The sequence below is a fragment of the Lissotriton vulgaris genome, chromosome 6 (genome assembly GCF_964263255.1).
Source record: "Lissotriton vulgaris chromosome 6, aLisVul1.2, whole genome shotgun sequence".
Taxonomy (NCBI): Eukaryota; Metazoa; Chordata; class Amphibia; order Caudata; family Salamandridae; genus Lissotriton; species Lissotriton vulgaris.
The window spans coordinates 1,905,919,588-1,905,991,676 of record NC_141694.1 but is presented as its reverse complement, the minus strand read 5'-3'; the positions used below and the strand labels follow the sequence as shown (position 1 = coordinate 1,905,991,676).

Below are 72,089 nucleotides of genomic sequence, written 5' to 3'. Positions count from 1 at the left end.
GTAGGATTTGTTCTCTACGTTGAAATGCTGTACAAATCTATCTGTATAGATTATACAGGCGTACTGTGGGAGAGGCAGAAGTTCGATTTGCAGAGGATATTCTTCTTCATATTCTAAATCATTCAGTTTTTCGAATTGCGGGGCGAAATAGTATTTCACATCTTCCGCTCCAAGAGAATCTACACACTGTATCCATTTCGGATCCAGTGATACTGTAGGCAAGTTTACTGGGCTGAATAGCGCCTCGAAGGCGGATTCCGCTGTGAGGATATTAATCCTTTTGCCGTGTGCTAGTTCTCGTTCATTTGCAGTTTGCACTGCTTTCACAGTCTTTTCTGTGTGACTGAATGTTTTTTCCGCTTGTACAAGTGAGATTTAATTGAAATTGGTACCTCTTCCCCCTCATTAGAGGTCAGGTATGTGAATCCGCATCTTCCTGGGATGACTCGGATTACAAGATTGCGTGTGTTGTCACGTGTATCTAATTTTGTTTTTGCTAACATGTCTGTTTGCAGTGATCTCAAAATTTCTGTGTGTTTTTGAGTCCAATTGATTGGTTTAAAATCAGGTTTAATTAGTTCGTAGAGAGGTTTAACCCTCATTGCGTAATTTAGAATGTAAGTTCTACCGAAATTCAGAAAGCCTAGAATCGATTGTAAATTCTTCAGTGTTTTTGGTGCTTGGAGTACAGCGCACTTCTCTAAGAAGTTGTCCGCTAGGCTTTTTCCTTCATTTGATAATTCGTATCCTAAAAATAATACTGTCAGATGGGCAAATCGAGACTTCTTAAAGTTGAATTTGTAACCCTCTGCTGCGAACCCAAGTATAATGGTGTTCACTCTTTTCAAGTGAGTATCCAAGTCGTTGTCTGTGAGATAGAGATCATCTACGTAAGGTAATGCCTCATCATCATATATTTGTAGTAACTCTGTTACTCTAGCTGAGAATAGTCCTGGGCTGTTCTTGAACCCCTGTGGGAGCCTACAGATATTTTTCTGAGACCCCATTACTGAGAAAGCGGTCAAGTATCTGCTTTCTGGTGCAATGTTTTGACAAAAGAAACCATTAGATATGTCTAATGTCGTTTTATATTTTTTCCTAACTATGTTATTCATTAGTGCAGCACTATGCGAATTTTGTACAAAAATTTTGCAACATGCATTAAGGTGTCTGTAATCCAAAAGTAGATGATTTGAATTGTCTGGCTTGGAGACAGGAAACAAAGCATTGTTCATTTGAGAGGTGCATGTTTCAATCACCCCCTGGTATTCAAGTTGATCTAAAATTTCCCTGACTTGTTTTTTAGCTTCTTGCTTAATGGGATACTGCCTTTGGGCAGTCGGATGACTTTTTAACTGGATTTTGCGAGGAGGAGAGTCCTCATCCCATCCTACATGATTTTTATATAATGCTGGTGCCTGGGTTACTGCCCATTTCCATGCATATGTATATTTTTTGTGAATCAGAATGTGATTCGAGAAGGCAGGCATAATCATTTCTTTCTAAAAAAAACGGAAGTAGAAGAGGAGAGCTTCTCTCTTCTCCCGTTAGCTTAATTGACAATCAAGTTACTAAAATCTGCTTGATATATTTGTAGCAATCAAATGACATTTACAAAGAGCTTTCTATCAGCATAAACATAGATCTGAGGCACGAGAGATTTGGTGTCCCAGTCGAATGACTTTCCTTGCCTTTTTCGCGCCATTGGACAGTTGGGGCGATTAACCAGTAGGAGTTTAAAATCAAGTTTCTTGTGGGTGTGTTTACACTACAATAGATACATTGAGCATGACATTTATTATTGCCAAAAATGTCTTTCTCTGTATGTTTCATAGAGCGGGCCTCTCTATCCGAGCCGTTGCCGGGTGAGGTGAGGCTTGACTCCCACACAGTGTTGGGTGAGTAGTTATCCTTTTTCAATATTATAGGATTACTAGATTATCTGGTTTTTGACTCTCTTATAGTCATGAGATTGTCTGGCTCTCGCCGGAGCAGTCATTAGAAGTGTTTGTAGACCACGAGAATTTTGACTTTCACAACATGTTGATATTCACAATTGTATAATGGATGCAATATCAGTGTGTGTTTTCTTTCCGTTTTTAGGAAAGGATGGTACTCTGCTTGGTTGCCAGACTTGAGACGGTAGGGTGGCTGACCAAGCCACATGACTAAAACTTACCATTCCAACCATGCGTTATAGCTTTCTCCTTTAAATTTTCTATAAATGAGAATTTAACTAGATGTTGCAGTAGCCTATTTTACAGCTTGGCCCTGACGAATGCCTGTAAAACAATACATGAAAGGCAGAAACATGTTGGCCTATTTATAGATGCTTCCTTGACAGTGATATTGTCACACTGTTGCCACATCTTTTTTAACCTGGCGTCCAGGGAGATACCAATAAATAATTTTGTCTACCCTGACCGCCATTTTAATTATGCACTTTTTTCTTGAGCACTGCACCCTATCAGTACCACTCGCAGTGAGGACTCATCTTCTTTCAGCATGGGAACTGTTGGCACCGAGCGAACACTACTGAGCTTGGCCAGATGAACACCTGCTGACAAGGTCCTAGATGACGAGGTTCCGCCAATTGGGTGGGCTGATAGGACTCTTTCATTTCTGATGGACCCTCACCGTTAGTTGTGATAGAAGTGTCGGTCAATTTATTGTGGTCACTTTCCTTCATTTGTTAAGACCTCCTAGTTTTTTTCTTGTTATTCACGTTCTTAGTAGGGGTTCTGACTAGCGAGGTCGGTAAATATTGTCCCCTTGACCCTCATAATACAGTCAATTTTTCCAATAATCATTTCTTCGCCACGATGGCACTCACTGACAAACTCTGGGGGCCAATCTTTTTCAGCTAACAGAATATCATAGCCTTTTGAGAGTTTATCCCAAAATAGGCCCCTTATTTTCCTAGTCTCATCACCCTCTATACGCAGTGTTATTTCATATATCTTATGGGGCTCGCTAAGTCTGGTGTCGGCAGTTTCAACCTGAATGTATTCATTCGTGTCCACTGTCTCCAGATGACTCATCAGGATCTTGCGGGCTATGGTGATTTCTGCTACACTGTCTAACATTGTCTGTGCCCACTCCCCGTTTTTCAACTGTGTCCTCAGTATTCTCGTCATGTTCGATTACTCTAATACTGGCTACCTTCTTTTTTGGAAATTGTGATTTTTTACTCTGAGCAGGTTCCTGGTCTTTGGACTTGGTGTGCTCTCCTGGGTCTGACCTTCCTCTTCTTTCCGATTTCTGCGAAAAAGATCGAGAGGGACGTGTATCAATACTTTGATATCTATCAGGCTTTTTCAAATTATCTCTATTTCTAAGGTTATATCTTTTCTCAGAGGGCTCCCTCTGGGGAGACTGGTGTTCTCGAGTCGGAGTCCTTTCCCTCCGTCGAGGAGACCTTCCTCTGGACTGGAAAACTTTTTCTTTGGGAGTATATTGTTTATTTCCATCCCAACTCTTTTTAGGAGTGTTTGAATTATTTTTAATAAATAATTTTTCAGGATTTTCGAGCAGTTGGGGCTTTACTGGTTTTCCACCTAAGCTGTCTCTACCTAGTTCTCCATAGCATTTTTCTATGATTCTGGCAAGCTCAATTGGTTGATCTGTTATATCTGTTTACTTCAACTTCTGGTGGATCGCCACTAAGCATGGGCGGAAAATCCGTTCCGCTCGCGGATTTTGCGGATTTTCTGTAAATTCGCAATCCGCGAGATTCGCGAATTTCCCGCAAAATCCGCGAGCCGCGGATTTTATGGCTTGTTCGCACTGTTCGCGTGAGTTCGCGGCTTCCCAGTTCAACTTCGCGCCCCGCGAATAAGCGCTAAATTGCAGAAATACGATCTAAGCAAAACTGAAACTACTTACCAGGTTCAAAAGTTCAAGCTCATCATTAGTAGCCATTTCCTGTAGTGCTTCCTGAGGGGCCCCTCCAGAGTTCAGTTGCCTACTTGCAACTATTATGTGACCCTGCTCTGACCCTCAGAATAGTTACACATATGCCACAAAGGTCCTGAATTACAGCTAAGGGAGACAAGCAGGAGCCAGGCTGGAAGTTCAAATCCGGTGACACATTAATCAGCCCCTAATTCATTATTGTCAGTTGGGGCAGGGCAGGTGTTGTAACTAATTTTGCAACAATGAAAGCACTTAGCAAGTGCAAAAGATCACTAATCAGGAAGCACTAAGGAAGCAGGTGCCAGCTAAAAAAATATTCTGTGACACATTAATCAGCCCCAAATTAATTCAGGTCGCTTGAGGCAGGGAAGGTGTGCTTTGCTTTGCCACAATAATGTACACTGGACAACCAGAGGGTGCTGTGATGAAACAGAGGGTGGCATGGGTGGGCCAGAGGGTGGCATGAGTAGTCAGAGAGTGGCAGTGGTGACAGAGAGTGGCAGTGATGAAGAAGAGTGTCCCAAACAGGCTGGACACGTAGAAACAACAAGTTCGCAAAACTTGCGACCCGACAGGTAAGTTCGCGTTTGCGAAATTGTACAAAACCCTCGCGAACTGGCAGAAACCCGCGCGAACACAAAAAAAAAAATCCGCAAATTCGCGAGAATTCGCGGATTTTGCGGATTGCCAGTTCGCAAATCCGCAAAATTCGCGAACGCAAGATTCGCAAAATTCGCCCATGCTTAATCGCCACAGATGCTGCTTCTCTTTTTCTATTGGCTAGTAATATAGCCGAGACCTGCTTGAAGTCTTTCAATAATTTCATACCAAGAGTTAAAGCAGGTTCTGGACCGTATTCATTCTGAATCTGTTTTAGCACATCTGGTATTACCGCCATAGACGGAACACCATGTGTTTTTGTGTAAATGGAAGCAAAGACTGTACCCCAAGTGTCACAGTCCTCCACGTGTGGTGCGACCCCCATTGGAAGGCAGATGGTCAGGATCCTGTGCTTCTCTATAGGGGTAGTATTCGGAAATACTGCCTCTGAGTAATTTTCTGCGCTAACCAGAAAGGAATTTGTTCCCGTTTTACGGGTGTTTTACCAAGACATGACTGTATGTTCTGTATGTTCTGTGGTGTAATTTTATTAGTGTTCCCCTGGTGAGGGGTCAGCTGTGGTGTATTAACAGCTGTTTTGACTGTAGCAGTCCACATTACATATTGGACTAATTGCCTATGTATTTTAATTAATGTTTTTAGCTGTGCTAACAGCTCTTCTTTTGACATTTTATCAATGTCCGGATGTGGTGTGTAGCTTGCTAGAACCGGCCACGTTGCTCCTGGTCTACCTAGTGGACTGAGCCTGGTTATATGATCATTATGTTTTAGGGCGCCATTAAACCAGAGAAGGTGCTCTTGGAATTTTAATGGGATTTCAATCTCCTCGAAAGGAGCGTACTCTCCCGGTGGATCCTCTATTTTATAATAGTGGAACTCATGTGTTGCAGCGTTTGCCGCTGGAAATTTTATCCATGAATAGAATACCTCTGTCTGCCGATATTCGTGTGCCTCTATCACGAAGACGACTGGGCCACCTTGTGTGGTCAGTCCATTTTCTATAAGTTTTGACATTATAGATTTTCTTAAATGTGCCGGGATGATTATTGCACCCGGTTCAGTAGTCCCGTCGGGACCCTGCTGAGTCGCATTTACTGCGGCATCAGTTCCGTTGTTTTCTACTGACATTTTATAAATGCAGGTTTTGCAGAGCAGGTCTCCAAGGAGACAAAGATTAGGTGCACAATATTTTGGAACACTGTATCCTTCAACGTTGAATAAACCAGAGCTTTACATAGGAATCTCTTCCTACTAAGGTCGGGCGGATTTTAACCTTTCACTCACTCCAGACGTCTATTGGAGTATTTACGGGAGAAAGGGGCCTGTGTGAAAAATGCACAACTGAGTTACTCTAACGTCTTGCGTTAGTTTATCGCCTTACCAAACGTTTGGGCGCCATGTAGTGTAGTTCCTATTTTCCCAATAGGCCCTGCGCATTGGAATAACATAAACAGTAGTATCGACGTAGAAGTGCGGATCTTCCAGGCCTCCACTGACTATGCTAAACTTAATTGGGTGTGTTACCATCTAGCTCAGAGGTCACTGGAAACTTTCTTGACTGAATAGGAAGTGATCAGCTGCCCTGGCACAGCCAAGAAGGGATTCAGTTTTCCAACAACCGTGCAACATGACAACTTTGCTCCTCAGATAAGAGTCAATCTCTAGGGTCGTGTGAAACAATAGACAGTTATTTTACTCAGTCAGTTGTGCAGATTACTTTCACAATATGTAGAGAATAGAGAGACGGGCGTTTTCAATAAAAGGTAACATTTATTGAACAGTCTTTCTTCTCATACAAGAGAAATGAATTGCCACAATTGTAAGACTTGTTATTATAAAAGGTATGTACAGTAAAATGAGTATTTCGAAATAATACTGTAAAAGCATTGATATGGTTTCTTAGCCATACAATGGTTTAAAATGAATAAAACATATATACATTCATATATACATTTAGCTAACATACTCAACTGGTGCTTTTAACTACGCCTACCCCAGTGTACCTGACCTAAGCCTAATACTTGGGAGGGGAGTAAGTAAGTAGCTTTAAGTTAAGTTGGTTTTGCCAAGGTTTGCTTCAAGAATTCTCTCTAAGGGTTTAGTCAACACCATACCTCTGAAATAGAATGTTGGAGGTCTGGTATCTCCTTCCAGGGACTCGATATCCCAGTCACTCGCAAGAGTAGGCTGGAAACGCCGGAGCTGGATTTATCGGCAGGAGAAAAGACAGCGTCTCTCTCAGCGCGTCGAAGAAGAGGAGGGGCAGCGTCCGCGGGCAGCTTGCATCTGCTGGGCTCTTGCAGGGGGACAGCTGTTCAGCTCCTAAATTCACCACACCATCGTTTGCTCGTTAGCAGCGATAGCAGTAGCGATAGTAGCATCAGTGATGGTATCATCAGCAGCAGCTTCAGCGTTTGCTTAAGGCATCGTTGGTAATATTTATACCTGAAAGGTGCCTTGTTTGACGTAAGTTTTTGGACATAAGATGACAATAAAGATGTCACTAGGAAGTGATCGTCTATCAGTGCTCATTAGAGTTCTATTACTAATCAAAACATAGCAAGCGGGGCTTTCCCAGGTTGCTGAGTTTTTATCTTGTTGAAGAACTCGGAGTGTTAATCTAGGAATCTTAGATAGTGTCTTCTGCTGTGTCATTTGCACTAATGAGCTGCAGAGGAAGCGATTCTGAAATGTGGCTCTGTTCGTGTGAGGCCAGAGACGAGTTTCTGAATATTGCATTTGATCAGTTATGCCAATATAGGGGTACAAGGGGATTATAGCCGTATCGGGGCATAAGGTCACAGTATCGATCAGGGTCCTAGATTAGAACGCAACAGAACCATTGTACCCGAACCATAACGATTATGGTATAAATGGTGGAAGCAATGCTATTTTTAGATTGCCAAGCTGTCCTGCCCGTAGCGGAACAAAAGTTCCTGTTTTCCTGTTTGAGGTGGAAGTAACACGCCCTGCCTACCACAACCAGGCAACTGCTGCCTGACTTTTGGGGCCCTGCCAACCACAACCAGGCAACTGCTGCCTGACTTTTGGGGCACTCCTGCAGCCTCGCTCAGACATGCTGAAGTGGATGCCTGCTTGTGCCAGGGGACAACAAAGGGCATTCTAATAGAGAAGCACTCTAGTAGGTCCCTGCTTGTGCCCCAGGGGCACTGTAAGTGCAAGCAATGGAAACAAAGATAAACCCCTTTAAGGGGCTTGTCTTGAAGCAAGGAGAGGTGGCGTAACATGTAAAGCTGCAGACGTTGGACCTGGAGAAGAGGGTTCGATTCTCAACTTGGGCTGTATTAATTATAAATAATTAAAAGGTCCACGTGGGCTGTGTTAATCATATATAATTAAACAGAGATCTGAGTTGAGAGACAAATAAAAAAGCATTGGCAGAGACAAATAAAACAAACATTGGCAGAGACTAATAAAACAAGCATTGACAGAGACAAAAAACAAGCATTGGAAATAAAACAAGCATTGACAAAGAAAACAAGCAAAGACAAATAAAACAAGCAATGGCAGAGACAAATAAAACAAGCATTGGAAATAAAACAAGCATTGACAAAGAAAACAAGCAAAGACAAATAAAACAAGCAATGGCAGAGACAAATAAAACAAGCATTGACAGAGACAAATAAAACAAGCATTGTAAATAAAACAAGCATCGGCAATGCAGTATGGGGGGTGTAAGAAGGCATCGGAGGAAAGTAGTCTGTGCAATAAAGGGGCCAATAGCCGTGGAAGGACACAAATGAAGACATGTCCATCATAAGGTGGGACTAACAAGCCTACAAACCAATCAGAAGACACCATTTGAGACACCAGACAATGAACATGATAGGTAGAGAGTGGGCGGAGCTTCTATACACTATACTGTATACAGCATGTCTCAACAAGACAGCGCAAGCACTGCCTAGGCGAGACCTAAAAAGTCAGTCTTAGAGCTTGGAGTGAGATTTGTTCCAGTAACAACAACAGACCTAGTCAATCTGAAAATCAAACCATTAAAATGTTGCTGGAAAATCCATCTCAAAGCCTTTTTCCACAGTAAAGAGAGCGTTGAGATTCCAGAGCCATCAGGCTTATCCAATAAATTATCATTCATACTCCCGGCATATAGCATTCCTAAATAAATATTAGCTTTCGAACAAACAGTTCTATCATTCTGTTACAAAACTTGAAAAGAAAAAGCCATACTTCAAAAGAAATATCACACGGCACCAACAAGCTGCCATCAGAGACTTACGAAATGATGATACAATAGTGATCAAACCCGCTAATAAAGGGGGAGCACTTGTCGTGTGGTCGAAGGAGAAATACATTGCTGAAGCAAATAGTCAAATATGCAATGTTGAGTGGTATAGACAGTTGAAGGAAGACTCCACTAGTCATATACAGGGAGAAATCCATAACAAATTCACATGGGGGCTAGAACAAGGGATTTTGGGCAAAGGAGTTTGAATTCTTAAATAAAGCCAACCCACGCACCCCAGTCATTTATTTTTTACTGAAAATACACAAAACCCTCAAAGAACCACCCCGCAGACCAATTGTGTCTGAGTGAACTCAGTTCTGGAGCCAATTGCCAAATATGCGGATGTCTTCCTGAAACGGTTCATGAACCAAGTTACATACCTTAAAGACACCACAGATTTCATCAATAAAATTGACGGCCATCCATTTGACGTCAACAAAGAATGGATGATCTTGTTCAACGTCACTTCTGTTTAGACCCAGATCCCTCAGGATGAGGGTCTGGAAGTGATAGAACTCTTTCTAGAAACCCGACCAAAACCGCAAAGATTTCCTTCAGAATTCATAATGGACTTAGCTAGAATAGCACTTCAAAAAAATGACTTTCGATTTATTGACACGTTCTTCATGCAGGTGAAGGGGACCACCATGGGGTGTCCCTAAGCTCCAGAGATGGCGGTCCTCTTTATGGCCGTGTTTGAAGATGTTTCATTCACCACAACAACCCTTACTGTCAATACATACAATGTTGGTATCATTACATTGACGATATATGGTGCCATTGGGGAGGCACGGCCAAACAACTATCGCAATTCTATGAGTGGCTAAACACGAGACACCCAGACATCAAATTCAGCATGACTAAAAGCCAGGCGCGGTTGATGCTCTTAGATGTGGAGGCTTTCCCACAAGATTAGCAATTGACAACTACATTACATAGAAAACTCACTGATAAAAATACCATCCTTTATTATCAAAGTTTCCACCCGCAAAGTTTGAAAGCAAATCTTCCATACAGTCAATTGCTAAGAGTAAGGCGCAATTGTTCCCGAAAGGATGACTTCATGGCGCACACTGATATCCTGTGCGACCATCTGAAGGCAAGAGGCTACCCGAAGAAGATGCTCAAACATGCCAAAAAAAGAGCATGGTATACACCGAGAGAAGAATTATTAACAAAAAAACAAAAAAAAACCTCTCGATAAGCTTGTGTGCATGACAAGATACGGTTTACGCACTATTAAATTCCGAAAGATCATTTTGAACAATTGGCATCTATTGTACAGATTAGAGTGTCCAATGGAAAGACCATTATTTGCACTAAAGAAAAATAGGTGCATCGGACAACAAATCATAAGAGCTGACCTGGGCACCTCCAACGTCAAGACGGATTTATGAACAATATGGAACCTTAAACCAGAGAAAGGAGACCACAAATGTGGTAATTGTACATCACACACCAACACAGTGGAAGGGATAGAGTCTGAATTCAACTTTATTAAATGGACTCACAAAGAGTTCACAAATTGCAAAAGTAGAAATACAGTGTATGCAATTATGTGCCCATGCCCCAAGCTGTACATTGGGAAAACCAATCAACAAATAAATCAAAGACTGACACAACATCGGTCTAGAATTAAACAAAATGTGTTGACAGCACTAATGGTTCAACACTTTATTGACATGAATCACACAGAAAAAGATTTCAAGTGGACCGTGCTCTCGGGTATCAAAACCCCACCCGGAGGAGAAAGAGTGGAATCAATACTTCTCAAGCGAGAAGCCTATTGAATACTAAAATTCAACTGTGTAGTAGACAGGTTGAACTAAATGACAAAACTTCAACAAATATTGCGTTGAGCCCTCTGTAATTATGACTCACCAGTTAATTCATTTGCTTAACCTAATCCCAAACAAGCTTTTTATTTTGCTCAAGTAAATAAAGTTATGTTGTATACATAATTTGTTTACACTAACTAGTCAGCCACCACGGGAATTAGTTTTTTTCAGAAAGTATGTAAATACAACAAAATGAATATACACTCAGAGCAGGTAAACCGCTGTGGCCACACCTCCTTCCAAACACAGAAACCACAACCACCACAATGCAATGCTCTGACATAAGCACTTCCTGTTCAAAGGTACAAATTTAAGTGGTAGTCTCCGCGCTCCTGTTCGAGACAACAGAACGACAAGACGACCGTTAAGGCATGACAAAAATTATGAGTTAAGGTAAGGTCCACTGACCCTGTTAAAGCGTTAGTGAGAAAATATCCTAAGGCGCACAAACTAAAATGCTCATTTGTGTCTCCTCTTCCTCCTTTGATTAGACTAACTGAATCAAGTATGTGTTAAAGGTTTCCTGCATTTCCGAATACAAAGACCCAAGAGCGCACAGTAAGTCCAAACGCGGCATAAACATACATATTGAAACAGCACACCACTTTTGTGTGAATTATTCAGATTAGCAAATATGTGTCACATGATATTCTTTTAAACAGAAGGTGCCACAAACGAGAAGCACCCTTCCCTTTCGCACAGCATGTAGCAGAAAGCTACTGACACGCTCTGAAGTAAGTTTAAAAAATAGCCTATCCATACGATTCTGTTTTACTGCTTTATTGAAATAAAACACGGTGGTGTTTCTGTCTTTAACTCCCACCTCGGTTAAACTGTTGAAAAGACTTGAGGCCAACTATCCACAAACAACCCAAATCAACATAAGTTTCTACGCTTTTTAGTTTTACTGGAGCAATATATTTTTCATGGCAGAATATCAATCGAAACTGAGACAAGATGTCTGTGTCTCTTTCCGTTTTTTCCACTACAGGTCCAGCCTTAAAGTTCTTGAGAAACCTGACTGAGTCTCCTTACTGATAAAGGTACTTTACCCACTCGAATAATTAATAGTCTCAATAGCGAGAAAGAGCCCCTATTTATGTGTCCATTCTATTAAACCAACAGGTTACACCGTGACCAGCCCTGATGAAAATCCCACAACATAACAACGGGATTGGGAACACGTCGGCTTTTCCTTTTCATTCACAAGAGGTCATTCACTAGTCAATGTCTAGCTAGTTTTCTGAGGAGGCCTTCACCTAAAGATTTAGCCCCACAAAAACACTGCCCTTGTGATAGCAGTCCTAACTAACTAAGGCGTTAAGTAGCAGGCTTAAGGATTGCTTGTTGTAACTGATTATGCTGGTGTAATTATTACATGATGTTATTTAATTTTAGTAACAGTATTTGTTGTAGCTTGAATAATTCATGTCTCTTGTTCACTATTCTTCAACTGTTAATTGTTTAAAATATTGGATGTAAACTGATTGTGTTGCGCTCAGATATATGTAATTGTAAAAAAACATTTAAGTACATAAGAAATGTATGTGATAAAAGTCACATTTTGCATATGAACAGTGTGGTCAAGGCACTAAATCTGCTTAAATAAATAGCAGCATTCTAAAGTAGAACCTAGGGGATCTTCTTTCTTTCTTAATACTTTCTAAAAGTGGCATTTTCAAACGCACAATTTAAAAACCATCTTTAGTAAAAGATGTGTTATTAAATTCTGAGTTCAGAGAGTGTAAACTTTATTTTTCAATCTTATCCCTATGGGAAAATATGCTTGTAAAATGTTACAAAGCATTCTCCATTCTGTCCTATCAATCGTGAAAAACGAAATTGCCAGTATTTCACTATCAGGACATGTTACACACATCAGTACATGTCCTACCTTTCACATACTCTGAACCCTGCCCAGAGGGGTTCCTTGGGCCTACCATAAGAGTGTCCTATATGTAAGAAAAGGGAAGGTTAGGGACTGGCAAGTGTGTACACTTGTCAAGGCGACATGGCAGTTAGCAGACTGCGCACTGGCACTGCAGTGGCAGGCCTGAGACATCTTTTTAGAGCTACTCATGTGGGTGGCACAATCAGTGCTGCAGGCCCTCTAGTAGTATTTGATTTACCAGCCCCGGCACACCCAGTGCACTTTACTAGGGACTGACCAGTAAATCAAAATATGCCAATCAGGGAAAACCAATCATAATAACAATTTACACAGAGAGCATATGCACTTATGCACTGATTAGCAGTGGGAAAGTGCCCAGAGTCCTAAAACCAAGAAAAACAGGTTAGGAAAAAAATAGGAGGAAGAAGCAAAAAGTTTGGGGTTAACCCTTCAAAAAGGGCCACATCCAACAGCCCTCAAGACCTGGGTGTTCGAATAAACCTACAGGACCTGCAAGCGCCTGGATAACCTATTGGGCGATTAGCCGCGCTTTATGAATCCTGCTCAATTGAAGCCTTGATCACTGTGGAATTAACAGGTAGCCTTTTCATAATGAAGTAAAAAGCGAAGCGACCAGTTTTTTAATAGCCTTTATCCAAGTATCGCTGTCTTCAAGATGGTGAAACACTGACCCATCAAGTTCATTAGTTTTATGTTTTTTTATCATTGTTACTTGGTGGGAGCCCAGTCGGAGAGGAGTATGGTACAGCGCTGTTGAATTTGTCATTACAGTTTATTATAGTAGACTCTGGAACAGGAAAAGGGCTTTGTCATGCTGCTTAGTGACAATGAGCAGGACACATCACTGAATGTGTAATCTCGTCACCACACCCAGAAGTGACATCGTAGACCACCTCAATCTACGTATGCGGGCATTGAGTTGATAAAATTGATACAAGGTCTCTTGTCTTGTGTTGATGGTTAAAATTTGTATTGTGCTTATATACCTAACCAAAAGACACACAAATGATAGACCAAATTCGGAATAATTCAAACATTCACCCCAGTCAAGTGATCTGGGTTAAATCCATTGGTCTTTTGCTCACCATGCCAGGCCAGTTAAGACTTAGCCATATTCAAATCATTGGCCCTGCTCGACATGGGTACAGTTCATCTTGAACTTTCAAGTCAGGTCCTCCCTGGACCAGAAACAAGCCTACTAGGACCGGTTTCGGGGTATAACCCCTCATCAGTCATCTTGAATCCAGTGCACAGTGAACCCGGGACCAACGTCTAGGCATACCTGTGGCCCTTTATATGGTTCCTCCCCAGGGTGGGCTTTCCTATGGGGATGTATGACGTGACAACGCATACTGTTACCACGCATACCTTTACAACGTGGTATTTACAATGAATACCGTTACAACGCATAGCGCTTAAAGGTGCTGGATAGTGGTAAGTATAATTTTATATTCCAACTCCAGTCCCCGTGGACACTAGGGAAGGTGTTGGATATAAAATTATACTTATTCCCTATCCTAGAGCGCACCCCAGCGCAATGCGTTGTAATGGTATGCGTGGTAATGCCTGCATTCTAATGGTAGTGCGTTGTAAAAATTCCTTTGTAAACGTTGTAAATGTAAATGTAAATGTATTGGCATTTATATAGCGCACTACTTACCCGTAGGGTCCCAAGGCGCTTCGACCGCTGCGAAACCCTTCCTGGCTTCCCTGAGAGATGGCCCCTTAATGGGTATCTCCAGGGTGAGACCAGGCATCCCCGGCGGTCTGGTGGGGCCGTTAGTGAAGATGAGGCAAGCTAATGCCCAGAGTTGCCGAGTGTGATCGCTGATCAGAGTGGGCACCGAGGCGAGAGAATTATCGAGTCCGCTGACCCTGGTCCAGAAACCTGCCGCGTCGGGAATCGAACCCTGGTTCCGGGCCGTCCTCTGCTCTCGGGTCTGCCGCCTCTAACCAGTGAGCCACACTACTACACGTTGCATACCTTCCTATGGTACATTGGCTGTGCGGTGCCCTTCTAATAAATGCCTTGTCACTTTCTGTAGATTCATACGGTTACTTCACTAAGAACACTTTGTAACATTCTCCAGGAACTCACCCAGAGTTCTGCAAAGCCAGCCCTTACTTCATCACCTAACTCGCCATTGCCTCCGAACACTACATATTGATAGCAGATCTCAGATTCCACATGGAAGACCTTAGCGACGTCAGCACTGCCAACCTAATAGAAAGCATGAACAACATTGGCCTCATCTAACTCGTCATCGACCCAACACACATCGTTGGGCACACGCTTGACTCCATCCTCATCTCCAGAGAAACAATCAAGTACCACCATCTCACAGAACTTACCTAGACCGACAACTCCATTGTCCACTTCACCATCACAGGGCACAATACTACGGAAAACAAAGCCAAACAACCCAGCACAACTGGAAAACTGTCTCAGACGAGAACTGAAACACTCTCCATGCCAACTGATTGGACACAGCTCCAGACCTTAAACAGGAACTTCACAGACTTGATCACCGACTATGTCACCCCCACGGAGCAGACCAAGATCAGAGGATCGGCAAAGAGTGTCAACTTCTTAACCCCAGAACTTCAGACCTCTAAATGAAACTGTTGTTGGCTAGAAAGAAGATGGTGTACCAATAAGGACCCAGTGCACTGCACCACCTTCAGGACTTTGATCAACCACTACCACCTCCTCCTTAAAGAAGAGAGCCCTCACATGCTGGATAAAGATCAGATCACACCACAGCAATGAGCTTTTCACCATCATTATTGAATTCAGCAACCCAGCAGCCACCGAGAATATCATAACTCCCTCCTAGAATCTGTGATACACGCTTGCTGACTACTTCCATTAGAAGATCGCTATCATCTACAGGGACTTTGAACCTAATCTCTCTTCCAGTGACAGCCTCGACCTCCTCACACCCCCTGACACTAACTCTGACCTCCGGCCCGCTTCCTGGGATATCCTCATTGCACAAGACACCACCTCTATAATGAACTCCATGTAGTTTGGGGTCCCCACTGATCCATGCCCCCACCATATCTTTAACCTCAGGAGCAAGGTGATCAGCTTAGAGCTCACAAACCCACATAACAGATCGATCACCTTGGCCTCCTTCGCAGAAGAGTGGTAACATGTAGAAGTGAAACCCCTCTGAAAAAAACATTCAGCAGACCTAGAGCAGCTGAAGAACTCCCGACTGATACCCATGCTCTCGTTCCTGGACATAGTCTTCGAGAGGACAATCAACAGCAAGCTCAACAGACACCTGGAACACAACAACCTCCTGGACTCCTCCCAGTCAGGCTTCCATGCCAATCAAAGCACAGAGACTGCCCTGATAGCAGCCACAGATGATATCAGAGCCCTCCTGGACCTCAGTCAGAATACAGCCCCCATCCTCCTTGACCTCTTGGCTGCCTTCGACATGATCTCTCACCAGATCCTGATCAACATGCTCCACCACATCGGAATCCAAGGAAATGCCCTCAAATGGATCACCTCCTACCTCACCAGAAAAACTCTACTAATGAGCCCAAGGACATCATCTGTGGTGCCCCACAAGGATCCTCCGTCATCCCCACCTTCTTCTACACTTACATGATACCCTTAGCCAACATTATTACTTCGCACAGGCTGAAACTCATCTTCTACACCCACCTCACCAACTCCAGAGAGAACTTACATAGGTGCCCGGCCAACATCACCGACTGGATGAAGCACAACTGCCTAAAACTGAACACAGACAAGACGGAAGTCCTCATCTTCAGTAACCATGCATCTCCTTGGAGCGAAGCATGGTGGTCAGCAGAACCTGGTTTCTTCCCCTCCCTCACAGACAATGCCCATGACTCACAATGCACATGCACTGTAAGATCTTTAGATCTTGCAGCTCTCCATCAGCACCAGACAAATGATCACCCAAGCCCTGATGACCAACTGGCTTGGCTACCTAAACTCTGTATGTAGGAATCAACACTAACCACCAGAGACAACTGCAGACAATACAGAACTCAGCAGCAATGCTAATCCTCAACCTTGTGAAGCAGACCCACATCCCTCCCCACCTCAGTAAACTCTACTGGCTCCCAGTCCAGAAAAGAGGCAAGATACCGACCCATGCTTATAAGGCACTCCACAACGAAGGATCGTCCTACATCAGCCAAAGTTTATTCTTTAACCAGCCCGCCAGACACCTGCATTCCGCCTCCCTCTTGCTCGCTCACACTCCCAGTGTCAAACCAGGCACGGAGGCTGCTCTTTTTCCCACCTGGCTGTTAAGACCTGGAATGAACTTCCCCTGCACCGGAGATCTGACTCATCAGTGAATCTGGAAAGAACTCAAGATCTGGCTGTTCAACTGATGAGCCCCTCCAGACAGCAACTCCTCCCCCAGCGGCTTGAGAATCTCACGGATGATTTGCTGCGCTTAATAAATACCCATTGATTGATTCGAGTCCGTACATTCATATAGATTTTTCCCAGTGGGGACTTGGATGTTGTTTAACTCTCCCTTGCTAACAAATGCCTTGCTACAACAGTGCAGTCTTCAGGGTGGACTTTTTATTGCTGTGTTAGCTTTCCATTTATGAATTAATGGTCACATTCAATACATTTATAAAGTGTCTCTCCTGTGTGAACATTCTGATATATTACATTTTGTTTTGTAATCGATCTCTTGCCACATTCTATTTATTAATAGGGTTTCTCCCTAGTATGGATTTGTTGATGCTGCATTAGCTTATTCTTCCTTGGAAGAGTTTATTACACTCTGTAAATACATAGGATTTTTTGACATGTAAATTTTCAGACATCGCTTCAGTTGTCCATTTATTATGAATGCTTTGAGGTATTCAATACATACATCTTCTCTCCTGTGTGAACTTTCTGATTTTGTATTAAATTTTGCTTTCTGATGAATGCCTTGTCACATTCTGTAAACTACTAAGTCGCGTTCAGTACAGCATTATCGTTTCTAATCAGTGTGGAATTCCGGATGCACTATTATGTACATTCATAGGGTTTCTCCCTTGTGTGCACTATCTGGTGATGCATAAAACATGACATTATAATAACCACCTTCTCACATTCAGTGCAGTTGAATGGTTTCTCCCCAATGTGGATTTTCTAATGTCACTTCAGGTCTCCATTTGTTATAAATGCTTTGTCACAGTCAGTGCATTCATACGGATTCCCCGCCAGTGGGGACCTTTTGATGTTGCTTTAGCTGTCTATATTTTATAAATGCCTTGCCACATTCTGTACGTTCATACGGTTTCTCCCCAGTGTGGATATTTTGATGTCGCTTCAGCTATCCATTTGTTATAAAAGCTTTGTCACATTCTGTACATTGATATGGTCTCTCTCCAGTGTGGACTTTTTGATGTTGCTTCAGCTGTACATATGTTCTGAATTTTTTGTCACATTCTGTACATTGATGTGATTTCTCCCCAGTGTGGACTCTCTGATGTTCCATTAGTTTTGACTTTCTAATGAATGCCATGTCACATTCTGTACATTGGTATGGTTTCTCCCCAGTGTGGATTTTCTGATGTTGCTTTAGCCTACTATTTCTGATAAATGCCTTGTCACATTCTGTACATGCATACAGTTTCTCCCCAGTGTGGATTTTCTGATGATGTGTTAGCTCACCATTTGTTATAAATGCTTTGTCACACTCTGTACATTGATATGGTTTCTCCCCAGTGTGGACTTTCTGATGTTTCATTAGATGTGACTTTCTAATATATGCCATGTCACATTCTGAACATTGGTACGGTTTCTCCCCAGTGTGGATTTTCTGATGTTGCTTTAACTCTCTATTTCTTATAAATGATTTGTCACATTCTGTACATTGATATGATCTCTCTCCAGTGTGGATTTTATGATGTCGCTTTAGCTGTACAATTGTTCTAAATGCTTTTTCACATTCTGTACATCGATATGCTTTCTCCCCAGTGTGGACTTTCTGATGTTCCATTAGTTGTGACTTTCTAATGAATGCTTTGTCACATTCTGTACATTTATATGGTTTCTCTCCAGTGTGGATTTTCTGATGTCGCTTCAGCTCTCCATTTCTTATAAATGTTTTGTCACATTCTGTACATTGATATGATCTCTCTCCAGTGTGGATTTTCTGATGGTTTTTTAGGTCTCCACTGAAAATAAATGCCATGTCACATTCTGTGCATTTATATGGTTTCTCCCCAGTGTGGATTTTCTGATGTCGTTTTAGCTCTCCATTTGTTATAAATGCCTTGTCACATTCTGTACATGCATACAGTTTCTCCCCAGTGTGGGTTTTCTGATGTTGTGTTAACTGTCCATTTGTTATAAATGCTTTGTCACATTCTGTACATGCATACAGTTTCTCCCCAGTGTGGGTTTTCTCATGTTGTGTTAACTGTCCATTTGTTATAAATGCTTTGTCACATTCTGTACATTGATATGGTTTCTCCCCAGTGTGGGTTTTATGATGTTTCATTAGATGTGACTTTCTAATGAATGCCACGTCACATTCTGTACATTGGTACGGTTTCTCCCCAGTGTGGATTTTCTGATGTTGTGTTAGCTTTTCATTTGTTATAAATGCTTTGTCACATTCTGTACATTCATACGGTTTCTCCCCAGTGTGGATCATTCGATGCCGCTTTAGACTCTCCTTCCATCTGAACAATTTATTACATTCTGTACATTTATATGGTTTCTTCTCGACGTGGACACTATGATGCTGCATTAGGTCTTTCATTGCAAAGAACATGTTTCCACAGTCAGTCCATCGATCTGGTTTTTCTCCAGTATGAATTTTCTAATGTTACACTTGCTCTTTTTTTGCCTAATAAATGTTTTGTCACATTCTAGAAATTCATATGGTTTTTCTCCTTTGTGTTCTTTCTGATACCAGGTTATCTCTTCATTCGTAATGAGCACCTTAGACTTGCTTCAGTATGCCAGTGTGTTGTGTCTCCAATGTCTATCAGCTGATATCTAAGAGCCAAGTACAGACCTCATTGGGCAGTTTGGGTTTTCTGCTGTAGAAAAAGACTTCGGCGAGGCATTAGCCTTCAAGGGAAGAGTTTTTGAGGCATACTGTTTTTACATCACTCCCCACACCAGTGATGTTTAATAGCTTTACTTTTGTCATTCATTACTGCATTTATTTCACCTGTTAGATTAAGAAAAAGAAACAATGAGTAAGCTTAAATGCAAAGCCCATCAGAAAAACCTATTGGCATTTAATGATACATTCAAGTGTCCATATAGACAAGTGTGCTGAAGAAATTCTAGATTACACTTTCAATGTAAAGATGCAATAGGCAGAGTAAGGGCATACGATCTTTCTGTGATCTCCTTCTATTGAGGAGTGTGGACTCAAGGAGTAACCAAGAGACCAGAGGCTGTTGATTGTTCAGTGTTCAGTGAGTGAGATCTTCTCCCACGACAATGTTTAATTCATAGCAACTAGATGCCTCCCTTCTTATCCAAGAAACGGTTCCTATTATCACAAGGCCTAACAAATAATGCAAGATTAAACCTGTTAGAATCCAGGCCTCTAGTTGGCAGAGGTATGCACCATGTCCAAGTAGGGCCAGCAATCCTGGTCAGGGTAAGTCACAACACAATTCCAAATTATTCTGTGCTCACCCCCTGGTAGCTGGGCACAGAGCAGGCATGCTGAAAAGGCAATGTTTAAAGGGTTTGTGCAATAACTCATGCAACAACACAGTGAATACATCACAAAAAGACTCAGTTTAGAAATGTAGAGAACATTTATCTGAGTAGAACAAGTCCAAAACGATCATCAAAATCAATCAAGTAGAAGCTAAGATATTGAATTTTGAAGAAATAAAAGCTAATAAAATGATTAAAAGCAGTTAACACTAAAAAAGGATACTTCAGGTTGATCAAGAGGGACCGGTACAAATTGAAAGTGCAGGCTGACTACAATGTAGCGCAGAAAGACTACAGGGACCCATTTGGGCACACTGAATACAGTACCTTGGAGCTTGGGGTGCAGTGTGCGCGGGGAGGCCACGTGCCATCTAGCGGAAGAGACTTTGCTGGGCTTCGCACTGCGTCACATCAGATTTGGCAGAGACTCAGCTGCAGAAACCACTTCTGAGTTCCAAATTTGGAGCGGGCACCTCAAACAAGGGTAGGACTTACAGAAGGGAGAGTCCAGCAGCATTAGCAGAACTGCAGGAAGTCGTTTGTGTCTCTGACACTTCAGAAACAGGAGGCAAGCTAACAAGCCCTTGGAGAACACTTTGGAGTGAAGGCAGAGTCTAGCTATCCTTCCAGCAGTCATAGAGCTGCACTCCACAGGGAAACACAGAAAAGCAGTTCTTCCACAAAAACAATCCACTTGAGTCTTTTCTGCAGCACCACAGTTCTTCTGACAGCGGTTCTGTGTAGATCCAGATCTGTCAGATTTGACGGGGCCAAAGACTTAGCACTTACTTCCAAATATGCCCTTGATATGAGGGAAACTCCAAAGAATGGTTTTGAAGTGCACCAGTATCTCTTTCAATCCCAGCACTCACTCCAGACTACCAAAGGGAGTTATCAGTAATTTGTATGGGTCAGTCCACTACCCTGTGATGTGTAAGGGTGGGCCCCTTCCTCCCATCTGCCCAGGAAAACCCATCAGAATACAGATGGGTGCAGATGGGTGCTAAATCACACCCAACCTCTGCACTGCCTGTGGCTGTCTAGACGGAATGGACAAAGGGGTCGGTCACCTAGCCCAGACGTGTATTAGAGACAGGGTAAAAGGCACAAAGAGCAGTACAAGCATATAAAAGTCCACTTTCTAACAGCAGCATTTTTAAAATAGGAATGTTAAATCAGACTTTACCCGTAAATAGGATTTATCATTACTAGTCCAAAGATATTAAATATGAAACATGAAACAGTTCTAGCCAATAAAAGTCGGCCTGACAACAGTGAAAAATGAATTTAGCTCTTTGTCACTACCAGGACATGTAAAACATAGAGTATATGTTCCAACTTTTACTTACATAGCACTCTCCCTTTGGTTTACCAAGGGCCATCTTTAGGGGCAGTTTATATGTAAAGAAAGGAGATTTGAAGGCTCGGCAAGTAGTATTAAATATAAAGTTGATGTGGCAGTAAACTGCACACACACAGGCACTACAGTAGCAGGACTGAAACATGGTTTCAGGCTGCATATGTGGGTAGCACAATCAGTGCTGCTGACCACTAGTAGCAAATAATTATCAGACCCTGGGCACATGTAGTGCACTTTACTAGGGACTTATAAGCAAATTAAATATGCCAAGTGAGTACGAGCCCATGTTATCATGTGTAGGGGACACAGCACAAACACTTTAGCACTGATTAGCAGTGGTTACGTATGCAGAGTCCTAAAGCCAGCAACAATGAGCACAGAAAATGGAGGGAGGCAGGTAAAAAGTTGGGGAAAGACCTAACAGAGCCTTTTCCAGTGAATGGACCACGCAACACAGAGCATCACAATAACAGCGGGAAACATAAGCAACTGCCGCAAGGGAGTACTTTATACTATCAGGGAGCCTGGGATAGGACCTGGACAGGTAATCTGAGCATCTTCCACATATGCCACATGGCGGCCACATCCTAATGCCTCTGACGGGACCACCGACACCCTGTTGGGCGGTCCCATTTACCAAAGGGTGGCGGTCGGATGAAAGTCGGACTGGCATCCTAATCAGCCCCTTAGTTTGAACAAGGCATTGAGCGTGAAACAAGGCAGCTGTTTGTATGACAGTTGATGCTTCTTTAAATGTTTAAAGCATTTTGGCTTCACCCAGGAATATTCCTTGGTTTCCTCTGAAGTTTTGCATTATAATGCACGAGGAACTGATTTACATCTGAAAAATACTCCCCAAACGTTCAATTCTTAATGGATACATAGATTTTATAAAGAAGGTAATCTATTTTGTTTAGTTTTTTTGGAGGGGGGTTGCTGCAATTGTTTTTAAAATGTTTGTAATTGCTATAGAGCGAGCCCATACCACTACCACTGTTGAACACTACCCCTGTTGAACACTACCACTGTTGCCAAACTAATGACCTCAAACACAAGTAGATGATGGAGAGAGCGGTGAAACTTTTCAAACACTTGCCACCCAGTCACAGATCTCAGTTGAATCCATCATGATTACTTAGCTCACTTTGCCACCTCAGTTCAGACCCAGCTATATGCTAGTAGGTCTTGACCCTGTGCCTCAAGGGAGCAGTCCAGACCAAACTGCCAAGCCAGGTCTTTCCTGGACCGGAAATAAGCATCCTGGGACCGGTTTCTGGGTAATACCCTTCATCAGCCAGGCTAGCTGGAATCCATTGGCAAAGTGAGCAAGGGACCCAAGTCTGGGTATACCCTGCCAACTTAGGGCAAACAAAGCAAACACAAGGAGATGATGGACGGAGTGCTGAAACTTTTCAAATACTCACCCCAGTCACAGATCTGGGCTGAATTCATCATCATTCTTTAGCTCACTTATACTCATCGCAAAGCTTCTCTTACTGTTATGGTCTACCAATAAATGTTCTAGTCTCTTTCCCCTTCTATCCCCCATTATCCCTTTCAATCCAACAGTCACATGTCTACCAGTCAAATGAACTCAAATTTCACTTTACTAATCTACCACTAGTCCTTTTTGGGTTTCGGAGTAGCGCAATACTCACCGAAAAGCGCGGCAACACCTTGTCGGGAGAAGTAAGCGCTATATAAATGCAATTACAATACAATAAAATCAGAGGAAGACAGAGCATATAAACACCTCGGCCAAAAAGTGTGTCTTGGATGTTAAGATACCCATAAAAAGTCAAACCCTTCATCCCTTCTTAAACTCTAAAGACTTTGGAGCAAACTTTAGTCCTCCCAAAGTTAGACTACAGCAATGATCATGGGCACCCCAAAAACAGACCTTGGACCCCTGAATGACACACTCCATGCAGCGGCCAGACTTCTGTCCGGGGAGATTCGCTTCAACCACATCACTCCTGCTCTCAAGAATTATAACTGGCGACCAACAGAAGCAAGAGCTACATTCAAAACTGTGCGCATAACCCACAATGCATTAGACACTGAAAACCCAATTTACCTCACAGATAAATTAACAAAAGCTGTCCATAAGAGACCCCTCCGAAGCTCTAACAGTCTACTCTTGATTCCACCAAAATTTAAGAGAGCAAAATCTTGCACATGTTGTTTCTCCGGAAATACCCCCGAGAATTTGGAACTCACAACCTCAAGATTTACGGGACAATCAGTCATTCCCTCACTTGAAGAAGAAACTGAAACTGCTTCTCTTCAACAAATACCTAAACTCCCCCTTTAAACCGCCAGTCCAAACTATTTGCCTCCATCCCACACCCTTTAACTTAGTATATTGTGGGGCTTTCATACTCCTTTTAATAATTGTATTCAATTTAACTATCCCAAGTGCTTTCCAAGAAGTCTTGTTGTTTTGGTGCTAAGGATTAAAATATAATATATCCCACATGCATAAAGATTCTCATGAAATCCTTACTTTACGGCACGGACTTCTGTGGATTTGGCTAATGTGAACTATGGTTAGCTAAAAGAAAACAGATGCTGATTTTACTCACATATCTGTATAGTATAATGTGCATAGAATGTAATTATCTTTTATAAAATAAGTGTTATTCTCAAACAGTTGAATTCCTATTTTAGACTTTGAATTGACACGTTGCCAGCGCTCCGAGACTGAGGAATTCGAAATAGTGGTAAAGGTGTGCTATTTATAAGTTATCCACTTCCTACATCCAAATATACCTCTAGTGTGGTAATATTACATCCAATAAATACTGCACCCTGCAGTTTCACATTATTTATAATGCAGTAGTATCCCAACAAAATGTGCACGGCCTTTGAAACAAGGGTCTTATTCAGCCCCACTGGTGTTCAAATCTTTTGACCTCTGCAGTATGCTCCGTTCTCTGAACCTCACTGGTTTGTTAAAAACTCACCTTTGTGAATAGAACCCTCTGTAGAGTTGTCATACTTTAAATCCCTCCCAGTTCCAGGAGTCGGGTACTTTTCAATCATGACACTTGAGGAGGAAGGAATAACCAGCACTTTTGGCATGCAGCTTATCTTCTCAAATTGCTTGTGTTTTTAATAGGACAATCTAGTCATTCGATACATATCAATAACACATGCCTTCCTAGCTAGAGCATTATTATTTTATAAAAGTGAGTTTAATTTTGGATATGATTATTAGCATCAAAAAGATGCCTGTTCTTCTTGTGGAGGCATAGTGATAATTCTTTCACATTGTTTATAAATTAGGGTCATCCAACGCAGGTTGACGAGGGCCAGACTACACACCCATTCTGGTTCCCATTTTCATTAACAACATGTAAATAAGATTCAGGTGGATGTTGTGAAAACCTAACATGGCTCCACCCTGTCTTTACTGACCAGGTAGGTTTACATGATGGCTCCATGTCAATGAGAATGCCCTGCTCGTCGTGTCCCTGCTCGTCGTGTCCCTGCTCGTCGAGTCCCTGCTCGTCGTGTCCCTGCTCGTCGTGTCCCTGCTTGTCGTGTCTCTGCTCGTCGTGTCTCTGCTCGTCGTGTCTCTGCTCGTCGTGTCTCTGCTCGTCGTGTCTCTGCTCGTCGTGTCTCTGCTCGCCGTGTCTCTGCTCGTCGTGTCTCTGCTCGTCGTGTCTCTGCTCGTCGTGTCTCTGCTCGTCGTGTCCCAGCTCGTCGTGTCTCTGCTCATTGTGACTCTGCTCATCTTGTCTCTGCTCATCGTGTCTCTGCTCATCTTGTCTCTGCTCGTCGTGTCCCTGCTCGTCGTGTCTCTGCTCATTGTGACTCTGCTCATTGTGACTCTGCTCATTGTGACTCTGCTCATTGTGACTCTGCTCATCGTGTCTCTGCTCATCGTGTCCCAGCTCGTCATGTCCCCGCTCGTCTTGTCTCTGCTCGTCGTGTCCCAGCTCGTCGTGTCTCTGCTCGTCGTGTCCCTGCTCATCTTGTCTCTGCTCGTCGTGTCCCTGCTCGTCGTGTCCCTGCTCGTCGTGTCCCTGCTCGTCGTGTCCCTGCTCGTCGTGTCCCTGCTCGTCGTGTCCCTGCTCGTCGTGTCCCTGCTCGTCGTGTCCCTGCTCGTCTTGTCCCTGCTCGTCTTGTCCCTGCTCGTCTTGTCTCTGCTCGTCGTGTCCCTGCTCGTCGTGTCCCTGCTCGTCGTGTCCCTGCTCGTCGTGTCCCTGCTCGTCGTGTCCCTGCTCGTCTTGTCTCTGCTCGTCTTGTCCCTGCTCGTCGTGTCTCTGCTCGTCGTGTCTCTGCTCGTCGTGTCCCTGCTCGTCGTGTCCCTGCTCGTCGTGTCCCTGCTCGTCGTGTCCCTGCTCGTCGTGTCCCTGCTCGTCGTGTCTCTGCTCGTCGTGTCCCTGCTCGTCGTGTCCCTGCTCGTCGTGTCCCTGCTCGTCGTGTCTCTGCTCGTCGTGTCTCTGCTCGTCGTGTCTCTGCTTGTCGTGTCTCTGCTCGTCGTGTCTCTGCTCGTCGTGTCTCTGCTCGTCGTGTCTCGGTTCGTCGTGTCTCTGCTCATCGTGTCCCTGCTCATCGTGTCCCTGCTCATCGTGCCCCTGCTCATCGTGCCCCTGCTCATCGTGTCCCTGCTCATCGTGCCCCTGCTCATCGTGCCCCTGCTCATCGTGTCTCTGCTCATCGTGTCTTTGCTCCCCATGCCTATGCATCCAGTGCTTCCCCAGTCTGTCTCCATGCTCATCCTATCATTACAACCTCCGACTATGTTTCATTAGTCTGTGCACAAACCCACTAGTTACAACTTAGAATTTTCTCTTTATTTTGCTTGTTGTGGGCCCCTAGGGATAATCGCATCACCCAACGGGGTGTTAAAAACCAAGTAAAATTAGCTCCATCATACTGCTTAACATTATTAAATACCCACAAATAAAATAATCAGGGAACTCCTGTTCTCTTGGATTCAATATGTCCATACAAGGCATTTCCCTTGATGTAATAAAGCATTCTCGTTGTGTCCTTACTAAATGCATAGTATTTATTTGCTAAAAGAAATCCAGGATTGCTTTAAACTGTATCCCTGTAAGCCCCATACACCAGAAACACAATGGATACGCTATCTTTAAGATTAATGGTAAAATGTACAATTGCCATCATTTACATTACATTTACATTTATTTCACTTGTAAAGCGCATAATTCACCCGAAGGTCTCAGAGCGCTGGGAGCAGACAAGATCCTTGGATTTCAGCAGATTCAAGGGGTTTAAGGGTTCGGAATACTAGGGATTAAAGAGACAGGTTTTGAGCAGTTTCCGGAATCTGGCGTGATCTGGCTCTTCTCTCAGAGATGTGGGGAGGGAATTCCATGCTTCTGGGGCGGTTTTACTGAAAGCTCTATCCCCGTTTCTGACCGTTCGGACTCTGGGAATGGAGAGAAAGGCTTTACTGGAGGAGCGTAGAGTCCTAATTGGGATATGGGCTTTAAGTTTCCTTTCCAGGTAAGCCGGTCCATGTCCATTTACTGCCTTATGAACCAGGCAGCAGAGTTTGAACTTTAGACGTTTTTTAACGGGGAGCCAGTGCAATGTTCTGAGACATGCTGCTGACGGGGTGCGAGGGGGTAGATCTAATACTAGCCTCGCAGCGGTATTTTGAAGAACCTGAAGTCGGTTTAGTAGTGACTGGTTGATGGCTGAAAACAGGGCGTTCCCGTAGTCCATCCTGTTTATAACCAGTCCTTGGACTAGGGGCATGCGTGCTGAGAGTGGGATCCATTTAAAGATCTTCCTCAGGCTACGTATATGGCCGTAGCTATTTCACATCCATCTACTACTAAACACATAAGTAAAAAATATGTAAATTTACAATGCCACTAGTCCTAACTCTAACAAATGCGAGACCTATTGATTTGCAAATACTTGTTTTTTTCTTGATGTTGTGCAGCATTGGAAAAGCTTATACATCTAAACGTTGAGACTTCTTGACTTTGCCAATTTGTGTTTATTATGGTTGTAAACCTCCTGTTCCTTGTGTAGATCTGCTCAGAGCCTCTGATCTCTGGGTATTGCGGTGGGTGCAGCTGGCTGCAGCACACTCCGCAGTGCAAAAAGGGAACACTTAACAATTCCCTGCCCTTCATGGCAGGCACCACATGGTGCAGAGATATGTTGTGTCCCCAAAACCCACAGCTGAGGGCCAGGAGGGAGGAGGGGGACCCGCTACGGTCCCGGATGTCCCTTTCGGTCTCCCTTTTCATGGCGGGATAACTGCCATGAAAAGGCGGGCGCAAAGGGACACTGTAATCCCTGAGGTTGTGCCTGGCAGGCACTGCAACCATTTTCGTGAATACAACCATGAAATCGGGCTCACCTATGGATATCATTCCCGCTAGGATTGCTGCCAAATTTGCCGAACAGCTAGCCCCCCATTTGCTCAATCCTTAACTGCTCCCTTAGCTAGGATAAACTGCCCCCGCTTGGAAAGATGCCCAAATCAAACCTATACGCAAGGACCCCAAGATCCCCACCACTGAATTCAGCAATTACCGACCCATATCCCTTCTACCCCTACAATCCAAGCTTATTGAGAAACACATTAATAGACACCTGTCAGATTATCTGGATACCTACCAACTTCTGGATGTCTCTCAATCTGGGTTTCGGGCTAAACATAGCACCAAATCCGCTCTCATTGAGGTCACTGACAACATTCGCATGGCTGCTGACAATGGTCAGGTAGCTCTATTGGTGCTGCTTGACCTGTCAGCAGCGTTTGACACTGTCTCCCATCACATTCTTCTGGACAGATTCTATGACATAGGTATTCGGGGTTGGCTCTGAAGTGGCTCACCGACTTTTTAACAGATAGAACTCAGACTGTCACCATGGGCTCTTTTAAATCCACTACTACCAAGGTTAGCAAGGGGGTCCCGCAGGGCTCCTGCCTGAGCCCAACCCTTTTTAACATTTATGTCACCCCTCTGGCCAGACTCATGAGATCCTTGGGATTTAACCCCATTTCATACACCGACGATACTCTGCTCCTACTTACATTTGATCAAAATACACCTGACATCGAACTTAGGTTCTCTGAAGGCATGAAATCCATCGCTGCTTGGATGCGTAACAAATATCTACAACTTAATGCGGGCAAATCCGAAATCATGCTGTTCGGAGGAGCTGCCACTTATTGGTCACCTACCTGGTGGCTGGAAGAGCTGGGTACTGCCCCTACTCCTACAAAAGTGGTCAAGAACTTAGGTGTCAGGATTGATCACAAACTCACTCATCACACACACACGCCAACGCCACGGCAGGCTCTTGCTTCTACATTAATGGTCTCCTGCGAAGGTTCTTTCCCCTTTTACCCTCTTCCACTAAGAAAACGCTGATGCAGGCCTTGGTACTCAGTAGACTCGACTACTGTAATGCCCTCCTATTCTCAGCCAGCCATTAATAAACTTCAGGTGGTACAGAATACTGCTGCCCGACTCACTGGCAACGCCCCAGCGAGAACACCCTCGGCACCCCTCCTGAACCATCTCCACTGGCTCCCTATAAGGAAAAGGGTGAAATTCAAAATAGGCTATACTATTTATAAAGCCTGCAATGGTCAGGGTCCTACGTATCTCAATAACAAGCTCTCTTCCTACACCCCTTCACGAACTCTTAGGTCCAGCACTGAGCATCTGCTCATCATCCCCAGAGTCAAAAAGGCAAGTAGCCATGGCAAGGCATTCTCCTATCTCGCCCCTCTATTTTGGAACAATTTACCATCTCATCTACGCTCCGGACTCAATCTTTCCCAATTCAGAAAGATGCTAAAAGCCCACCTCTTCTAAATCTTCCCCTGGTCTATGATGATTCTTCAACGTCCTAAGCGCCGAGATACCCTCATGGGTGATTCAGCGCTATACAAACCAATAAACTTCAATAAACTTCAAACTTCAAACTTCAAACTTAAACCACCTTCTCCACACCAGCATGCTCAAGGAGCCCGTCAGATGTGTGGTGGTCTGTCTTTCCAACCGCCAACCATCTGCAAGCCATTGTTATATAGAAGACGGAGATCATGGCTGTCGGCAGTGCGGTCACCATCATCGTAATCAGCCGCTAACTGTGTTTTAATCAATGCATCTGAAGTTCCCATGTAAAACTTAAACTTCTAGGGGGTCAAAGTACCATTCCTCAGACGAGATCCCTGAAGCACCTATTCTTTAATGTTTCTTCAACAAAAGTCAACAAAGCAGCAAGATAGGAAGGAGTCCACCAACAAAACCTTACTTTCAACCCCACTTCTCATATGAAGACCTGAACAAAGGAGTCAGGACAAGACAGAAGCAGCTACAAAAACAAGTTGTGTCACCAAACGCAGCCACACCCTTCAACCTCAAAAAGATGTTTCATTGAATCTGCGATTTGGTGCACAAAATATAATTGTGTGCTCTATTCGGTGTCACAACACTGTGGTGCAGGAGTCTCAAATGTTCTCCTGACAAGCTACAAGTTTCCTCATTAAACCTCCTACTTATATGCAAGCATTCCCAATGCCATTTCCCTCCCAAGTACCGACATGTGAATTACTCAGCATAAAACCCATGAGAGCGACAGACTCACAATAGTCACGCTTCACCAAGCGCTTTGTGTTTTAATTCTCCTCAGATGCACTAAGGGTGATCCTTTTTTCCCCCTGTTCCCTGTATAGGACAACAACTATGTTGCCTTCTGTGTCCCCTAAATCCCTCACAGGACCACTCCTAGTGATGAAACACGTGTCGGCAGGTTGTTTGGTTCAATAAAGTTGTTGCTTGTGATAAAAAAACTTTTCAAACTTACACTGGTGTCAACTGCTGCATTTTCAATACGTATAAAAACTTGCACTAACATTGTGATATCCTCACCACGTGTGCCCAGGACTGTGCTTATTTTCCAGTGTGGATCTTTCGACTCACACAACTCCGGGGTTTATAGGGTAAATCCCCCGACTTGGCAGCACCGTACCTACTCAGATCCATAGAAGACACCACGCTCATTAGTCTGAGCGCCATTCTTCCTGACTTCACTAAAAAAAACACCCCTAGCCTTGTAATGAGTATGGTGTCCCTATTACTGGGTTTACATGTTTCGAGCTTTCCCCTAAAGTTTTTCTTCAGGACCACACAAGGGCCAGCCCGTGCATACCACTCCTAAACAATCCTGTGAATAGGAAACAATGGGGTGCACACCTAATGTGTGTTCACCTGATATTGAATACGTACAGTAATGAGGGTGAACCTAACCTTAACCTCTATCTCCCCCTATTTTTTGATTGCACGCTATGCAAGCGCCAGTAACATAAGATGGGCACGCTACACGAGCGCCAGTAACATAAGATGGGCACACTACACAAGCGACATAACATAACAAGGGCGCACTACACAAGCGCCAGTAACATAACATGGGCACGCTACACAAGCGCCAGTATCAAGGACCCCCGTTTTGGCAAGTCCCCATGTACCACCAAGGACATCTGCAATTCCTCCAACAAGGAAATAATCTCCCTTTGTAGGTCTCACCTAGCGTTGCAGCACATGCGCTACACGCTCGGTGAAACATATAGTGAGAGAGTAGATTTGAGAAAGGGACTTGAAGCCCTGCCCCTTATTTTCATTGGCTGGCGTCACTGTTTATGCTAAACGGTGGCCTGCCATTGGAAAAGAGTTTTTTTTGTTGCCGCCCTTTCACCTTTTCGTCCGGCCGATTCGGACAGGGGTGTCTGCTTTGCGGCTGTCGCAAAGCACTTTCTTATCTTTAGGGGGAGTGAGGAGCCATCAGCTTCTAGTTAGCATGGCCTTAGCGTGACCATGCTATATAGAAACAGATGCCCCCCCCTAAAGATAAGAAAGGCAAAAAGCAGCATTCACTCTTCATTGTACCCATCTTCCTCGCGTGGGCTGGGCACGTCCTTTCTTTTGTTTGTCCAACCTTCCGCGTTTGGCCGAATCCATAACAAAGAGAGCGCTTTCTAGACAATGATCCCCGTGAGGCTGTCCTGCTATTCTATTCTATTCTATTGTTTTGGTAGAGCGCAAAACAGCTGCCCCAGCAATGAGGCGTCCCGGCGCTAGAGAAACCACAGACCCTGGCCTGAGCGGGATAAGATGGGAGGGAATTAGGGAAGAGGGAATAGGTGCGTATTAATTGCTTTCCGGAACGCCGGCAGACTTTCTATGGAGCGCATGTTTTGTGGCAAATGGTCAGGCTATGTGCCAGAGGTATCAGAAGTATCACGTCCTTGTATTGCTAGATGCCAGAGTCTGCCATGCTCAGGTCAGGCTTGCTAGGTGTTAAAGGTACCCTCCCCTGAGCAGGCTGTGCCCCAGATGTTGTCATGCCCTGACCAGGGAAAGTACCAGAGGCTGCCATCCTCAGCTCCAGCCGTGTATTAGCTGTATCTTGCTGAGTAGGCTGAGTGCCAGAAGTGGCCAAGCCCTAGCCAGGGAGGGTGACCAGAACAGTCAATTTTGACCGTTAGCAGTAGCCCTTGCAGGTCACGTGACATGTTGATGCCAGTGCAGGCTGCCCTGGGGCCGCCGTCCTTGGATTACGCTGCGTGACAGAGATGCAGTGCCTATGCATACCTGACTGGGTGCCAAAGACTGCAGTGCCCGGGGTTCGCTTGGTGCCAGATGGAGCAGTGCACTAAGCACCTGCCATGCCCAGTGCAGATTGGATGCACCGCCAAAGACGGCAGTAATGAAGGCGGACAGGGTACCAGAGGCTGATGTGACCACGTCAGGACATGCTCTGCTAGTTGCCTCTGGTAGTTTGCCTCGTAGTAGTGTTATCGAGTGTTTCGCCAAGGTTGGCGCAAATGTGCTGATCTCTAGACACCAGTGTTTCAGGTTCATTAACCTTCGTCAGTAGAGATTACAGACTAGTTTTAGGGGTTTGCTGGATAGGTTGCCGAAATCATCTCAGGTCTGTTACCGCTCACTGGAGCGCAGGGCATCAACCACGAGCTCGTGACCGTTAGCAGTAGCCCTTGCAGGTCACGTGACATGTTGATGCCAACTTATGGAAATGTGTCATTCGTGCACATTAGCATTGCATTGAAACTCCACGTAACATGCTAGTGAAACCTCTATGCATTTTGTGGAGTTCTAGTTGAACCAACATTCACTCGACTAGGATGATAACTTTTGTATATGTTGCTTAGCTTGGCAATGTGTTCAAATTTGATATTTTTATTTTTGCAATTTGCAATTTATTTCCAGATAGACAGCAAGTTGTCTTCAATTTAACAAACTCATCTAGCTAAGCGCTGAGAGCCGAAATATATAACAAAGTCCTCACGGGTGAGCGTTATCTATACAAAAATGAACTGTGTTTATAAAAGGAAAAGAAATCGCTTATGATTATTAATTCATCTTATGTATAAATCTCACAGGCGACAGCAGTGGGTTGTGTATTTAATCACTTCCTACCTTGTGATAAAATATTGGAAGGACCAAAACTGGCCTGTGGCTACCAACTTTATGAGGTAAACTTCCACCAACACAGGGGTGAGGGTTTAATGTGATAAGAAAGTACACCTATGAGGCGACCCTACCTTACCCTCTATACTGCAAATTGGTGAGTGGTATGACCATAGTCAAAACCCGGTTTACCATCTTTGATTTAGAATTGAGAATGGTCACAAATATTATATTTCAATCTATATGTCTGAGAATCCTAAAATATATTCTTCATGTTGAAGACTCATGCTTAACTGCTTTTAAGGATGTGGTATGTATGTGTTATAGAGATTAGTATGTTTCACTTATTGAGCGACTATATGATGATGATGCTATATTTGGTTAGCATTATTATATTAGTGCCAATGTTTTTGATATTATATTTTTATATTCTTTGCAGATGTTTCTTATATTGTGGGAACGTAAAATTTATCCTGATGAAGGTGTTGGCTTGGAAAATTAATTTGCCAAAACCGAAACGCGTCGATGCCCTTGTGTACTGGGATACACTAAATCATTGGATTGTACAACTTTTCCAATTGAATAGATATAATCACAAAATTGGAACATGATTTACTGAAATTGCATTATAGTATCCCTGTGTTATCTTTTAACCATTGTGTTGTCTTTTTTTCCCACTGTGTGATCATTATCTGCATATACTGTATCAGGATATATTGTTTATCCTTTTTTAATGTAAATGTTTTTTTTTTAAATATTAAATTGTGTACTTTTTATGATTTCTGACTCTTTTCGTATCATCTTTAGTATTGCTCAAGTTTGAAAGAATGTACTAACTAGTAATGTGCTATGTGTATTTGTGTTTGACTGCTTATAATTGTTCCAAAGGGGACTTTATTCTGTGACAGATTGTCTTTTGGAACCCTACCACTTTGGTATTTTGGGTCCCTCTCTTTAATTAGAGATACTGTGCATGGCCCTTGTGGCTGGAGAGATAACTAGGAATATTTATTCCAGGTTACAAACATAATGGATCAGTTTAAAACCTTTGGGTTTAGCGAAGAACAACTACAGAAGATCATAAATACTAAACATGGTAACAGAATCACAGTCTTAACTGGGAAAGGTGAATATTGGGGTAAACTTTTAAATTTAAAAAAGAAATTGGTTCGGACTGAAGCCCATGCAGACTTTTTGGTTGCATATGTAAAAGTCAGAAACCATCCCCATTGGCCTACACGTACGTAATGAACCTGAGCTATTTGTTGACAATAGAAAATTCCTAGAAACATGGACTATGATTTCTAACAGATGCAGCCGTGATTGGATGCTACTTCTAATCGAAACAGCTCAGTCACTTATTAATATTGAAAAAGAAGCCATCGATAAGTTAGAATTAGAACTTAAAAACTGTCCAGCCTTGGAACAAGCCAAAAAGAAAGTAGAAGATATAAATAGGGATGTTGATGGATATAGTGAGTACCTGACTAATAAGAAAACCAATAAACTTAAAAAAGACATTGAAACATTCTCAGATGAGAGAGTCTACCCTTTTCAAAAAGAGAATTATTATCAACAACAGAAAAATGAAACTACGGTAATTGGGACAGACCACAACATAGACAAATGTTCAATAAAGGGGGAAAAAAACATATCACCTTCTCAGAATCTTCGGGGTCTAGTAGTGAGGTAGGAGGCCCAGAAAGAGAAGAACAGACAAGTAGAAATTACCCCAATGATCAGGGGAATTTTTTAGGACAGCGACCGAAGAGGGGTCGGCGCTACAATGGGAACTCCGGAAGAGGCAATTTCAACCGGGCCCCTCCACAACAGGAGTACATAAATACAAGGAGCAAGCGCTACTGGAGGCCGACAGAATACCAGTCATAAATCTCTCCAGTCGACCCCTAAGTGACATAGAGATTAGAGTCCTTAGTAGGGGTTTAAGTTTTGTCCCATCTACTAAAGTTGATCAGTTTCAATTAGAAAAAGACATGAGGTCCTTTTTTAGAAAAATTAGACTGAATAAATTCTTTGAGAATAGAGAACGATGCAATATATCAGGCTTAAAACCAAAGTCTTCATTTACTCCAACTCTATCTATGGTAGGGAAAAACATAGAGGCTTTTGAAAAAGCTGTAGAAAGTGGCATATCCAACGTCTTAAGTAGAACCAACAAACCTAGTACCCACAATATCAGTAGAGAAGAAAGAGCTTCACTCAATTCCCTAAAAGATGATGTTTCTCTGACCATAAAACCCGCAGATAAGGGTGGTGGGATCGTGGTATTTGATACCGCTGATTATGAAAACCATATGTTAAGTCTTTTGGAGGTAGGTGAACATTACACCCGCACCAAAGCAAGTAGTTTATTGAAGATATCCAAAGAATGTATTGAACTGCTAAATATAGCTAAGGAATCCAATAGGATATGCGATGATGAGTTTAAATATTTGAACAATACTGAACTGAGAACTTTCGTGATCTATGGTCTCCCCAAGACCCATAAAAATCTGGAAAACCCACCCATGCGTCCCATTGTAAGCAGCATTGGATCACTACTTGAGCCTATCAGTAAATATGTAGACCATTTTTTGAAACAAATTGTCTGTCAACTGAGGTCATATGTGAGAGATTCAGCTCATATGATATCATTAATTGAGGGGAAATGTTTTTGTGAAGAGACTCAGTGTTTAGTTACTCTGGACATTGAGTCTTTCTACACTAACATACCCCAGATTGACACAGTTCTGGTTATTAATCGTATCCTTGACTCCTATGATCTAGCAGGAGCGAGTAAGGAATTCATTGTGAGAGGCATCGAACTCATCCTCTTCAACAATGTTTTCCTATTTAAAGATGAATACTTTAAACAACTGAAAGGTACCAGTATGGGGGCCACATGTGCCCCCAGTCTGGCTTGCCTTTATGTAGGTGAGTTCGAGAAGAAACATATTTACAATGAGCTAGCACCCTTTTTCGAAAATGTAGCGGGCTGGTACCGCTACATTGATGATATTTTTTTCATTTTGGATGGCCCACAAAATATTTTGGAAGAGTTTTTGGTTTGGCTCAATTTAGGTGACCCCAATCTAAAGTTTACTTCTACATATAGCACTACAAGTGTAGATTTCTTAGATATTACTATTAAAAACGTTGATGGTTCCCTTGAGGTTGAGCTTTTTACAAAGCCAACTGCAAAAAATACCCTTTTGCACTTTTCAAGCTTCCACCCAAAAACTCAGAGGGAAAGTATTCGGTTCAGTCAATTTCTCCGCCTGCGTAGGAATTGCTCTGATTTAAAAGATTTCTACAAACACTCAGAAGTTTTAACGAAAAAAATTCAAAGATAGGGGTTATCCCAAGAAACTACTATCTCATTCGATGAAAAGAGCTAGATTCTACGACCGTGAAGCTGTGGCCACAAAGCAGAAAAAAATAAAGAACCAATGACCAAGATTGTTTTTGTCAGTCAGTTTTCAACAATTAGTAATCAAATTAAAAATGTGTTCAATAAAAATTGGCACATTCTTAATCATGAAGAACTCACTAAAGTAGAAAAGCCATTATTCGCTTTTAAAAAGAACAAGAATCTTAGAGACCTATTAGTTAATACATACCGCGAAGATCCCAAAATTACTCAGCGAACGATTGATAATAGTGTCGTTGTTGGTAATTTTGGCTGTGGAACTTGTAATATATGTCCACAATGCCTACAGGTGAATGAGATGAAAACAAACGGTATAACATTGAAAAGTAAATGTCTGACCAACTGTAAAAGTAAAAATATTGTATATCTTTTACAGTGCCCTTGCGGTCTCTGTTATGTTGGGGAAACTGGCAGAGAAGCTAGGACACGCTTTCAAGAACACAGTTCAGCCATTAAAACGAAAAAGCTAACTGCACCCCTCGTTGAACATTTTCTCAATATGGGCCACAGTGAGAATGATTTCAAGTGGTTCATTATTGAGAAAATCAAAATAGGTAAGCGAGGTGGCAATATACTGCTGAAGCGCAAAGCTCGGGAACAATGGTATATTTCCTTTCTGAATACTGTCAGAGCAGGATTAAACTCAAAAGAGGAATGAGAACGTCTAATCAAACCGTAAAAAATATACCTATTCTGTAATTGCTATATAGGATTGAGGTCTCTATGATATTGAATACACTATATATAGAAGGCTCCAATTGCACTTCATACCAACAGGTGAGGAGTGTATCTACAATGGTTCCAAGTGAAACATCAGGAACTTCCCAATGATAATATCTGATGTTGGGCATTGCAACTATGATTATCTCCCTATATATATATAAACTGTTTAGGTATAATAGCTCTAGAGATTCTATGTATCATTAGAACAAGCTTCTATAGTCCCATTGTACTGTACAAATGTATTTACCTTATATGTAACTCCACATGTTTGTATAACATCGCTTTGTAACAATGCTATTCTAAATATTCTTTGAGATTCTAGTGTACATTGGAACTGGTACTATAGTTGAAATACATTGTGTATGGATATATTAACCTCGTATGTAACCGTACTTGTGTAATAATGCTATGATAGGAACAAGTGCTTAAAAAAATACTATGCATATTGTCTGGATTTATAAACCAATTGTAAACTTCATAGTCCTGTGATGTTAAACATGCACTGAAGTTAAAATATGTACTGAAGATGAATCAACTTACAGGTATGTCCAGCTAATATTAAAAATCCTTAGAAGCTGAATACAACAATCCTTAAATTATGGGACATTAAAACTATGAGGCTAATATACTGGTGTAGATAGACAACAACAATCACCACCATAATATTGAGCGCCATGTTGGAATCAAAAGCTCATAACGTGTAGGTGATTTAAACCTAAATATCTTGGCAAGATATAACATAGGGCTACATGTTGGTCCTATGGTCTTGTTATGTATGTTATTCTTTAATTTAAAGTCGAATTACGAAAACCAAATTCAAATTATAAAAACCAAATTCGAAATACGATCTTAATATGGAGCAACAACACAATAGGTGTATTTAATTGAAATCTAACTTGCATAAATCTTACATCAGGAGAATTGTATAAATTCTAATAATCATAGGGTGTTTACGAAATATAGGACAGAAATAGAAAATAAGTTGTCCTCGGTAAACGGACTGATCTCGCGAGTCCGTTTTTCAGTTCTATCTCTCTGCTTGACATACAACCCGGAAGAGGATCGTTGCGCTTGTCAGAAAAGTACGCGCGAACTCTAGGTATTTAAATGACCTGATAGTTTATGATACCGATTTTGAATAACAGAACCCCACAAGTAGGAAGGCACACCACTCGATTGCAGGTATGTTGCTTAAGCGCCTCCTGATTTAATTAAAAAACGTACTGCATAAATATGCGTTCTATATACTGATCGCCATACTTATGTTGTAGACTGCTGGCGGTCTCGCGTTTCAAGCTTCGTCGAAAAAGAGGAGCTGTTATCAACTCAACGCCGAGCCAAATATTTTAAGGTATACTTCCTGTCTACTGCATGCCCGTTTTCTAGAGAGACATGTAATGTGCCGTTTAGCCGTCCTTTATTATTTAAAGGGTTTTTGAGGTGAAAATTACCGGATTGCGAGGGTTTAAAGTATAGCGTTATTGACCTTATGAAAATCCACTGTATGTATTCTACTTTAATAACGTTTTAGAGTAACTGTCTTTGCTAGGAAATTTTCCCGAAATAGATTGCATTTAACTTATGGAAATGTGTCATTCGTGCACATTAGCATTGCATTGAAACTCCACGTAACATGCTAGTGAAACCTCTATGCATTTTGTGGAGTTCTTATTGAACCAACATTCACTCGACTAGGATGATAACTTTTGTATATGTTGCTTAACTTGGCAATGTGTTCAAATTTGATATTTTTATTTTTGCAATTTGCAATTTATTTCCAGATAGACTGCAAGTTGTCTTCAATTTAACAAACTCATCTAGCTAAGCGCTGAGAGACGAAATATATAACAAAGTCCTCACGGGTGAGCGTTATCTATACAAAAATGAACTGTGTTTATAAAGGAAAAGAAATCGCTTATGATGATTAATTCATCTTATGTATAAATCTCACAGGCGACAGCAGTGGGTTGTGTATTTAATCACTTCCTACCTTGTGATAAAATATTGGAAGGACCAAAACTGGCCTTTGGCTACCAAATTTATGAGGTAAACTTCCACCAACCCAGGGGTGAGGGTTTAATGTGATAAGAAAGTACACGTATAAGGCGACCCTACCTTACCCTCTATACTGCAAATTGGTGTGTGGTATGACCATAGTCAAAACCCGGTTTACCATCTTTGATTTAGAATTGAGAATGGTCACAAATATTATATTTCAATCTATATATCCGAGAATCCTAAAATATATTCTTCATGTTGAAGACTCATGCTTAACTGCTTTTAAGGATGAGTTATGTATGTGTTATAGAGATTAGTATGTTTCACTTATTGAGCGACTATATGATGATGATGTTATATTTGGTTAGCAATAATATATTAGCGCCAATGTTTTTGATATTATATTTTTATATTCTTTGCAGATGTTTCTTATATTGTGGGAATGTAAAATTTTATCCTGATGAAGGTGTTGGCTTGGAAATTTAATTTGCCAAAACCGAAACGCGTCAATTCCCTTGTGTACTAGGATACACTAAATCATTGGATTGTACAACTTTTCCAATTGGATAGATATAATCACAAAATTGGAACATGATTTACTGAAATTGCATTATAGTTTCCCTGTGTTATCTTTTAACCATTGTGTTGTCTTTTTTCCCACTGTGTGATCATTATCTGCATATACTGTATCAGGATATATTGTTTATCCTTTTTTAATGTAAATGTTTTTTTTAAAAAATATTAAATTGTGTACTTTTTATGATTTCTGACTATTTTCGCATCATCTTTAGTATTGCTCAAGTGTGAAAGAATGTACTAACTTGTAATGTGCTATGTGTATGTGTGTTTGACTGCTTATAATTGTTCCAAAGGGGACTTTATTCTGTGACAGATTGTCTTTTGGAACCCTACCCCTTTGGTATTTTGGGTCCCTCTCTTTAATTAGAGACCTTCTTGAAACCATGACATATTCCTGGCTATTAGAGATTTCCCTTCTCTGCCACGACCAGAGGTCCTTTGACCCTCACTACCCTCCTTAGTTCGTGCTCAAATGGTGTGCGAAACTTGGATCCCGGTCTTTTCCCACCACGTAGTCTCCTACCTGGATGTAAGCCAGTCGAGCCCTATCCTCTTGCTGTCCCGGTCATTGTTGTTTTGGCGGCGGGCCTGGGACCGTTCCACATCCAGAACCGCAGGGTCAACACTTCACTGTTGGGTATACCATCCTGCACCGCTATTTTCAGCAGGAGATAGATGGGTGCATATTTGGTTGTACAGTGAGGCGTTTGGGAGTATGCACTCAAAAACTGGTACAGTAGGATTCCAAATTGATACCTTGAGCCACCCCAATACTTTGTGCTTTGTTTAATGTTCCCATGAAACGCTCCACATCTCCATTCGTCTGGGGCCCTTAAGGTGTTATTTTCCAATGTCGTATGGCATGCTGATCGAGGAAATCATGGAATTCCTGTCCCTGAATCGGCGGCTCATTGTCTGTTGGGAGCTCCTCCGGCATTCCCAGCAGGGCAAAGTCTTCTCCAGTACCGGCTGAATGGACTCAAAGGCCGTCGAATCCACCACCGGAAACTTCGAATGGCTGTCCGTGAACACTACCATTTGCCTCCCATCAGGAAAACTTCCCAAATTCAAGTTCACTCGTGCCCTTGGTGACATGCTCGGTCCTTCCGTTATGATAGGGGCTTCGGGAGGGCCAGCCCTCATTATCAGGCATGCATGGCACTTTCGTACTCTGTCCTTCATACCCGGGAACCATACTTTCGCTCTCAGGCGGGCCTTGGTCTTCTCGATTCCTTGGTGCCCCTGGTGCGTCAGATCGACCGTTCGGCCTCGCAGCGCTGCTGGTATTACTATACGCGTGCCCCGCAAGATTATACCGTCCTCCACCAAATTCAGCTCCTCTCGGCACTTCCACAGGCTCTCCTAGAATTCCTTATCATCGGCTGATCTTCTGTTATTTCCTTGTAGGAACCACTTCCACTGATGGTCACTTAGCGTGCGGGCAACCTCCTGTAAGCACCCATCTTGCAGCGATGCCTTCTTAATGTCTTCTAGTAGTAAGGCCGGGGGGCGGGCTTCTTCTAACAGTTGTCTCACTAATACCTATGCTCCTTCATCCACCTCCTGCCCATAGACTCCACTCGGAGCCAGAAGGTGCTGTGACAGATAGTCAGCCGAGTTGCTTGCTCCCAGGCGGTATACCACCTCAAACCTGTATTGCTGAATCTGGACAGCCCAACTCCCGATTCGTGGAGGTCCATTCCTTGCCGTGCCCGCGAAGAAAGGCACCAGCAACTTGTGGTCTGTTACCACTGTGAACGTGTGCCCATAAGGTATATGTTGAAGTGTTGACACGCCGACCGTATGGCCAAAGCCACCCTCTCAATCGGTGCATAGCAGGTGTCCACTGCAGTGAGTGCCCGGCTGGCATATGCAATAGGCACCCAATCATCCTGGTCTGTCCTCTATAGTAGCACGGTTCCTAGTCCCACAGAGCTTGCATCCACAATAAGCTACGTGACCGCTCCCGGCCGAAAATATGCTACGGTCGCGCCTTTCAGAAGAGCTTTCTTTACGTCGGCGAACACTTGTGCTTCCTTATCCAACCACTGCCACGTGACATCCTTTTGAGCTGCCGGACAGGTTCCGAGAAAGGGGCCAAATGGGGAATGAACCAGCCACAGTAGTTGGCTATCTCTAGGAAACTTTGCACTTCGGAGGCCGTTTGAGGAATTGCTGCTGTCCTAATGGCCTCCACCATAGCTGGATCCACTTGCAATCCCAGGGCCGAGAACCGATACCCAAAGAACTCGACCTCTGTAGTATAGAAGTCGCACTCTGTTTGATGCAGGGTTAGGCCTTGTTCCACCAGTCGCTGAAGAGTAGCTCTCAACCTCCCATGGTGCTCCTCCAGCGATTTCGAGAAGATCAGGATGTAATTGCTGACATTGATGACTCCCACTAGGCCTTATAGTGCCTCTTGGACTGCTTCTTGAAACACTTCGCTGCCAAGGATACTCTAAAGCTCAGCCTTTTGGAATGGCGCAGCCCCACATGCGTGGAGAAAGTGGTGATGTATCAGCTCTCTTCCTCAAGCATCAGTTGATGGTACCCAGAGTTCAAGTCCACTTTCAAGAACCACTGTGCCCCATTTAGATCGGTTACAATTTTATCAATGGTCGGGGTGATGTGCCTCTCCCGGCGAATGGCCTTGTTCTGCAGTCTCATGTCCATGCACAGCCTGATGGCCCAGGCTGTTTCGGCTTGGGTGCTATTACCAGTGGAGAAACCCAAGGCGTTGTGCCTGACACCTTCTCAATTACTCCATCACGTTCAAGATGGTCCAGCTAGGCTTCCACCAGTGGTCTCAGATGGAAAGGCACTCTTCAGTGGCAAAGCGCCACCGGCTGAACAGACTCATCAATGTGCAGCTGGACCTCTACTTCTTTCAGGCAGTCCAACCCCCAGAACAGCTCAGGAATCTCAGCAAGTATCTAGTCCGCCAGCAACTGGTGTATATGGTTTGCGAACATCACCAACCCCAGATCATCAACCGTGTGGCAACTTAGCAATGATCCAGCTCGATCACATGTGACATAGAATCGAGTGGCAGCGATTCTGTCCTTATACTTGACCTCTCCATCAATGACTCACTGAAGCGGAATCGGAGTGCTCCCTCCATAAGTGAGAATTTTGGCTGCAGTCGGCATCAGTCGAGGCCTCGGGCTGAGCCTCCTATATTGATCAGCATCCAGTATGTTCACAGACGCCCCTGTGTCCCCTGTGTCAATCAGCGCCCTTACACAAGACTCCCCTATCCACACTTGGCACGTAGGCGGTGGCCTCTTGGCGGTGTTGAGCCCCGGATGTGTGAGCTGGCAAACACATTTGCCTCATCGTCCTCAGTGACCGCCAACTTTTGACATCGGCTGTCCAGGTCGTCCTCCTCCTGCACCACCTTCGCAAACTTCGCAAGTCCCTGTCCTGGATGCCTTCCTCCTCCCTGCTGTGTCCCACTCTGGCATACCTTTGCAAAATTTCCATATTTGGAGCATTTGAGGCCCTGCCTCTCTTGTGCTGGGCACACTCTTTGTGCATGCGCTCCCATTCAGCAGTTCCGCAATCCGCGTTTCTGGCGCCTCTCCTCCCGTCTGGCGCCTGCTCCGGCTTCTTGGCCATATGCTTTCTTGAGCGCATCGACCCTCCCTTCCTTGATGGGCGTCCGGAACAGCAGCTGTGCTCGTGCAGACTTTTTTGCCAATAGTTTGGAAAGAATAGGGACCCCTACATACTAGTTAGTTTTTGCCAATGCCACCTCCATCTCGCCGGCCCTTACATCAGCCAGCCCATGCGAGCTCCCCAAGACCAGAATCTCATCCAAAGTGATCCTCAGCTGTCGCAGGATCAGTTTGCGTAGTTCTATGTACTTGCACCCCACTATCAGCTGGGATCTGGTCTCTAATGCTCGATCAATCCCCACACAGGTGCTGGCTAATTTCCTCAACCTCTCAAAGAACATGTCAATGGACTCACCGTTGCATTGTTTTGCCTGCAGCAGCATGAAATGTTAAAAATCTGCGTTAACTTGCGGATCAAAATGGCAATTAAGGGCCTGGACCGCCTTCTCGTAGTCGTCACTGTCACCAGGGTCGGGCAGATCCTGGGACTGGTCATCGCCCCCATCAACAGCATCGTCGATCTCTTTACTGCGTATTCATTCTCCCGCGTGGCAACAAAATAGTTTTCCAACCGTCCTAGCCACTTCTTCCAGTGCGGAGCCGCCGTTGCTGGGTCCACTAATTGGCTTGATTCCGGGAGGGCTTTCACGGCCATGCAACCAGGCCAAAATCATGCCGCACTCACTCCGGGGTAACCCCCTATACGGTGAATCCAGCAACACCGCTGGGAACTCCCCACACTCAGGCAGGTCCCACTGCCCTGCCGGGGCAGTCGCTGATTTACCAGGGCGCTGGGCGAAAGAACGACAACACTCTGTCCTCGCCAGGCCCCGCCCTTTCCGGGCAGGCACAGACAACTTTCGCCCAGCGACGAGCTGAGCGGGCCAGGAAACCACGCTGGATCCTTAGTGGGTTCTCTGCTCACCAACCCCCCAGTGTAGCCCCTCACTCTGTGCGCAGACACCACCTGCTGCCTCTCAGCAGGTCCCAACCACTCAGCCGAAGGCAAAGGCCGTCCCACACACTAAACACCTGGCCGCCCGCGAGGTTTGCGTTCACCTTGTCGCCAATGTGATGCTCTACAGGGCACTCGTAGCCTAGGGGGATCGCGGGACACTCACTGGGACATGCGGTCGAGGCTTCAACCGACTTCTGGGGGCTGAGGGCAAGGAAGGCCTAACTGCTAACTGTGGAGCTGCAATAAGGAATGACTACTCAGGTAGTCCGTTTGTGCCGTCAGCCATGTTCGCTGACATCACCCTTTATTATATACTCCCTGGTCCGCGCACGGCCCAGGGAGTTGATTGCGCTACAAAATATTGCAGTGGCCTGGTGGCTCACTACACTCTCTTCAGTACGGCTTATCAAAATTCCATCTAAACTAAAGTGCCCAATTGCTGTGCCCTCATTAGCCGATCTGGTACAGCCCCCTCTGTGCGGGTTAACCCTTCTGAAACATTTCAGTTTGTTCATGCCTGCATACACTCCCACACATATATTCAAGAAAAATCATTTAACTTTTTTGTATACATGTATGTATTCCATAAATAATTTTTGTTTGATGGTTGTAAATTACACTCTTGAAGAGACAGTTCAAGAGAAAGGCCTACACGATTTAACAATTCTTTTATAATTTATAAAGTAACTCTATTGGCCTGGACAACAACATGAGGTCTTTACCGAGAGAGATTATCCAGTGCTTAAACAGAACTAAAAGCTGACACAAACACTAACATGAAGTCTCTTATTAGAGCCTACAACCCATAATGATGGACATATTATTTACAAATGTGATCTCCTTAGGTAAATGCCAGATATTCTAACCAGACTCAATTTTCTACGATGGGCTTGCAGGCTCCGGCGCAGGAAGGGATTACTCCGAGGTGAGGCGATGTTTACTACAGGTCGCGTCCAGAAGAGCGCAAATATTAGTTCAGAGCGGTTGTTGTCACCGGCTGGAGGGAGGAGATGCTTTCTTTCTTCAGAAGGGGAGGCTATTTTTGAATCCCGGCGTGTCTCAGCGTCAAGGCATCTTTTTACTAATTCAACCCGCCACCAGGCTGCAAAAGGCATGGAATGCGCTTGCCGTACTTTATGTTATCACCAGCCGACATTTTGGGGACGTTTCACGACTGCAAATCGAGTGTTATTTAATTTCTAGCAGATGTTTGTTTTTTAGCAATTGCTGTAATGTGTGGATCCCTGGTATTATAAAGTCTCCTGACATCCCTTAGGACAGTTAAAATACACTGGAACCAAGCTGGGGTGGTGTTCTTACCCGTGGGAGAAGATCTTCGCATGGGTATTTATATAGAACCTACTACCACTGATGAGGCGCTGAGGTTATTATTGCAGATATTTTCAAGGTTATATCTCCAAGGAAAATAGTGGATTGGACTAAAATATTCAAAGCGATCTGAAAAATATAAGAACAACATCTTATTTGAAAGCATTCAATGTGTTAATATTATGAGAATATACATTTTATTTTACAATTTAATTTTGATCCGCGGTGAAACTATAGAATTGTTGCAAAATGTTTAAGATGTGATTGTGAGATATTCCTTTTTATGACGGGCACATGCTGAGGAGCTTTGCGGGGGTCAACAGGGGGTAAAAGACATTGTCATTTACAACGCCATTACTTGATTAATAGCCTCCAAAGGAGAAAAAAAAAACAATAACATTTTTAATGCCAATAGCTCAAAACAATTTAATTGTGAGACCTATTGCATTGTAAATGCTTGTTTAGACAGAGGTTGGGGCAGAGGAAGAGTGCATCAAAGAGAGTACAATGGCAGGAACAACCAACCCTCTCGGTAGAGACGATGAGTCAGACAAGAGGGAAGAAAAATTGATTGTTAATCTCTCCTGTAGGACTCTTACCTCTTCCGAAGATAAAGTACTACAGAAAGGTTTGGGTTATGTCCCTACCCCTACGACTGATAAGTTTTGTGACACCTGTGAAATTCAAGGCTTTTTTTGTAAGATACGCCTCAAAGCATTTTTCCAAGACAAACCAACCATCCCGACTGAGGCCTCAGGGCTACAAAAACCATCCGCCTTCACACCAAACAGTAGCATGGTACCAAACGAGGTATTGACATTTGAACAGGCTGTACTCCTAACCAGTGACATTAAAGCCACTACCTTTCACAATTTATCCTCAGCTGAGCTGACGGCTGTCAGGGCTCCGGCGGATGACCTCGACATTACCATTAAACAAGCCGATAAGGGAGGGGCCACAGTTATCATGTCAACTGTTGACTACGATACAGAATGCCTACGACAACTCAGCAACCAGAGATATTACACTCCCATAACAGATGACCCCACCCCGCAACTAGCCACCATTATATCAACTGTGGTCTTCTCTGCTGAGACTGAGGGGTGGATCACTAAGAAGGAAGCAGAATTCCTCATCACCAGTACTTAATTTGAGCCGGTGTTTTCCGGTGCTAAGCACCGACACTTAATTGGTTCTCAGTGCTCGGCACTGGCACCTAATCGTCAACGCCATACACAGAACAATCTACCACATGGTGGCGCTGCTCATCTAATTTAGAGATGAGCAGAACATCAGTTGTTTAGGTATACAATATACATTAAAATTGCTAATTACCTGCCTCCCCAGCCATTCCTTTAGCTTTGGGGACCTGGAATAATCTGAACCGTCACATTAACATGCGAGAGAGATGGTTAGTAGTTGTTTTGGCAGCAATGACAAGGGTGATGGGTGGTGCAAGCTGCAGTGGCCTCCTGGTCAGAGCCCTGGCACATAATATGTTACAAATTAAGCACTGCTCATCACCAAGGACCCAAGACACCCTTCTTTTACATCTTGCCAAAGATTCACAAAGGGGTTACTCCAGTGCCCGGTAGGCCAATCATCTCGGGGATTGGGTCAATCCTGGAACCACTCTCTAGGTTCTGTGATTATTTTTTGCAACCCCTGGTTAGAGCCATTCCATTGTTCTTACCAGACACCACTGATGACCTCCGCCTGATTGAGGGGGTCCAGCATCCAGAAGAAATTAACCTCCTAGTTACCCTGGATGTTGAGGCCCTCTACACCAACATCCCACAACGTGCCACATTAAGTGTGAGAGGATACACTGACTCGATCACATTGGGGCTCGCCGACTCCAGTGCCATTCGTGCTCGAACGTGCCACGCTGGCATTGACTGATAAAGGTTTTGAATATAATAAATAACTATCATCAGACCCAGGGCACTTCAATGGGCAGCACATTTGCGCCGAGTGTGGCGTGCTTGTATATGTCTGCCTTTGAGGAAAGAAAGATCCACAGTCCATCGAACCCCTACCTCACTTATGTGGTTTTGTGGAAGAGGTTTATTCATGACATCCTCATCTTGTGGAAGAGGGAAAGATCGAGATGTGATGAATTTTGTCACTGGATCAACACCTTAAACCCCTATATGAAGTTCACCAGCACCATCTCAGACCATAATATCCCTTTCCTTGACCTCAGGATAATGTTAGACGAAGGTCAAATCAGTACTGCACTGTACAGAAAACCCACCAACATTGTAAGTGCAGTGCCACCATTAAGAGTATATGGTACTGGTAGCGTGTCATTAGGAGCTCCACAGCACCATAATGGTTATACTGAAAACTGAGAAGTTTGGTATCAAACTTCTCAGCACATTAAACCCACACTGATGCCAGTGTGGGATTTAATGAAAAATGCAAACAGAAGGCATCTTTTAGATGCCCCCTGAAAAACGACCAGCCTCTGGTGGGTTCCCTGACTGGCACACACCAGCCTGCCACCACAAGACATGTTTCTGTACCCCTAGGGTAGGAGCCGACGCTCCCTGAACCCAGAAACAAAGCCTTTCCTGGGTGGAGGTGCTCACACGTCACCTAGGCCAGGAAGAGCCATCTGAGGCAAGGGAGCGTCAAAGGTTTGGCAGCCTTTGTAATGCGAACCCGTCTCTCCTGCTATCAGGAGCAGGCCCCCTTCCTGTCTCCCCTCCTTTTCGGCGGGAAGACAAGCGGGAAAAACTAGCCAGCCCAGGAGGTGTGCCCACCTCTGCCAACTCCACCCCTCAGGTGGGAGAGGCAAAGTGAAGCCCACTCTCCAGTGCTCACAATCTTGCAGATGGCAGGCACTCCCCAATCAGGACTAGGGATTGTGCTCGCACCCCCAAGTGGGGTCAGCACACCAAGGGTGTAGTCATCCTAAGGTCAGTAGCCCATTGGCTACTGACTTCAAGACCCCTAAAACGCCCCCTAAATACAGTATTTAGGGGGCAGCCCTGAACCAAGAAGGCAGATCCAGACTAACTACAAGAAGAAAAGAAGAAGGACAAAGAGCCGTGCAGAGCTAACAAGAGGACATCGCCCACTGACTTGGCCCAAGTCCTACTGGCCTGTCTCCCGTCAAACCTGCTCCAGCGAAATCCAGGCATGTGCAGCATCCAGCAACGTCACAAACCCTGGAGGAACTGCCTGCCTTCACTTCCCAGACTGTTTCTACCGTGAACACCAGAGGTGTTTAAACTGCAGATTCTGGTGCTAGCCAGAGACCACAAATCCAGCCCTCTCTGCACCCGCTGAACCCGGCCCGGCCTAGAGTGGAAAAACACCACGAGGAGGTCACCCCAGCGATCCTAACCTGAGACCGATGACCCCTGACCTGCCTCCAGACTAGGCCTGCAGCCTAAATCCAGATGGCGCCCCTAAATGCGACCAGGAGCTGGTAAGAAGATCCGACCCCAATGTACTGCTACAAAATGTTTCCAAGTGTGGAGTTTTGAAAACTGAAAATATTCTTTAAAATCATTCGAATAACCAAAACGTAATTACTTACCTGTTTCTAGGAAATGTCCCAGTGCTGAATCTAGGTATCCCGCACTGAGTTAGTAAAATAATGTAAAAAGTAAGTTACCTGCAATTTACTGAAAAAGCCTATTCACTTCCATGTACTGTATTTGCTAATTGTTGCATTCTACTGCTCCCCTGTAAATCAAACAAAGTACAATTTCTATTGCATTTTCAAACTGTTCTATATCCAGTAACGTATTACTGAAAAGTATTTAATGCTCACCTGTACCAGGCTTGCTTGGTTTTAAAAATAAACAGTATATTTTTATACAACAACAATTGGCCTAGAGTTCAGTTCTTGAGTGTGTGAATTCGTTTGCTGACTGAGTGGGTACATCAAATGCTTAACACTGTCCTCCAATACTGCCTTACTGCTCAACCAAGCTACCAATATTAGGGAGTAAGGTTCTATCTAACTTTAACCTCTGCTTACCTTTTGGGACTCCTGTACCTCACTTTGGTGCAATATATATATATAGAGCCAGTTTCTTACAGTCAGTTCCTCCGAATTAGGAGGAATTGCAGTTCAGTGGCCGGCTTTAAAACTGTTACAGCAAACAAATGATTGAGGGAATGCTGACAATGCAAACATTCTCCCCCAGTCAAAAGATCTGGGTTAAATCCATTGTTCTTTTGCTCACCAAAGTTCCCAGTTTAGACCCGGCCATATGCAAATCAGTCTTGACCCTGTGCCTCATGGGAACAGTCCAGACCAAACTGCCAAGCTACACTTAACCTGCCCACTCCGAGGTATGCTTTTAAAGGTCACCAGCAACCTTGAGGATATGCTGATACATACCAGGCCCAAAGTCCACAATACCACCACACAGAGATCATTGTGGGACCTTCCACCTGTTGTGGTACACTACCTATGCGGTGCCTGTACAGTTTGTCCACTTACAAAACCTACTAAAGATATCACATTTTGCAGTGGGTTTAAATGGCAGCGAAGGAGGCACACTAACTGCAACCCTCCTAATCACATATACATGCTCACCTGCCCCTGTGGACTCCGTTTTATAGGCATGACCACCAGACCTATCAAGACACGCATTACAGAACACGGGAGCAATATCCTATGTCATAAAACTAACACCAAGATGACAACATATTTTGAACTCCTGAAACATTCCCCAGATTCACGGTGCAAGTGCTACTGGCCACTCAGACTGCTGAAAGTGCAAGGGACACGAACACTGGCTGCATGCCCACCATGTTGAGAAAGCTTCATCACCTTTGTTTTTTGATCAATGTGTGAAGCAAGAAACTTTTAAATTGGAAATGAACAAATTCCACAGCAAGTATCTTTTAATGATGGTGAGCTGATTGAAGAAGGAGCAGGGAACATCCACTGGGCAACTTCACTCCTGTTGAGTCTAAATTGATACCAATACCTCTATTTGAGCATCCGGATTGTGATTGGCCCAGGTATAATTTGAGACCTAGGACTGTCAAAAACTATAGACTTTGAAAAAACTATCTCTGGAGAGTTAGCAACCCATGCCGGTGGTCAAGACCGCCAACGTCTGGACCTGCACATGAGCTTGCCAGTGAGGCTTTGAAGTAAAGGAGACTGGGAACTCTTGATGTTCTTTGGTAGAATAGAAAAGGATTTTATTTTAGGAGGTCTTAGCGACGTTACTTTGTTAGGTGTTTTTTATTTGGTTCTCTTTTTGTAAAAGAAAAAATGGAGAATGGTCTGAGCATAAAGACAAAATATTAGGAGAAGCAATACTCATCAAGAACAAGTATGTGTACATCACACAGGGGCCTCATCACCATGACCTGGACAGTTGACAGAACATGGCAATGAGACCAACTCACACCTAAGCAAGAGACAGGTGGATAATGGAGTGTGTACACAACCAGCCAGACAACCGTCCAAAGACACAAACAGCAGAGAATGCATGCAAGCACCAACAAGAACACACCCGTGGTCCTCACAGCCAACCTACTGCCACCATCAATGTAGCCTACTCAGCCAATAAATAGCTTGGGTGGAGGGAACCCCATTAAAAAAATTCTGACATCAAAATATGTGCTCCAAGTGGGAGGAGGGTACACCCAATATGTGCTTTGAGTGGGAGTAGGGTGCACCCAATATGTGCTCTGAGTGGGAGTAGGGTACACCAATATGTGCTTTGAGCGGGAGTAGGGTGCACCCAATATGTGCTTTGAGTGGGAGTAGGGTGCACCCAATATGTGCTTTGAGTGGGAGTAGGGTGCACCAATATGTGCTCCAAGTGGGAGGAGGGTACACCCAATATGTGCTCTGAGTGGGAGGAGGGTACACTAATATGTGCTCTGATTGGGGGGAGGGAACACCCAATATGTATTCGGAGAGGGGTACACCCAATATGTATTCAGAGTGGGATACACCCAAGATGAGCTCTGAGTGAGAGTAGGAGTACCCAACAGGAGTGGCAGTCTGAGCGGTGATTTTTTTATTAAATTGTTCCTAGACACCTATGTAAGATTGGAAATGTTACAGGCTGGTCGCTCCCCACGCCGCACAGCGCCACCAGTTTGTGCCCTTGCTCCCGCCCTCCCTGCGAGTTTCTGCCTGCCCTCTCATCTGTTTTTCCCCTTCGCCTGCCTTCCGCTTTTCTATTCACTTTTGATTCTCACTGCATTTCACCTCTTTTGCGTTCATTTTGCTTCTATCTGCCTCATTTGCCTTTTCTCCTATCTCTCTTGTCCTTGCTATTCCGCATTTTCTCCCCTTCCCGCTGCTGCATCCCTTGAGGCCCGCCCCCCCTTGCTAGCCCATTTGCTCTCCCCTCCCGCCTCCCAGCTGCTCCTCCCTTCCACCTCCACTTCTTAATGGAGGCCGCTACGCGCCTAAGGCAAGCCCAGATGCGCCCGCCCGTGCCTGGACTACGCCCAGTGCCAGACCCCCTGGCCCACGCGAGTGCAACGACACCGCTACAACGCCAACATCCTCCCGCACTCAAAGCCGGCCATTCATCTACCTGCTTCCAGGCCACCCTGAAGCACACCCACGGACCCTTCACCTGCCGAAACTGCAGCTTCACCAGCCAGCATACACCAGCGAGACCTGCCCCTCCCACCAGGGCAGGCCACAACCATCTCAGATGCATACTGCTCAACACCCGCTCCGTCGAACTCTGGGACCTGCTTGACTCATCCTGCCCGGACGTCGCTTTCCTGACGGAGACCTGGTTGAACCCCTCATCGGCACCCAATATTGCCATAGCCATCCCGGTTAGCTACAAGATCAGCCGCAGAGACCGTAACAACAGACAAGGAGGAGGAATCGCCATTGTCCACAGAAATACCCTCAGAATCTTGACCAACACCGAAGACAACATTCAGCACTGCCGAACTCCTGCACTTCTAGATCCACATCGATTCCAACACCACCCTCAGAGGAACCCTCTTCTACAGACCCCCTGGCCTCGGCCACAGTTCAGCGTCTCCATCACAGGCGTCTTCAGCTCGCACGCCCTGGCCCCCAGAGACTACATCCTCCTTGAGAACACTAACAACAGCAACTCCACCACCCTGCTGGACAACCTCGCTAACCTCTGACTCAAACAGCTCGTCACGACACCAACTCACTTCGCCGGACACATGCTCGACCCCATCTTCTCCGCCAGCAGCCACGTCACTTTCAGCCACACCACCGAACTCCACTGGACCGACCACCACTACATTCAATTCTCCTTCAAGAAAAACAACACACACAACCACCCACAACGGATCCCCAACCGCAGCTGGAACAAGGTCACCGAAGACCAGCTAATCACCACCCTCACCCGACACTGACCTACCAACCACACCGTCACTGACACAGCCGCCTGCAACCTCAGGCAATGGATCGACGACTGCGCCAACACTCTCGCCCCGATCAAGAAACCCTCAAACAGACGCACTAACAGAAGGGCCAATAGGTTCACCACCGACCTCCAGACATCCAAGCAGACCTGCCGAAGACTAAGAAGAAGTGGCACCATGAGAAGACACCAGACAACCACGCAGCCCTCAAGAACGCCAGCCGCAGGCACCACCAACTCATTTGAACTGCCAAAAGGACCTCCTTTAAGGAACGTATCGACAACAATGCACACAACAGCAAAGAGCTCTTCAACATCGTGAAGGAAATCGCCAACCCCAGCTCCAGCTCTAGCGACATCATGTCGTATCAAGACCTCTGAGACTCTTTAGCCACCTTCTTCCACCGCAAGATCATAGACATCCACAACAGCTTCAACACTCAGACTCCCCCGACAGCTGTCGATACCTCAGACTCACCGCCCCCCAGTCACACCAGCCTCCTGCTCTCCTGGAACCACGTCAATGAATAAGGCACAGTCAAAGCCATGAACACCATCCACTTCAGCTCACCATCAGACCCCACCCCTCACCACATCTTCAACAAAGCGAGCTCCATCATCGCACCACAACTCCGGAAGATCTCCAGCAGCTTCTTCGAGGCCGCCACCTTCCGGGGAGTTGGAAACCCGCAGAGATCAGCACCCTAACTCAAGAAACCCAAGACAGACCCAAAGGACCTCAAGAACTTCCATCCCATCTCCCTGCCCCAGTTCCCTGCAAAAGTTATCGAGAAGATCGTCAACAGACAACTGACCCGCTTCCTCGAAGAGAATAAGACCCTGGACTCTCCCAATCCGGATTCCGCTGCAACCACTGCACCAAAACTGCCCTCATCGCCGCCGCCAATGACATCAGGACCCTGCTGTACAACGGCGAAACTGCGGCCCTCATCCTCCTAGACCTCTCTGCCGCCTTCGACACCATCTGCCACCACATTCTATGCGCACACCTCCACAACGCAGGGATCTGCGACAAAACCCTGGACTGGATCACCTCCTTCCTCACTGACAGAACAGAGAGAGTTCGCCTCCCTCCATTCCGATTCGAAGCCACCAAGATCACCTGCGGCGTACCCCAAGGATCATCCTCAGCCCGACCCTTTTCAACGACTACATGACACCTCTCGCCAACATCGTCCGATCGCACAAACTCAAAATCGCCTCATACGCCGACAATGCCCAGCTGATCCTCTCCCTCACCAAGGACCCTGCCACCGCCTAAACCAACTTCAACGGAGGAATGAAGGCCATCGCTGAATGGATGAAGAACAGTCGCCTGAAACTGAACTCGGACAAGTTGGAGGTCCTCATCCTCAGCTCCACCCCCTCCGCCTGGGACAACTCCTGGTGGCCAGCCTTGCTGTGAGCTGCGCCGACACCCGACAACGCACATAACCTGGGGTTCATCCTGGACTCATCACTGACATTGAGCCAGCAAGTCAACGCCATCTCCTCCTGCTTCAACACCCTCTGCATGCTTCGCAAGATCTACAGATGGATCCGCACCGGATCCAGAAGAACGGTCACCCAGGCCCTCGTCACCAGCAGGCTGGACTATGGGGGACCACGACCAAACTCCAGAAAAGACATCAACGCATACAGAACGCCTCTGCATGCCTCATCCTTGACGTCCCCGCCACAGCCCCATCACTGGCCACCCAAGGGACCTGCATTGGCTCCCCGTGAACAAGAAGATCACTTTCAAGCTCTCACCCACGCTCACAAAGCACTCCACGACGCCGGACCAACGTACCTCAACAGACGACTCACCTTCTACACTCTAAACCGCCAGCTGCGCTCCGCTGACCTCACCCTCGCCACCGTTCCATGCATCCACCGAACGACCACCGGCAGCAGATCCTACTGACACACCGCCGCCAAGACATGGAACACCCTCCCCATCCACCTGTGACACACCCAGTGTGGTGTACGCTCTAGTCTATGAGCGTGTACGCGATGACGCGTCACGCCATAGACTGGAGCGGTAGGCGCGCGCATGCGCAGAGAGCAATGAGGAGAAGGCGCGAACGGGGAAAACGGCAGTTGGCGACCGGAGCTTGAGCTACATAGACGCTCGGCGCTCTAAGCTCAGTAAACCTTGCATAAATATAATAAACCAGTTCTGCATTCATATTGGCTCAGTGTGATGAGTGTGGGGGCGAGCAGAGGACTTTACATTGGCGACGAGGCTGGCACCACGAACACCACCAGGCACAGAGGACAGGAGCAAGCACCCTCCTACAGCTCCACACCAGCCAGCAAGGCAGGACAACATCAAGGAAGAGCAAAGGGCGTGGCAGCAGCGCAGCAGCAAGGAATAAGCCAGAACACCAACCTTACAATTCAGGTTAGTGCTGCCCAAGAAACAAGGAGCCTACAGCCAGCACCCTGGCAACCAAGGGCACCACCCCCAAGCTAGAGGACGGGGGGCAGACTGATCAACCCACGCAAGTTGCGAGGGACAATACCCCAGGTAGTCCCAGGGGCCAAGGCGATACGGCAGGGAGTGCAGGAGCATCCGGTGAGCCTGCCCAACATAGAGCCCAGGAGGGAGACCCCAGAGGCGAAGCCAGAATGGCGAATCAAGCTTCAGCCCTGATGGCACCAGTCCCATTCCTGCCCAGGCCGGGAGAACCGCAGTTAAAATGGGAGGACTGGAAGGAATACTTTCAGAATTACATTGAGGCTCTCGAAGATGAAAGTGAAGGGGAATACACCCCGGCAAGGAAAAAGAGACTGTTGCTACACAATTTAGGCCCGGAAGGGGTGAGGGTGTTCAAGAACCTGGTACCCAAGGAGAGGGATGCAACGGAGACAGATGTCTTCAAGAATGCACTGGACGACTTGGACAGCCATTACCGCCCAGCAGTTTGCGTCTCCATAGACCGCTACAATTTTCAACAGAGAAAACAAGAGGCGGGTGAATCCATTGACGACTATGTGGCAGCGCTCCGACGCCTGGCCATCACGTGTCAGTATGGTGTTCTCCAGGATGAATACATAAAAGACCAGATCGTGATGCATACCACCAGCAGAGCCGTCCAGGACAAACTATGGGCGCAGAACGAGACGTCACTCAAGGAAGTGGTGGCGATGGTCAAGAAGGCAGAAATGTCTAAACGAGGCGCTGACGCGGCAAAAAGGGAAGGAGTGCCTAGGCAGATGATCAACAAGATTGATGAGGCACCACAGTCCAGCAAGCCCAAAGGCATGTACGGAGACCAGAGGAAGGATACAAGGTGGACGGGAAAACAAACGGTCCGCCCCAGCCCTGGCAGTAAGTTTGCGTGTTACAGATGTGGCAGCACGGCGCATGTGGCTCAGGACAAACGCTGTCCCGCGTTCCGCGCCAGGTGCTCGTTCTGTGGCCTGATCGGCCATTTTGAAAAGGTGTGTCGGAAGAAGGGGACGAAGTCCACCGTCAAGTGCGTCAAATCAGCCACCGCGGACATGAGTGGAGAGGAAGACCTGGACGAGGATGATTTGGTGCTGTGCATTGAGGACCAGGTACTGGAGGTGGCAGGGAAGCGAAGAGATAAGCCCCCCACGGACATGCTCATAGGGGGAGTGAAGGTACACGTGGCTGTCGATTCCGGATCCCCCTGGACCATCGTACAAAGATCCATATGGGAAGAAGACTTTGCACCAGTTGTGGGGCCAGACCTAATGCCTCCTGACATCAAACCCATCTCGTATACAGAGAATGCCATCCCCCTGGTGGGGTGCCGAGACTTCGCGTTCGAATTTAGAGGGAGGTCGGCCACGTGCACCCTGTATGTGGCGGAGAAGGGCCCATCGGTTCTGGGATGGAGAGACGCCGGGGATCTAGGTATCATACTCAACCCAGGAGGGAAAGAACAGATACTATTAACGGACGAGTGGCCCCTCACTAAAGATGAAGACTGGAAATCGGCATACCCCAAGGTCTTTGAGGGCACAGTTGGTAAACTGGACAAGTTCGTACACAAAATAGTCCTCAAGGAGGGAGCAGTACCAGTAGTGCACAAGGTCCGGAACATACCCATATCCACTAGCGGAGCGGTACAACAGGAACTGCTGAGGCTGGAGGAACAAGGCATCATAGAGCCGGTGGACAGTGCGGAGTGGCTATCGCCCTTGGTGGTGGTCAAGAAACCAAATGGTAAGGTCCGTCTCTGTGTGGACCTTCGTGAGCTCAATAAAAACCTCATCGTGGAGAGATTTCCACTTCCTAGAATCGAGGAGATGCTAGCGAGAACAAAAGGAGTCACCCACTTCTCCACCATAGATCTCACGTCAGCGTACTACCAAACAGAGCTGCATCCGTTGAGTAGGAAGTACACATCCTTCATTACGCCCTTTGGGTGCTACCAATTCCGGAGGATGCCCTTTGGTTTGGCATCCGCTGCAGCCGTATTTCAGAAGCTGATGCATAGGCTGTTTAAGGACATCTCAGGGGTGCAGTACTTCCAAGACGACATCCTGATGATGGGCTCCACCAAGGGAGATCACGACAAGAAGCTGCATAGGGTCCTAGGAGTGTTGCAAGGCAAAGGTTTAACGGCAGAATGGAGCAAATCTAAAATTGGGACTCACTCAGTGACATACCTAGGACACGAAATTGGGACACATGGCATCTCACCAAAGGAACAAAATGTGAAAGCAATCAGGAATGCCAAAGCTCCATGTACCAAGGAGGAAGTGCGGTCATTCCTCGGAATGGCCGAGTATTATAGCAAGTTTGTGAGACACTTTGCCACCAGAACATACAGAATGAGGCAACTGATCAGAGACAAGGCACAGTTTGATTGGGACGCAGAGGCACAATCTGAATTTGACGCAATAAAGGATTGCATCAGCCAAGCTGTCCCCCTACAAGGGTACGTCCCCACGGGCAAGACCATAGTGACAACGGATGCGAGCGACAAGGGCTTAGGGGCGGTCTTGGCACAGGAAAGGGAAGACGGATCCACGGAAACGATCAGCTTTGCGTCACGAGCGCTATCCCCGACGGAACAAAGGTACAGCGTCATAGAAAAGGAGATGCTGGCGGTCACTTGGGCCATGAACAAGTTTCGGCAGTTTATTTGGGGCACAAGATTCAAGCTTCAAACAGATCACAAGCCACTTATCAAAGTCTTGACGTCCGCAGGCCAGGATACTGCGACCCCAAGAATCGCTAAAATGACTTTAAAACTACTAGATTACACCTATGACGTGGAGTATCTGCCGGGAACGCAAAACAGGGTTGCTGATTACCTCAGCCGGGCTGCGGCCATGGAGGATGCGCCGGAGGAGGCCCCGGACAGGGAGGAGATGGTGGCCAGCATGGAGGACCATGAGATGACGATTAGTTGCCAGGAATGGGCGGCCGCCTATGAGCTGGATGTGGAGAAGGTGGAGGTAAAAAGACACCTCACATCAGGCTGGCCGGACAAAAAGAAGCTCGCAGAAGGAGTGCGGAGGTTCTATGACATGAGAGAGGAACTGTCCCTGAGTGATTCGGGAATTTTCTTGTACAGAGGTGAGAGGGTTGTGCCCCCAGAATCACTGATACCCAAGTTGTTGAAGCAACTGCATGAAGGACATTTAGGCATTGTAAAGACCAAAGCACGAGTCAAGCAGATGTATTGGTGGCCAGGCATGGATGCCCACATAGAGAGACAAGTGAGGGAGTGTGGGCAGTGCCAAGGAGCGGACAAGGTGCTACGACCACTCAGACCAGCATTGGGAAAGTTTGACACCCCACAAAGCCCCTGGGAGAACGTGGCCATAGACATACTGGGGCCCGTCCTGGACAGTAGAGGTGTGAACAAATATATATGCGTAGTGATAGACAAGTATTCCAAATGGCCTGAAGTAGACATACAAGAGTCCATGGATACGGACACGATCCTGAGATTTCTGACGTCAGTGTTTTTACGAGAGGGTATACCCAAATCTATTCTCAGTGACAATGGACCGCAATTTGTATCGGACAAGTGGGTTCGATTTATGAAGAGGAACAGGATTGAGGCAAAGCACACAGCAGTCTATCATCCTGCATGCAATGGCCAGGTGGAGCGGTTCAACCGTGTGCTAATGGGCTCCATACAGGCGGCCATATCACAAGGAAAAGACTGGGAGGCTGAAGTAATGAGTATGCTGTGGGCCTACCGGATCACCCCCACAGTAGTGGGGTACAGTCCGTTCCAAGTGCTAAGAGGACGTCATCCGTTCACCCGGGACAATGTAGTGTGGAGGGAGAAGACCATCACCAGCAAGTGGTCCCCAGCGGTGGTGCAGCACAACCTGGAGAAGGCCCAGAAGATCTATGCTGCACACTATGACAAGCGACGCAACACAAAGGTAACCGCGCTGGAAGAGGGAGAATGGGTCAGGGTCAAACTCCCTACCATACAAAAGAAAGGTGAAAGCAAGTTTAGCCAGCCCTTACAGGTCAAGGAAGTACGAGGCAGGGCGGCTCTCCTCAGCGACGGCAAGGTGTGGTCCCAAGACCGCATGGCCAGAGTCAACAAGATAATAGTGTGGCCCAAGTCCGAGGAGGAAGAGACACGGGTGGACTTCCAAGAAGCAAGACCCCAAACGGGGCACAGCGCAGAAGACCTGTTGGAAGGTGTAGGAGAAGACAATGAAGTGGACGCTCCCAACACAGAGTCTACCGACAGAGATGGTACACCGGCGGGTGTAGCACAGAGAGGAGAGTCGAGAGATGGTGAGAGATCACGAGGAGAGACTGAGGTGGAAGAGAACATGCCGGTAAGACACACCCGCAGTGGCAGGGCAGTTACAGTGCCCTCTTGATACAGAGACTTTGTAATGGATGGACACTAGTTACACGTTTGTCACCCCCTGGGTGCCCTACAGAGACATAGACTCATGAATCTTGGACACCTAGCCAGTTGGGGGGAATGTTATGTTGTTCATATTAAAAGGGGGAGATATGTGGTGTACGCTCTAGTCTATGAGCGTGTACGCGATGACGCGTCACGCCATAGACTGGAGCGGTAGGCGCGCGCATGCGCAGAGAGCAATGAGGAGAAGGCGCGAACGGGGAAAACAGCAGTTGGCGACCGGAGCTTGAGCTACATAGATGCTCGGCGCCCTAAGCTCAGTAAACCTTGCATAAATATAATAAACCAGTTCTGCATTCATATTGGCTCAGTGTGATGAGTGTGGGGGCGAGCAGAGGACTTTACACCCAGGACCTGCGGACCTTCAGGACACTTCTCAAGAGCCGGCTGTTCGAGCATTAGCAGTTCCCCCCCCCCCCCCTCATCTGCGCCTTGAGACCCTTGAGACGGGTGAGTGTCGCGCGCTACAAATGCTTCATTGATTGATTGATTGCACTGGATTAGAGACAAGGCCCTGGATAGGAGGGGTAAAAACAAAGCAAGTCTTGCTCTAGTGCAGACGGTCTCCTGAAATACAATTAGAACAGTCTTTATGGACCCAGCGCCCGCGGATATTACTTAAAACATTACACTTCGGCTTTGAACACTCGGCTGAAAACTGCAGGAAGTACAAACACAGCACTTCCGGGTGAAAATAATGCCACCAACAACTCACCTGCCGCAGATCACACGGCGCGCTCACCTCACCTGCCGCAGATAACAAGGCGCGCTCACCTCACCTGCCGCAGATCACACGGCGCGCTCACCTCACCTGCCGCAGATCACACGGCGCGCTCACTTCACAGGGTCTGTGTCTCCCACCCAACATCTCACCTGCAGCAGATCACACGGCGCGCTCACCTCACCTGCAGCAGATCACACGGCGCGCTCACCTCACCTGCCTCAGATCACACGGCGCGCTCACCTCACTGCAGCAGATCACACGGCGCGCTCACCTCACCTGCCGCAGATCACACGGCGCGCTCACCTGCAGCAGATCACACGGCGCGCTCACCTGCAGCAGATCACACGGCGCGCTCACCTCACCTGCCGCAGATCACACGGCGCGCTCACCTCACCTCACCTGCCGCAGATCACACGGCGCGCTCACCTCACCTGCCGCAGATCACACGGCGCGCTCACTTCACAGGGTCTGTGTCTCCCACCCAACATCTCACCTGCAGCAGATCACACGGCGCGCTCACCTCACCTGCAGCAGATCACACGGCGCGCTCACCTCACCTGCCGCAGATCACACGGCGCGCTCACCTCACTGCAGCAGATCACACGGCGCGCTCACCTCACTGCAGCAGATCACACGGCGCGCTCACCTCACCTGCCGCAGATCACACGGCGCGCTCACCTGCAGCAGATCACACGGCGCGCTCACCTGCAGCAGATCACACGGCGCGCTCACCTCACCTGCCGCAGATCACACGGCGCGCTCACCTCACGCAGCACTTCGGGGTGAAAAGAATTCTCCTGGTTTAGTCTGACATTCAGGACTTATGTGGTCGCTCCGCCATTGCCAGTGACGTTAGAAGCGCGTCATCCAGGGGGAGTGGTCAGGGGGAGGTGGGGCGGGGGTAGGGGCAGTCCTAAAAACACCCTCTAGTCACCCCCACCCGAGGGATAATTGATGTTGATGACTGTCTGTTATGCCCCTTGGTTTGCGCCCCTACCCCAAGGTAGGGGGACATGGCATGACCGGGGGCTTTACTGGACCCCCCTCCAGAGCAGACCCGGCCTGGAGCGGGCGGGGGAAGGGGAGTGAAGGCGGGGAAGGGACGGGCAGCGGGGCACTGGGTTCAGCCCAGTCATAAAGTTAATCACATGAATGTGTGAGGGGGGGGGGGGTAATTAACCCCTACAGAGGGAAGAGGAGGGACTGGGAGGGCTAGGGATGGAGGACATGCCATGCGAGGTGGGGAGCACCTGGATTGTGCCCCCCCCCCCCCCAGAAGGCCTGTGGGGGTGGCTCTCCAACCGCGGGGCCGTGGGAAGGGATCACTCAGCCCCCTCCGTAGTGTGCGTGGATACAGGCTCACAGCAGTGCTAAAGACCGGCTTTGTAGCGCCCAGAGGCTGCAGGCTGCGGCGCTGGGCGCCCGGTGGATACAGGCTCACAGCAGTGCTAAGGACGGGCTTTGTAGCGCTCCGAGGCTGCAGGCTGCGGCGCTGGGCGCCCGGTGGATACAGGCTCACAGCAGTGCTAAGGACGGGCTTTGTAGCGCCCAGAGGCTGCAGGCTGCGGCGCTGGGCGCCCGGTGGATACAGGCTCACAGCAGTGCTAAAGACCGGCTTTGTAGCGCCCAGAGGCTGCAGGCTGCGGCGCTGGGCGCCCGGTGGATACAGGCTCACAGCAGTGCTAAGGACGGGCTTTGTAGCGCTCCGAGGCTGCAGGCTGCGGCGCTGGGCGCCCGGTGGATACAGGCTCACAGCAGTGCTAAGGACGGGCTTTGTAGCGCCCAGAGGCTGCAGGCTGCGGCGCTGGGCGCCCGGTGGATACAGGCTCCCACTGTTGACTGGTGCTGAGCACGATAAACCCCTGGCGCAAGTGATAGTAGTAATAATCATTATTCGGTTAAAAATATTCCATAAAAGATGCAAATTCATACAGATTATGCTTATCCCACGTCAATCAATTATACGTTCAATTCCCTCAGACCTGCACATATCAGGGGTGTATACAATATTACAATCAATTGACTATATACCATAAAACCTATGTTAAAAGTACTAAAACTGTAAAACACGGTTGGATACAGCCAGTAGCATAGAAGGCCTTGTTCTAGCATTTCGAAATGGGGCGTGCAGAGGGTATTTTGGTGATGTGCATAGGAAAGTGCATGTATTGTTCATAAAAGATTATACTTAAATCTCCCAGACTTAGACCTAAACTCATAGGGACCATACTATTCTCTAAATGCAACAAATTAATTGAGTAACATAAGAGAAAAAACATATACTAGCATTACAAAATGGATATATAAGTACATACTTTGATAAAGTGCAACTAAAGTGCATCTGCTACAAATAGGAGCATGTGTTGTACTTGGTGCCTGCTGCCTTAATCCTGAGCGCTATATATCCACGTTTCCCTCTGTTATGATGCTGTCGCTGAGCCTATGCCTCTAGTGTGTTCCAAGAGCTATGTGCAAAACTTGCTACAAAACATGCGAAACAATGAAATAATAGCAAACAAGTATATAATGGTGGCGGCTAGTTCAATCGATCAATCAATTCTTTCTTTATTCGTCCTTCCAAAGACAGGACATAAAAGATACACATAGACATAAACATCATATAAAATCAATCACAGCAAATGCAAACTCATTTTCCATTTAAAAAGACTACAACAGCTCACAAATACAGTGCTTTTTCTTGAAACTAAAGTGGCAGTGCAAAGCACTTAGGTTCGTAAGTAGTAGCAGATTTCGCAGATGTGGACTAAAGTGACAGTACATTACGAGTGGGTTCTAATATTATCTAATAGTGGAACAAAGAGGAACAGCTGCAGCCATCAATAGCAACAAATATTATCAGAAAGTTCATGAATAATAAAATAGGGCCTAAAGCAAGTCAGTAAATCAGGTAAACATTTTAGCAGCAATACCAAAGCATTCCATGCAGAAAATTATAAAATACATTAAAATTAGAACAGCATACTCCTTCTCTTTGCTAAAATGCACATAAAAAGCTGCACAGAGCAAAACAGATATCGAGATCATTCAGTTGCTGAAAAAAGTATAAAACCGCTTTGTACTTAGAGAATTTGTGTCTGCGCAAGAGAGATATTAAGAATGTCCTGGTAAATGGAAGATAACATTGACAAAAAAATACAAAATGTAAAATGGTTTGGCTCGAATGTTCATCACAGGGGCAGACTATAATAGATTCTAAAGAATACTGTCCCAGGGGGAATCATATCAACCAACGAAGAGATCCGAGCCTGAATCTAGATAACAGACTCCTTTCATGAACATTATTTACATATGTTAGATACAGGGCAATGTAGGGAGGAGCTTGTATGAGGCAATAATCCCTGACCGTGGGTTTGGCTACTTCAGACAATTCCCTGGACAGATCTTTGGGTTTTCAAAAGCTCAACGAAACCCGCTGTTGATCCCCTTTAACAATCTGGTCTGGGTGCTCAAACACAGAGGGATGACCAAGTTTCATAAAACATGTTGTAATGTATGGGAGCGAGGGGATACAAAGGCCTCGGGTACGGTTTAGACAGTCTCTAATAATTGCCCAATCAAAATCATCTTCTTCATTTGTCCAGATGGAACACCAGGAGCCAAAGGTGCCCAATTTACAGTATCTTGGATATACTTGAGACCCAGCTCCAAATGGAGGGGACAATGCGGCGAAGAAGGGGGTACTCCTACGACTGTAATGCAAAATCTGTTCTCCTCCAGCTGCATAGCATGTACATCCCTAGATCCCCATACCATATGTTAAAATCGGAATACATTTTTGCTTATAAATCTCTAAAATAGGGGCTATGGGCTTTTTACCTATTGACATCGCAAGTGAATGAGTGGTACCAACTGCCGTGTAAATCTTGTTATTCTATTTTTATGCAGGTACGCCACATACAATCTTTACTGAAGTCAATCAATCAATCAATCAATCAAGGCATTTATGTAGCGCGCTACTCACCCGGAGGGTCTCAAGGCGCTAGGGGGGGGGGGAGTCCGCTACTGCTCGAACAGCCAGGTCTTGAGCTGTTTCCTGAAGGCAAGGTGGTCCTGGTTTAGGTGGAGGTGGGTCGGGAGGGAGTTCCAAGTCTTGGCGGCCAGGTAGGAGAAGGACCTTCCTCCTGTGGTGGCTCTTCGGATCCGGGGGACGGCGGCGAGGGCGTGGCTGGTCGATCGAAGCTGGCGTGTGGGAGCGTAGAAGTTGAGGCGGCTGTTGAGGTATGCTGGTCCTTGGTTGTGCAGGGCTTTGTGTGCGTGGGTGAGGAGACGGAAGGTTATTCTCTTTTTGACCGGGAGCCAGTGCAGATCTCTCAGGTGTCCGGAGATGTGGCTGCGATGGGGGATGTCCAGGATGAGTCGTACTGAGGCGTTCTGGATCCGCTGGAGTCTCTTCTGGAGTTTGGTGGTGGTTCCGGCGTAGAGGGAGTTGCCGTAGTCCAGTCGGCTGGTGACGAGGGCCTGGGTGACCGTCTTCCTGGTCTCGGTGGGGATCCACCGGAAGATCTTACCAGACCTAAATACGGGAAGGAGCTAACCCTTTCCAGCTTTTTACCCTCTATATTCAAGCTACAGGACTTAATGTTTTTGGAGCACAAATCAGGACAAAAGTCTTCTTATAGTTTGGCTCCAAACCCAAATCCTTCATAAAGTTAACATAGCTGGAAATGAGTATATTTAGATCGATCGCAGTCCTTGCCATAATGACTGCATCCTTCGCATAAAGGAGTGCTGGCACAGTCTTATTCTCCACCTGCGGCACATCTGCTCCAACCGTAACTAAAGTTTTCTCCAAATCATTTGTATAAAGGAGAAATAAGATCTGGACGAGAACGCATCCTTGGCATACCCCTTGCTTAATACCAAACTGTTCTGAATATTCACCAGCATTACCATAACTCACTGAGGGAGAGAGATCGTGGTGGAGGTGCCTCAGAAAGGAAACCAGATCGCGTTGACACCCATATTTACTATAATGTCCCACAACCTAGAGCTTGAGACATAGTCGAACGCGCTGGTTAAATCCATGAATGCTAGGTGAGTAGAGGTGCCCTTCACATATTTATATTTGGCAGAATAAGTGAAGATTAATGTGAGAAGGTGGCCTGATATGCAGTGCTCACTATTCTAGTGAACACTATGTATCAGTCCAGCAACCCTTATTGATGATTGGTTGTAAGTCAACCTTATAGACCAGCTATCCTAGTAGCGTGGATACGAGCAGTCTAAGGCTAAAGACTCGAGAGGGCGTGTTAAGCCAGCTGTTTACCACACATATACCCCTTGAACACCAAGTGAAAGGACACCACACAAGTGTTATGAAAATAAACAGGTATTTATTAAGATTCACAACAGCCCTGTACTCTTTATGAGGACAGGGTACTAAGCACAAACCAAAACTCTTACAAAAATACTTAAGTTAGCACAGTATATACAAATGCCCGAGGGGCACGGAAAACCATATACTTGAAAAGTGGAATGCGAAATTACTAGCAGGTAAGTACAGTACTAATAGCCTTTGGAATCGCTAGGACTTGACTATAGAATCGTTAGATTACTTCTAGGAGACCCAGGGGACTCGGGTGCAGTGTGTGCACTTTCACGGGTGATGCGGGACAAAGTCTATGGTAGCTAGGAATTGCAAAGTTAGTGTTCTCGGGCGAACCCGACCTGGTAGGAGGAAAACGAAAGTAGATTCTGACCCTTGGATAGTGAGGCTATGCTGGGGCACCAAAATGCCGAAGTTACCTAGCCCAGGGGCTGCAGCTGCATAGGACTCAAAAGACGTCGGGAATCCTCGTTGACGGACCAGGAGCCTGGAAGAAAGAAGTTGCTGGCAGGCGACCAGTGAAGAAAGTTCGGTGGATCCAAGCCTGGATCGATGGAAGATGACACCTGAAAGCAGAGGGGACCAAGTTCGAGACTACTAGCCAGTAGTCAGTGGGCACCAGGAGGGCACCGGATGGTAGCCACCTCGACTAGGTGAGTGGGTGACGCTGTGCTCGGAGATCTCACAGACCAGGAGGCGTTGTCGGCGACCAGGAAGGAGGATCGAGCTGTCCCACGAAGATAGAAGCTGTCGGCGTCGCTGGACCCAGGATTGGGCAACAAAGCCTTGGCAAATTCAAGCCCACGCGGTGGACCTAAAATGGCGTCTGGAGTGGACCAGGAGGGTCCCGGGTGCCTCTCTTCAAGAAGGAAGCAAGGGCCAGTCTGGAGCAACCAGACCAGCAGCAGTGATGTCGTCGGGCGTCGTTCAGAAGGCCACAAGCCAGCCGGCTAGTAGCCAAACAACGCGGTGCACAGCAAACAGCAGAAGGGCCCCACGCAGATCGTGGAGATGCAGGGAGGCTGACCTTGGGTGCTGGAGCTGCGCAGGGTCGGGGCTTCTCGGACCCCAAAGCACTCACCAGTGGAGGACACGGTGGGCTTGTTGTAAAGATGTCGTGCAGTCTTGGCGATCGTCGGTCCCTCGAGGTCTCGTCGCACTCACGGTTCTCAGCTTTGCTGTAGAGGTGAGTAGAGGTCAGAGGTGCCAGGGAAGCCGGGTCTCGTCGAGCTGGGTCGTCGGATTCGTGATGAAGGACTTGCAGCAGACCGCAGTGTTCTTTAGGATGGTGCCTGCGGATGCAGGGTGACTACTCCTTAGCCACAAGGGAGAATCTTGATGAAGAAATCTTGAAGTCCTTTCGCAGAAAGTCGTGTCTTGATTCCAAAGATGATCTAATTTTAACAGGGGGCCCGCTCCCATCTTTATACTAAAAAAGGGGGCCGACCCGGTGACTAGGTCCTGCCTATGGGTGGGACCAGGAGGGGGGTGGTTACACCCCTCTCCCCTGCCGGACTTCCCCAGGCCAGGGGCTGGTGTGCCCCTGGAACTGGTTCTGACTGGCCTATGCGTAGTGAGCACCGGGGTGCCACTCAGCAGTCACCTTCCTGAAAAGCCCTGCCTACCCAGGATACACAAAACCATGTCTGGGACGGTGCTAGCACCGCCCCTGACAGGAAACCCTTTGTCCAGGCTCCCCTCGCTGGAAGGACTCCCAGCTGCAGGGGGTCAGACTCGTGTCTGTGGTGGCAGCATCCATTTTGTGGAGCTGAGGCTTTAGTTAACTTTAACCGGGGTTCACAGTTACATACATGTCGTGTCCCTCTAGAAGGGTGGAATGCTAACCCCGTCGCCAGAATTGGCGAGGGGTTAGTATTCCAATTCGTATGACACCTTACTCGACATGTTTTGATAAAGCAATACCAAAGTTAGCATTTAACCGCGAGGATTATAATGCACTTAAGAGTATATGGTATGCGATATCATGGAACAGCTATTAGGACTTGGTTCCGTAAGCTGCAGACGGGCTCAGCTCATGCCAGAGCACCATCTCACACGATTCCACGCACTCTGCCTTCAGGATTGTCAAGGCCTGCCATAGGAGTGACTGATAGGAATCCGTGTGTCCATTTTAGGGTTAGGTATAGGTATACTACACCTACAGCAAAGGGTGATTACACGACTTTGCCCCAGCTGTCATGCAGCCAGTTGTGTCAAATTTAGGAGGCCAGCCAGGGGTGGCATAACACATGCTGCAGCCCCTGGCAGCCCTGGGTACACCCATGCCCTGAGTTACAGGGTCTGATAGGGTGGCCCAGTACCAATTGGAAATGTACCTAGGGTACATGGAATCCATTTTAAAGAGAGAGCAGTAGGCCTGGGGTCCTGATTGGCAGGATCCCAGGTCGACTATGTCAAAAACCAGCTAAAACACAGGGCAAAAAGTTGGGGGCAACCATAGTCAGGAGGTACCTTCCTACAATTAAGACATTGTTCGATCGTGCCTAGACCTTTCCTAAACCCAAACTGGGTTGTAGCCAGAATATGGTTTTCAATAATCCAGACCAGGAGGCAGTTTAGTACGACTCGCCCAATAACTTTAACAGAAGAGTACAAAAGAGATATTGGACGATAGCTTTTGGGATCATTCACATCACCCTTTTTAAAAACAGGCACTATCAAAGAGGTACTCCAGGAATTTGGGACACCCTCACCGCAAACTGAGTTAAAAACAGCGGTACGTACCGGGGACCAAAATGCGGGATCTTCCTTAAATAAATCGAGAAGAATTCCTTCTGGGCCTGGTGCCTTCCTCTCTTTTAAGTTATCTAATGCTTTATGTACTTCCCATACATTAAAAACAAGGATTTGACAAGTTGAATTCAGCTGTAATGGGGAATTCTCTGCGCTGGTCCTGAAGGCTTCTGAATTTGTGGAGAATCGCGGTAACAAGGATATTTGACCAGAATACAAGAGTGGGCGCATTAACCGCTCTGTTATACTCTCACTTGTAGAGACCGGTCGTCCCCCCCAGCGGCCGTACAGATCACGGGACCAGCGCTGGCACTGAATACAGCCCCGAAAAACCAAGCGGGAAAATCTGCAAACACGTTGCTATCAGGGACAACCCGCGTCTTGTGAACATCCCAAGGGAACTGCATATTTGGGGTCCATCATACACTTGACCTCCACCATAGATAAAAATTGATGGTTGTATTGGATAAGTGTCTTCGACGGGTGATTTTCCCAACCCCAGTCAACTCCAAAAAAACGTAGAGTTATTTGTCCTGATGATAACTCCGCGAATGGTGTGAGTTCGAAACGCGTAGACAACTTTTGGCCATCTAAAAAGGAGGAATAGTAAAACTTTCGTGAAAAAGTCTTACCATTTAAAAAAAATTCTGTATATGGCTTACTGTGAATATTTTGATTCCAGATTTTGTGTAAATATATGATGATATATATGGATGTGAATGAGTGAGGGTATGAATTTTTAGGAATAGTTTGTGTTAATTGTGACATTGTTGATATTGTACAAAAGAGTTTTGTGAATATTGTATATACATATATATGTTGAGGTCTTGTAATGTTTAACAAATTGGTAAAATAATAACCAATAATCCTTGAAAAAGAAAAATTAAAAATAAAAAGATTCATTTTTGACATCAGTATGGCATTTTACCATAGTGAAGAATTCTTATGGTTTGGTGATTTATAAGGGAGAATTGTGACAGTATTGGCACTCTGTTGTTCATTGGTATTTCGTGGCTCAGCCTTACTGTTGGGGGCCCAGACCCAGTGGTGGATTTTGTTTCTTTTCTTAATAACAAGCTCATACAGCTTCCTATTTTCTCTTATCACTAGTGGGTCTCTAGGGTTTTGTTTTAAAGCCCTACGTACGGTATTATTAGCCTCTCTGCAATCCTTGTCGAACCAGGAATGCGCTTGATTACAGGACTGGGACATAGGTTTAGAAAGTAGATGTTTGACTTTGTCTAACAGAATTGCAAAACCATGTAAGATGCGAGCAGGCTCACGTGGTATACAATTACAGCTAGACACCAGGGCAGAACTAAAGGAAATTATCTGCAACATAATACTATTCATGTTTGCTGAACACCAGACCACCCTGCGCCCAGCATCTTTAGTGGATAATGACCGAATGGATAAAGGCTTGGTCTTCGGTCCCCTGGATATATATATAAAGGTGGCAACTAGTTATTTTCCCACCACCTTCCTTAATCTAAGAGGCGATGCGATGAACTTATAGATCATGTCCGTTTGTAATAACTGTGGAAGGCCCGGAGGACCTAGACGGTTGTTCTAGCTTTGGCCCATTCTCGGAAGAGGAAGTGGGCTAAGTTATGCTACAAATCACATCAGGCTCCCCCCTGGACCCCTGTCCCCACCATGTCTTCTCGCAACTCATCCCAATAATTTGCCCAGCAGTGACCCAATTACTGAACCACTCGCTGAAAACCGCGGAATTCCCAATCAGCTGGAAAAACGCCACAGTTACCCCTCTGCTAAAAAAAACAGGTCTAGACATCAATAACCTAGCCAATTATAGACCTATATCTCAGCTACCCTATTTATCTAAAGTATTAGAAAAATTGGTTAATAAGCAACTGACCAGCTTTCTTGAAACAAACAACCTATTAGATATTTCACAAACGGGTTTCAGTGTCAACAACAGCACGGAAACCACGCTCCTGTCCGTGCTGGATAATATCAGAATGCATGTGGATCAGGGGAAAACAGTTGCCTCGATATTACTGGACCTCTCGGCGGCATTTGATACCGTACCACACAACCTGTTATTAAGAACTTTGGCAGCTAAAGGTATCAGGGACAGAGCACTGGGGTGGCTGCAATCCTTCCTATTGGACAGAACGCAATCAGTGCACATGGGCAATTTTTCATCCCCGTGCCGGAACATCAAATATGGGGTCCTGCAGGGGGCCTCACTAAGCCCAACGTTGTTTAACGTTTTTGTGTCTTCACTGGCAGCAATAGGCAGAAAGTGGGGTGTCGAAATCTGTTCGTACGCAGACGACACCCAACTAACTGTTTTAATCTGGATGAGGGGAACGACCCCAGGGATAGGCTACTAAATTGCCTCTCAGAATTGTCTGAGTGGATGCACAACCATTGTCTTAAACTAAATGCAGACAAATCAGAGATATTGCTGTTTTGTGGACATACTCAACTGTGGAACGACAGCTGGTGGCCAGAATCCCTGGGTACTCCACCAACTCCGACACTAACAGCAAGAAACCTAGGAGTAATGCTTGATACCTCTCTATCTATGAAATCCCACATATCTACTATATGTGGTAAAGGTTTTGCTGTACTAAAGATGCTTAGAAGAGTCTTCCCCTGGATCCCCTTAGAGTGCAGAAAGATCCTGGTCCAGTCTCTGCTGATGAGCAGGCTGGACTATGGAAATTCTCTGTTCATAGGCATGGCAGAATATCTCTTCACTAAACTTCGAATGGTGCAGAACGCAGCAGCCAAGGCCGTTTGCATGAAAAGGAAGCTTGACTCAGCCAAAAGCTGCCTACGTCAGCTCCACTGGCTGCCAATGAAGCAAAGAGCAACTTTCATATTAATGTGTATAACACACAGAGCACTGCACAACACTGGCCCATGTATTCTTCGAAACAGGATTCAGTTTTATGCTCCAACTAGAAATCTTTGCTCTCAATTCATGGCAAGAGCAAGAACCACTCTGGTGAAGAGAGCCAGGATGGGAGAGTGAGCCTTCTCTCACATAGCCGCAACCAAATGGAACGAACTGCCCGTGGCCCTCAGACTTACGGACTGCCATTTGGCATTCAGGAAGCATCTGAAAACCGTCCTCTTCCCTCAGCCAGACTAATATAACATGATCATGCCAACCCATCACACACAAATAGTTATTACAGCGCCATGATATCCTAGTGTGGATGATTGTTAGCGCTTTATAAATAAATAAATAAAATAAATAAAATAAAAATATAACAGTGCCGGTCTCCATTGCTTGATATTCGATGTCCTCACCAAGGAGACAAGCAAAGCCTTCCTGTTCCTTTCTTATAACCCAC

General features: G+C 45.8%; 1 protein-coding gene across 1 annotated transcript; it reads right to left on the bottom strand.

Moving 5' to 3' along the window:
* Positions 1-15,609: 15,609 nt before the first annotated feature.
* Positions 15,610-61,497, bottom strand: LOC147709871 (uncharacterized). The gene is made up of 2 exons (XM_086928321.1): positions 61,394-61,497; positions 15,610-19,737 (listed from the first exon to the last, which is right to left on the bottom strand). Exon 2 carries the CDS (start codon positions 19,330-19,332, stop codon positions 17,884-17,886), a length of 1,449 nt encoding a protein of 482 aa, XP_086784447.1. The 5' UTR covers positions 19,333-19,737; positions 61,394-61,497; the 3' UTR covers positions 15,610-17,883.
* Between the last annotated feature and the right edge of the window lie 10,592 nt (positions 61,498-72,089).

Excerpts from the sequence above, each read along its gene's own strand:
- LOC147709871 (XM_086928321.1), bottom strand. The coding sequence starts at position 19,332 with ATGTTCTTTGCAATGAAAGACCTAATGCAGCATCATAGTGTCCACGTC.